This window comes from Pinus tabuliformis, chromosome J (assembly GCF_031772625.1).
Source record: "Pinus tabuliformis cultivar Carrire ecotype Pingquan chromosome J, CPIR1, whole genome shotgun sequence".
Classification (NCBI taxonomy): domain Eukaryota; kingdom Viridiplantae; phylum Streptophyta; class Pinopsida; order Pinales; family Pinaceae; genus Pinus; species Pinus tabuliformis.
Genome location: NC_142295.1, coordinates 530427335 through 530499423, shown reverse-complemented (window position 1 = coordinate 530499423; position 72089 = coordinate 530427335). Strand labels below are relative to the sequence as shown.

The following is a 72089-nucleotide window of genomic DNA, read 5'->3' as shown; positions in this document are numbered from 1 at the left end:
CCTTAATTGGCGCCGTTGTTGGGGAGAGGAGAATTGAAGCTCAGCTTCCCTGGGAGAATGACACAGCTTCAAGCTTTGATGATAGACAAGGTTTGAACACAATTTCTGGTTGTAATCATCTATCTGGCAACTCCATTGGAGGAAGACCATCCTTTGGTGACTCCACATTGAATTTCTGGCTCAGTTTGTGAGACATACTCGAAGAAATCTTCGGAAATCACTAGTTGAACCAGTGCCTGAACCTGAGAGGACTGTCAAATCGAAGAAATCATCACAGAAAGGGGCATCAAGATTAGGTAAGCCTAAGAAGTCTCATTCATCTCTGAAAGATGAAGTTGTAGCTGAAGATTTACAGTTTGAAGATTTAGAACCTAGCACTGCTTATAAGGAAATTCCTTCAGATATTAATTCAGCCCCTTGTGCTATTACTTCCCCTTTGAATCTTAGTCCAAAGAAAACTTCCCTTTTAGTCCAAAACATCCCTTTGTCTCTGTTACACTAAAATTTGTCACCATGACTATTTGCAGTCGGTATGGATCCATCAACTGTCATACTGCCCTCCTTGGCAAGTCTTATACCTCTGCTCCTCATGTCAAACTCCAAGAAAGAGAGAAAGTCCTTAAAAGTCAATTAACTCTGGTTACGCAGTTTCTCTTAACCTTACCTACGTGTACGCACCTCAAATTCACAATACCTGCGTACTTGTACGCTCTATCTGTAAAGGGGTGGGTGCGTACTCCTGTAAAGGTCAAAAGGCGCGAGTTTTACTTCAAAAAAGTTACTTATGGTCGATTCTAGAGCATTCTAGAAGATGGTTTGACGTGTATTGAGCGCCTCCAGATGGTTCATGCATCCCAAAGAAAGAGGAACTTATCCCATCAAGAGGGGAGCTATCCCATTGAAAGAGGGGCTTATCCCATTGATGGTGGACCTGATTAACTTCCTCCAAAGCATTATAAATATAGGCATTGGGCCAGAGGGAGGGGAGGTTGAAAGCTGAACATTCCTAAGGGTAGATGCTGCTGAAATTAGGACTCCCTTATAGAGCTTGAGAGGAGAGATTCCCATCCTTTCTTAGCTTCATTTGGAAGTGGGTGAGATGATCAAAGTAAAGGAGAACTCTTGCTGGACCTTGGGAGGGACCTGCACAACACCAAGGCACTGGTTGTAATGGTTTCTTTTGTTTCCAATTAATACAATTAAGTTCATTTTTCTCAACAAGTTGTTATATATAATTTGTTTCATATACTCCTTGGTCTTTATGATGAATATGTTTTATTATATGAGTTATTCAGGTGCTATGTAATCGTTTGCTTGTTAGTGAATGCAGGTTTCAAAGAGAAGGAGGAGCTCATCTGGATCGAAGAGGCTTGGCTACTACAAATAGTGTTGGACTAAAGGTATGCTTTAAACACCTGGTTGCTTGTATTTTAAATGCATATTTAGGGAAAGATAGTGCTTGATTGTTTTGTTTGTCACTAGAAAGCCTTAGCTTCTAGGGAGGTCGGTTTTGTCCGCAAAATTGACTCTTTCCGCATGACAAAATGGCGACTCCGCTGGGGAATCCATGGATTTGATTGATTTCTCTTTTGATTGATACTTTGATTTGAGAAAAGTCGATTTCTTTCTGGTTTTTGACTGATTGACTGTGAATTTGGGTGGAATAGCTTAGGGTTGAGTTAGTTTTTATTTTTCTTGGTTTTGAGAGCAGTACGCACCCTCTGCGTTAAGCACAGTGCGTACTAGTACGCACTTCTGCTTTGTACACAGAGCGTGGCCGCACCTGTGAAAACAGGCTGCCTGCGTACCCTGTCAAAAGTTGAGAAAATTCCATTTTTTCCTTTTTTACCCATTAGATTTTGTTTATAATTTGTTTTTTGCTGCCCAGATCCACTGGTTACCTGTCAAAAGTTTTCATCTAAGCTTGTTTCGTTAGCATCAAGGGTTTTAGTGAAGTTCATAGAAATTCTAGCCCTAGGTTTGATTTTTGTATTGGTCTTGTAGTGACTTTGGCTTTAGAAGTTGTAAAAACCTTGGATATCCCTAGTCTTTTCAGTCTTCTTAGGAGTCGGACCTTTCGTAAAATCCACCTTTGTGAGAAACCTACCTTTTTATTGTCTCTTTGCGGAATTTCGAGAAAGCTTGTTGGTAAATCTGTGAATTTCATTCTTAAGAAAAAGAAAAAAAGATTTTTATTTTTGTTTTTGACTGGTTTATGATTCTACATGAACTAGTCATTGGTTGAATTGTAACTGAGTAAAACATCCTGGAATTATATTTTGTAGGCTTTTACCTCATTAGATTTGCTTTTAGGTAAATTTCTCATTAGATTTGCTTCTAGGTAAATTTCTCTTAGATTTTCATAGATTTTAAAATTGATTTTGGTTAAGTGGTTTTACATGCTTTGTTAAAATACGAAAAATACAAAAGTCTCTTTTGGGAAGAAGTTTGTTTTAGTAGCATTTGAAGTCTTTGACAAGAGAGAGGAATTTTCGTAAAATAATTAGTGGTCATGTGTTGTGTGCTTTGGAAAAGATAACGAGATTGTTTCTTTGATTTTCATTGCCAAGAAAGTTGTCTTTATAAATTTTGCATTCTCCAACTCTCTTAGCTAGGGAATTCATTGAAAAGGAAAGATAGTTTAAATCATCCTAGGTGCATCTTTTTAGTGGATTTGAGTCGAGTCTACACACCATCAGTTTCATCTCCACTACCTTTTGTCTTAAAGAAAAGCCATAAAATTAACGCTTAAAGTAAAATTAACTTAGTAACTTTTTATTTACTAGGGCTCTGAAACACCAATATAGATCAGGCTAGTGTCTTGGAGTAGGAGAGTAATTAACTCTCCAAGACAGCAAAACCAAACAAGTAGCTTATCTTGTGGTAGGATAAATCCAACTGTTACATTTATGCTCTGGGAAAGCTCCTCTTAAAGGAGAAGCACGAGATCGTGTCCGAACCAGTGAGGGGATCAATCCTCCTTCATTGGGAACGACGCCAGATACGCACGTACTACAAACGGTAAACCTCGGATTGACCATTGTCGAGGAGCCTGGGGTCACTTGTCGGTAAACCTTGGATTATTGTCAAGGAGCCGGCAAGGGGATTGAGCTTGTTACTCTGCCCTTGCGTGCTATCAGATCGTAGACTGTTCCCCCAGGTATATTTGTTGCTGTTGGTGACCTTAGTGACCATTATCTTTAGGGTTCTACCCAAGGTGACAGTGGAGGGAAGATCCCACTGTACCTGGAGCAAACGTCGGCTAGACTCACTTGGATTTTCTGGGGGGTTCACTTAACTCGAGACGGTTAAAGTGGAGGAACTTGTGCCAGTCTATTCATTAAGCAGGTTGCCGGGGTAACTGTTCCACCCGCCACTTCTGTACTGAATTCTGCGATGTTGGATTTCATCACCAACTAGTTTTTTCGGTCCGGAAGGTTACTGTTTGTGTATGGTTTGACGCCCTAGATTCTTTAGGCGTGTGATTCGAATTTGTTTGGTTCTTTAGAGACTTTAGGCGGTTTGCTTTGATATTTTACTTTGTTTGCGTGTGCAGTAGTTAAAAGTTTTAACTGTGGCTGAATTACTTAGACAGTCCCGTAGACTTCGGGGCCAGTCTCCTGAGGTTGTAAACGTGGCCGATTTGTTGAGGAAGTCCCGTAGACTTCGGGGCCAAACTCCTGAAGATGTCCCAGGTCATTACGAAGGTTTGAAAGTCCTCGTAACTCCTAGTGGCAGTAAAGTAGGGTCACCTGAAGAAGGAGAGTCTTCGTTGGTAGTTCATCCTGATTACCAAACTCTAGAAACAGGTTATAATCCTGAAGCTATTGCAGTTTCTGAGCTTGCTGGTAGTTTTTCATCTACTAGTGATATAGGCGAAGAACCTGAGATATCTGAACCTGTTACTCCAACTTCTAGTGCTCCTGATTCACCTAGGGTAGAAAGAGTCATCACCGAAAATCTTCCTTCTGGTTTGATAGCTATTGAAGAACTTGCTCCAGAAGAAGAAATAGGCGTCCCTATCCCTGAAAATCAACCTACTATTGATCTAAGGGAGTGTGAATCCATTTTTTACAGTCCACCTAGAAGTACTACTTGGTATCTTTCTTTAACTAATTATTTAGACAACTCAGGGTTAGATTTTTCTCCACCTCGTGCTCTTTATCCACCTGGAGGTCTTTATACTCCTGTAAATATGTCAGGTCAGTCGTCCATGTTTACTCAATCGCCTGAATCTTGTATGACGGTCCTTCTGTTCCCTCTGGGTATCAGTCACTTTCTGGTACTTTTGTGGGAGCATCTCCTCAACCCATTGAACATGGGTTATTAACTGGAAACAATGGTAATAAACCGTTGAGCGTAGGAGACATTTATATGATGTCAGGTTCAATTCCCAGTTCTCAACCTCAAGGTTTCCAGTTACCGCCTGGGGGGCAGCCTCAATTAACGCCTGGGGGGCAACCTCAAGGTACAAAAATTGTGTCTGGGGGGCAACCTCAAGGACAGTATGTACCCGTGGTGCAGTACATTCCTCAAGGTCAACCCCAGCCTCAATATGTACCCCAAGGTCAACCTCAGTATCAATTTATACCTCAAGGTCAACCCCATTATCAGTACCTACCTCAAGGGTATCTACCCCAAGGTCAGTACTCGAGTCAAGGTTTCCAGTCACCCCAAGGTCAATCTTATGTTCAAGGTACGGGAAATGTACCTTTCAATTATCAATCCTACCCTCAATCCGGTTATGGATCTCAATATCCTCAACCTGTTATGGGTCAATACCCCGGAATGAACATAGTGTGGGATCCATTGCAAATTCAATAGGTATTGCAGCCAAGTGTACAATTGTCATCTCAAACTGGACAACCCTTAGTTTCTGGTTCACCCCAGCAACCAGTCCAGTCTAATGTTCAAACTTCTGTACCTTCGCTAGTTTCTCATTCTGGGCCTATTGCACCTAGTACTCCATCTCAAACGACTGTTGCAACTACCGCAACATCTGTTCAATTTACCCCACCTACTTCTGGAGTATCGACAGCTCCGGTTTGTACTGTCTCTGTAACTACTCCTAAGACATCTTTACCATCGTCTGGATCCACGATTCAAACTACGGTTCAAATGCTTGTAGGACAACCTGGTTTAAGTACGGTTGTCACTAGTCAACCACAATTCACTTATCAACCGTACCAGGGACAGTACCAATACGGTTATGCTGTCCAGCAGCCAGTTTACTAGTATCAACCATATCCTGGGTACACTTATCAACAATCACGACAACCCCAGTACGGTCTGGTTAATCCTGGTTTTCCGGGAGGATACAATATCCTGAATGTGATTCCTATTCCCAGTTATCCTGGATATCCTCCTCCTGGGACTGGTCTCGTGACCCAGAGTTTTAGGGATCCTAATCGGCAGTTACCATTTATTGCAACTTTGGATTTACCAGACTTGTCGCGCCTAACGAACGATCCAATAAATTATCTTCCGTTTTGGCCGCCAATGCCAAATAAGTTGCCCAGTGACATACCCATGTTTGAAGGTAAGTCTGGAGAGGACCCGTCAAATCATGTGATGACTTACCACCTCTGGTGTGCCTCTAATTCCATCTCGGATGATTCGATCTGCTTACGTCTTTTCCAGCATACTCTCATTGGTGTCGCGGCCAAGTGGTACATTGAGTTACCACGGGCCTCTTTTTATAATTTTAGCCAGTTAGCTACCTCGTTTTTAACTCATTTTCAGTTGCTGGTCAGATATGATAATGGCACGGAGTTACTAACTTCATTAAAACAATCGACGTCCACTTATATTTCCGATCATATTCATGATGGGAGACGTCGAAGGCGGTTAGTGAAAGTCTTTATCCCGGACCAGATCTTAGCTGAATGGTTTGTTAAATCATTGTTACCGAAGATTACTGAAGACGTAGCTAAGGCCGGAGTAGTTACTGAGGAGCAAGTGATTGCTCAAGCGCAGTACCTTGACTTAGTTTCAGGGAAAATTTTAAGAACCCCCCCTAAATTTATAAATATAATAAATGGGCGAATCTCCATGGTATATAGGAAAAATGGAAGGCGATTTTATCAATAATATAATATGTATATATAATTTTTTGGCGAATCTCTCACCAGGCATGGCGAATATTTTACTCAATTATAAAATCTTGTAAGATCTTGGTGAGTCTTTCACTAAATAATAAAACTTTGTAAAGTCCTAGTGAATCTTAGCATAGGCTACATGCTGGTTTAATTCCCCCATTTAAATAGGCTACATTCCAGGTGAATACCATAGGTCAATACCATGTGCCATTTTGGTGAATACCATGGGTCAATACCATGTGCCATTTTTATTTTTATTAATTCTAATATTAGGGTTAATAATTATTTTTTGCATGGTATTAATAACAATCTAGTCCATGGTATTTGTCCCATAGTATTTTTGCCATAGGTTTCACCTAAATGTAACCCATTTTTTGAGTGTTCGTAAATATAAGGTGACTTATGGAGTAAATATAAAAAAATGTTTTATTTGTTTACCATACCTCTCATTTATTTATATTTTTATTAATTTACCATACCTCTTTTACAAATATGGTATTTGGCCCATAGGATTCACTTAAATAAAACCTCTTTTTTGAGCCTTCATAAATAGAACGAGGGTTATGGACTAAACATAAAAAGAGGTTTTATTTATTTACGATATGTCTAGTTTATTTATATTTTTATTTATTTACCATACCTTTTGAGTAAGTATAAAAAGACGTTTTATTTATTTACCATACCTCAACTTTACTTATATTTTTATTTGTTTACACCCTTGTATATAAGGTGACTTATGGAGTAAATATAAAAAATGTTTTATTTATTTACCATACCTCTCATTTATTTATATTTTTATTAATTTACCATACCTCTTTTATAAATATGGTATTTGGCCCATAGGATTCACTTAAATAAAACCTATTCTTGAAAATGGGCGAATGGATTCACTTAAATAAAACCTATTTTTGAATATGGGCGAATGGAAGGTTGTAAGTCCTAATTTCAAGGGCTAAATTTACCTTTTTTACGCTCTCCCTTAAAATAAGGTGGGCTATTTGAGGTGATTTGTAAAAATGTACTATGATACAAAATATTCGCCCACTAAAAATTTAAAACCCCTTAATTTCGCCAAAGGGCGAACATTCGCCCCTAAAATTATCCTTGCTTAGTTTATACTTAGTCAGGTACGTTACACGAAAAGATCCCAGATCTTCCTAAGTCAAATCAAATCGCTGCTGCTCCTTCGCGGTCTCATGCCGCTGATGGTATGATTGGTACCGTGAACACTAAAAGCAAGAAGAAATCCTCAAAGAATTCTTCTCCTATTATAACCTTACCAGACTCCCCGACAGGAGAATCTTCTGCTGAAGTTTCCGCCGATATTCACGCTGTAGAGTCATCTACGGCTAAATCAAAATCTGGTGGGAAAAAGAAAGGTAAGAAGAAGAATAAAGCAGACAAAACTCCAAAGGAGAAAACTGAAAAGTCGGAAACCAATGACGAAAAGCGCAAACCTCGTTATCCTTGTCTTATTTGTGAAGAGGATCATTTTACAAGAGATTGCCCTCATCGGGCAGAGGTTGTGAAAATCGTCAAAGGTTCCCCAACTCCTGCTGTTTTGAAAGACCCATTTCCAAAGCAGGAGAGTAAGATGATAGGTTCTTCCTCGAGTGCCAGTGAAGAACCCATATTGATGATGTCTCATGTAAGGATTATGACTCGATCGCAAGATTATGGTAGTAAAAGTCCTGTTGATGGCAAAGAAGAAGAATCTTCTCATTCTAATCCATCAACCTCAGCTCCCGGTTCCAATCCACTATAGATCGAGAAACCTAACCCCGACTTAGTAATCAAACCGCCCGCCAAGGGTATACTTCGAAAGTCTTCTTTCAATCCACATGCGAGAGCGGCTCAGAATTATAACATTGTTGAGGACTTAGCTGTTTCACCCTCAGCAATGTCGGCTTTGGAAGTGCTGCAATCATGCCCAGCACAACGCAAATTACTCTTTTCGGCTATAGGAGCTGTTGATGTTCAGGACCCGAACCTAATAATCTTCGATCTCGAAAATAGTACACCGCTTTTACCTCATCAAATGGCTTTCCAGATCCCAGTGATAGTAAAAAACAGGCCTATTCATCGGACTGTAATTGATGAGGGCGCTTCCACGTGTATTATGTCGATACTGTGTTGGAGATCGCTTGGTTCTCCTTCACTAAATCAATCCCCGACAATTCTTAAGGCCTTTGATGGCCGTGGGTTCCATCCTTTTGGCATTCTACAGGATTTGTCTATAGGGGTTGAAGGAAAAACCGTTAGTCTAGATGTGGAGGTGGTTGATGCCCCTCTAGACTACAACCTTCTCTTGGGTCGAAGTTGGTCTTACGCTATGACAGCGGTCGTTTCATCGGTCTTCCGAGTAATAAAATTTCCACATAATGGCAAGATCGTAACAATAGACCAGCTGGCTTATTTTTCATCCGACCCATCCTCTTCAGAGAGTATTCAGCATGTCGGTAAAATGACTATCCCATATAAGGATGTTGGAGTAGGATTAGTTAAAGATGCCGGTTTACTAAGAACTTTTCCTTTTCCTCCAATCAACGCATTGTCTTCATTTGCATCCATTCATATGATTACATCAGACACTATTGTTTATGACGATCCTTGGATCATTCCTTCTGAATCTGAGATAGACTCATTTGGTATTGCTATGCCTTTGAGTCCATATGAAATTTCCTATGAAGCCGTGCAGTCTTTTACCGACCCGCGTTCAACCAAAATTGACCAAATGAATGTGGTCCGTGAGGAATCACTTTTCACATCAACCTCAGAGTTAATAGCGTTTCCCGAAGTTGTGTCATCTGACGAGCAAATTCGTGAAGTCCTGTGTGTAGACGATTTACCATAGGAAGATCTCCATCACAGATCTTCATTTTTACCTAAGGACGATCATTTTGAAAATGATTTCTCATCAATCTTTACAGCTGAATATGTCAAAGAAGCTCAGAATCCAATGAAACATCCTGATTCAGAGCTGAATTTGGGAAACATCTTTCGCACTATTCCCATTGACATTTCAGTCAAAGCCCGGAATTGTTGAGCACATTCATATAGGTGCCTCGTGTACAGATGACGAAATTCAGACATACAAGGCCCTATTTCAAGAATTCCGCGACGTGTTTGCCTGGTCCTATGAGGTAATGCCAGGAATTGATCCCGCGATTGTTGTTCATGAGATCAAGACTTACCCGGACGCTAAACCCGTCCGTCAACGTTTGCGTCAGATTCACCCACGAAAAGCGGCTGCAATTAAAGCAGAAATTGAGAAGCTGTTGAAAGCAGGTTTCATTTATTCGATCCCGTTAACGGATTGGGTATTGAATATTGTTCCGGTTAACAAAAAACAGGGGACAATAAGAATATGCATCGACTATAGAGACATTAATCGAGCTTGTCCAAAGGACAACTACCCAACACCCTATATCGATCAAATAATTGACGATTGTGCCGGCAGTGAAATATTTTCCTTTATGGATGGTTTTTCCGGTTACAATCAAATCAATATTCTACCTGCCGATCAACCAAAAACGGCTTTCATTTGTCCATGGGGGACGTTTGCTTATTGCAAATTACCTTTTGGGCTCAAGAATGCCGGAGCAACTTTTCAAAGGGCGATGTCTTATGCGTTTCATGACATCAAACACATTGTGCAACAGTATCTCGATGATTTTCCCGCTCATTCATTACGTCGAGCTGACCACCTTGTCCATTTACGAGCAATCTTCATGAGGTGTAGGCATTATCGTATTCGGTTGAACCCACACGAATGTGTCTTCTGTATAGAAGTGGGACGATTGCTGGGATTTGTAGTTTCGAAAGCCGGCATTCGCGTCGATCCCTCGAAGGTAGAAGCTATCATCAAATTGCCTCCTCCTTCGAGTCTTCGCCAACTCCAATGTTTGTAGGGGAAAGCAAACTTTTTACGACGATTCATTCCTAACTACGCCGAAGTTACAAAAGGTTTTACTCGATTGTTGAAATAGAACACTCAATTCTCTTGGGATGAGATAGCTCAGAAATCTTTTGATGCACTCAAGCACGCGTTGACCCATGCACCGTTGCTGCATCCTCCCAACTACAACCAGGATTACTTTTTGTACCTCGCCGCCGCCTATTCCACCATCGGGATGGTCTTAGTTCAGGAAGACGAATTCGGAACGGAACATGTGATATATTACCTTAGTCGAACGTTAAACCCAACTGAACTCAAATATTCACATGTGGAGAAATTGGCATTGGCAGCCGTTCAAGCTGTCCAATGTTTTCGTCACTACATTTTACTCCGTAAAACTACAGTCATTTCGGATTGGAACCCTATGATCTACATTTTGACTAAACAATTGCTAGGGGGAAAGTACTCTAAATGGATCGTTATCCTGCAGGAGTTCGACTTGGAGTTTGAGAAATCTAAGTCTAAGAAATCTTTAGTTTTTGCAGAGTTAATGTGTGACTTTCCGCGTGCTGACATGGAAACTGTGGCAGAGGAGCCCATTGCGGACAAATCTTTGTTTCTAATCAGCACTTTAGATCCGTGGTATGGGGATATCATCGTCTATCTCCAGAACCAATCCTTTCGGTCCGAAGTTTCAAAGTCGGAACGTCGAAAAATTCGATTCCAGTCCCAACAGTACAAAATTATTGGAGATACTCTTTCTCGTCGTGGGGCGGACTTGGTTTTCCGACGTTGCTTAACTCATGAAGAAGCTGAAAGGGTTCTGAATGACTTTCACTCTGGAGCGTGTGGCAGTCATCTGTCTGGGTATGCCACAGCCCAAAAGATATTGTGCGCTAGCTACTTCTGGCCGTCCTTGTTTAAAGATTGTATTACTGCGGTCCGAAAATGCCACAACTGTCAAGTGTTTGATCGAAAGATGCGCGCTCCACCTGCTCCTCTCCACCCTATAATTGCCGTTGGTCCTTTCGCCAAATGGGGTATCGATTTTATTACATGTAACCCTCACTCGGCTGGGGGGCATGCGTATATCATCCTTGCGGTAGATTATTTTACTAAGTGGGCCGAGGCGATGCCTACATTTGAAGCAGACGGCAAGACAACTGCAATTTTCGTATTCAATCACATAATTGCTAGGTTTGGTGTCCCACAAGCGATAATCACTGACCATGGGCGCCATTTTCGAAACGTTATGATGATAAAACTTACAGGCCAGCTTGGTTTGCGTCACGATAGTTCAACTCCCCATTATCCACAAGCGAATGGTCTGGTTGAGTCCATCAACAAAGTTTTAGTTATCATGATCCGACAAATCATTGGTATTCATCAGTTGAATTGGCACAACATGTTATTTTCAGCGCTTTGGGCGTACCGAACCTCAGTGAAAACATCAACAGGGTTCACTCCTTTCCAACTAGTTTATGGTTTGGAAGCTGTGCTGCCCATTGAATGCGAAATCCCGTCACTGCAAATGGCCATCGAGTTACTTCCAGCTACTTCTGAAGAGGAAAAGCGTTTATTATACTTAGCTCAATTAGATGAGACTCGACGTGATGCTGCATTGGCAATCGAGACTCACGCAAAACGTATGAAAGCTCAGTATGATCGAAATGTGACCCCTCGAATTTTTTCGGAAGGAGACCTAGTGCTATTATATGATCAAGCTAATGATAAATTAGGTGCTGGAAAATTCGTTCCTATGTGGCATGGGCCCTATGTTGTCAAGCGAAAGCTAGAAAAAGGGGCCTATATGTTGGTAGACTTTGACAGGGACTCTTTGGGTAAACCCAGAAATGGACTCTACCTTAAGAGGTATTATGCTTAAATGATGGGTATGGATATTTTTAGTTAGGTTAGTTTTTTCTTTCTAGCTGGTGTGTTTGTTAGTTTAGACAGTGTGCTTAGCTTAGAGAGTGTGTTTTTCGTCGTTATTCTGGCTTATCTTGGTTTTACTCTTGGTATTGCAGATGTCGATGCCTCTCCAAACATACATTGGATTCCCTGATGGTGCTTGTCGTAGTACACGGAATATCTCTTCCGCAGCTTGGGTTATCTATTCGCCCTCTGACGAGTTAGTTTCTATGCATGGGGTGAACCTTGGTCAAACAACAAACAACATTGCCGAATACAGTGCAGTGATTGAATTATTGTCTAAATCTATTTCATTTGGGATTTGAAGTTTGATAGTGAGGTTAGATTTTGAACTCGTTGTATTACAGCTTAAAAGAGTGTATGCCATTAGAAATCCAGTGTTATTAAGGTTATTTTTGGGAGTGCGTCTCTTGGAACGTGAATTTGATTACATTGAATATCAGCATATTCCAAGGTCTTTAAATACATTAGCAGATGCAATTGCTTCTCGAATGTTAAATAGACATTTGCAATAATCATACATGTAAATTTAAAAACATTTCATCACACATGTTTAACAAGATAAGCCGGTAATAATGATATATATATAGATAGGAGTGTGTCAAAAAATACATCGTCTTCGATCATAGGTTGAAAAACACCTTATGATCGACAAAAATGATAAGTACAAAAAACCAAAATGTCACATGTGTCTACAAAAACGACCATCCAATCACTAGTGATGCTCTCTATATGATACCACTGCACGGGCTACCCTACACAAGAACCTTCTAAAAGGTCCTAGGACTGCGACTACATAGCGCTGAAGCCTGATAGGAATATCATCTATAGTAGTCTCGGGTATATCTGCTGTAAGACGCTCTAGGTCTTGTTCCAACTCAGCTAAAGTCTCTGTAGCCTCGTCCTGTGGGGCCGGCGCCGCTGCAACTGGTAGTCTCCTCTCGAAAGGTCGGAGATTAGCTGGACGACGTGGGCGTACATCTGCATTTTGAAAATTATTACTATCAGTTTTGAGACGATATAAAAAACAAAAAAAAAATAGATAATTTAAAAACTTGTGAAAAATGAAGTTACCTGTGTCATCCCATTGTTCTCCCGATGGAAGAACCATGTCCGGATCTCCACGAAAATCAACTCCGGCATAAGGAAAATCCTGTATAGAAAAGACCTGGTCCTCTAACCAGTGAAAGTACTATGGAGTAAATCGGACAACCTCCGTGCCCTCATCAGGATGACGGGCCATAACCGCAACCCATCGCATCAATTTGGGCTCTCGGGGAAGCCCAGCCTCAACAGTGAGCTGCTGTGGGATCAGCATTGAAACCCCCTCTAAGCCAAAACTCACAACTAAAGGCCCATACCCAAAAGTCTTTAGCTGTCCGTTTTTGGCTCTAGTCAGTTGGCCCTTTAAATTGGCCAACACAACATCACACCAGTTGAAAATGGTGCCTCGATAGCAATCAATCGCCATCCGCATCTGGGATCCAGTGGCAATGTGTAAAGTGGCAGCCCCGCAAAGTCTGGTAACTGTAAAAGCAATCACCATAAGTTCAGGGCGGGATATAGTTTTGATCTCTATCCCCTTCTCCTGAGTCTGAGTGTTACACCACTCTAGTCGGAGACTAGCGATGGACTGGCCACCCAGCCTAGTCCCGAACAGAGTCAAGTGTTCGCCTCTCTTGGGCAAACCAGTGAGGAAGTAGATATCTGAGGGCTCTATCTCGAGCTGGTGCCCTCCAATATAAAAACACTGGTCCTGAACGTTCCATCTCTCTACCAGCCACTCTAAAAAGCGCACTTGGGCCCTCATGCCAGGTATGGCCCAGTATTTGTAAAGGCCGCATGCCTTCAAAGCATCAATGGACGGTTGATGACTAATGATGGCCAAACAATCTACACACTAGAAAACATCCATTAGAATCCATGAAATAAAAAATTGTTGGTCCAATTTGGAGAATTTGGGGTTTGTAAACCCTTTGCGCGGAGTACGCACCCCGCCTTTAGGAACAGAGCGTGCGTACGCAGGTTCCCTTAAGGCAAGGTGCGTACGCCCGGCATTTTCCCAACTGAGAAAATGTCGGGGTACGCGGGTCCCTAGTGTGGCACCTGCGTACCCCGAAAGGCGGATCTTGAAACCCCAAAGCCTCCAAAAAATGACATCTAGGGCCTAAAAACAAATTCTAAACGGATGAAAATGAAGAGGAGGATGTTGTAGAATACCTGAAAGAGACGACGTTCGATTTCGACGGTCGGATTCTCCGCAATGTCCATGGGAAGTTTCTTGCCAAAAGCCCTTTTTCTCTCCTCAACAGTAAAATGGTAAAAATGAATTGGTAAAAGCCATTTTTATAGGTTTTTTGGGTAAATAAATGGTAAATTTGTTTACTTTTCGCCATGAAAAGGTATTTTTCAAAGTATTTTTATCTATCTTTAAACAGGTATAAGTAATGTGTTGGTTTTTGTGCAGGATAAAGGTTTTTCAGCGAAAATTGTCATTTTTTACAAACAAAAACATCAGAGTCATCTTTAAGCCCTTTTCTGACTCCTAAAACATGAAAAGATTGCCGAGCGTTTCTTTTACACTCGTTAAAATGAAATTAAAAGACGGTCCTATTATAGCCCTTTTCTGACCGTAAAAACATGAAAAGATTGCCGGATTTTTGTCGTTTCAAATTCGATATTGGAAATAAAACGACGTGTCCTTGATCGCTTTTTACTTTTCAGGTCAAAGACACTAATCATGAAAGTACTCCTTGGTCGTAAAGATCAAGCGGTTCTCTCAAGTATTATTTTATACTTTTTCGGGCTCGGGAGACACAAATTTACGAAAAAGTTCAACCCTGGAGTCTTCTTAAGTTTTTTCAGACTCTCTAAAATTGAAAAACGCCGAGTTTCTCTTATACTGGACTCGTTAAAATTTCACAGTAAAGGACCTGTTCGATTACAAACAGGAACGAATCACTCCTTCTTAGGGTTCGAATCTAAACTAAGTTGGACTCATCCAAAGGATGAGCTTATGATCAAGCATATGTTATCCTCCTCAAGCTTGTAAAAAATAAAGAGGTACTTGGTGGGGAAAAGAGAGAAAAATGAGCCTATTTGTTATCCTTTGTCTCAGAAAAACCTTATCACCACTCTTGAAAACAACACTTTTCATTCACTTGGGTTGGGAAATCCTTTGCCTAACAGTTTATCAAACCACATTGAAAATCTTCAGCCGGTTTCCGGGTATTAACTTTGGGTCAATTGTCACCAAGCCATCTGTTGTGTCGTTATGTGTTCAAGAGGTCACTGCAAATAAACCATTCATCTGCAAAATACCTGTCATCCATCTTGACCATCCCTGAGTCAGTCCTTACAGCTACATTTCTTCAACTTGATTTATGATTTCGTGTTGTGGGCTTGCCTGCAACGGGTCGCTTTCTATCGACATCAGCACATTATCTAGAAAGATGACCTAGAAATCGTCAGTACCTTGAAATCTGCATGCATCAATGGCAGGTTTCTCGCCTTTGACGACGGTTTACATCATTGACTTTCGATCGAAGGATTCCGTGACATGTTCGACATCAACACATTCATTCACATCTCATGGATTGTACTGGGTACTTTGAGAACCATTGACATCACTGGTGGTCTCTCTCACACTTGTTAACAGTTTACATCATCGACTGGTAATCAAGTGGTTTCTACCATGTTCGACATCAACTCATTTATTCGCATGGATAGAATCGTACTATTTCGGGAAGCGGAAATGAAGACCCTGGATCTAGTTTCCACCATCCAGGCTGCGAGGAGTTTTGTATTCATTATATAGTAGACTAATCATAAACAGATGGCTGCGTCCATACTGTGTCTACATGAGTCTATGATTATGATGTACTGCGAAATCATTCCTATATCAGAGCAGTAGTTAGTTTGTTAGTTAAAGTTTTCAATCTGAGTATGGGAATGCCTACCTTAGCGATGATATGATCTTATATATGTATTTTGTGTTGAATATTTGCAGGTTCCGACTGGGCTCTCCACAAGATAATCCTTGAAATGATAAAGTGCTTCACCCTTCCTAGACGATATGAAACCCTCATCTACTACAGGCTTCGCACTTTAGGGGGCAATCTGTTACACTAAAATTTGTCACCATGACTATTTGCAGTCGGTATGGCTCCATCAACTGTCATACTGTCCTCCTTGGAAAGTCTTATACCTCTGCTCCTCATGTCAAACTCCAAGAAAGAGAGAAAGTACTTAAAAGTCAATTAACTCTGGTTACGCAGTTTCTCTTAACCTTACCTGCGTGTACGCACCTCAAGTTCACAATACCTGCGTACTTGTACGCTCTGTCTGTAAAGGGGTGGGTGCGTACTCCTGTAAAGGTCAAAAGGCGCGAGTTTTACTTCAAAAAAGTTACTTGTGGTCGATTCTAGAGCATTCTAGAAGATGGTTTGACATGTATTGAGCGCCTCCAGATGGTTCATGCATCCCAAAGAAAGAGGAACTTATCCCATCAAGAGGGGAGCTATCCCATTGAAAGAGGGGCTTATCCCATTGATGGTGGACCTGATTAACTTCCTCCAAAGCATTATAAATACAGGCATTGGGCCAGAGGGAGGGGAGGTTGAAAGCTGAACATTCCTAAGGGTAGATGCTGCTGAAATTAGGACTCCCTTACAGAGCTTGAGAGGAGAGATTCCCATCCTTTCTTAGCTTCATTTGGAAGTGGGTGAGCTGATCAAAGTAAAGGAGAACTCTTGCTGGACCCTGGGAGGGACCTGCACAACACCAAGGCACTGGTTGTAATGGTTTCTTTTGTTTCCAATTAATACAATTAAGTTCATTTTTCTCAACAAGTTGTTATATATAATTTGTTTCATATACTCCTTGGTCTTTATGATGAATATGTTTTATTATATGAGTTATTCAGGTGCTATGTAATCGTTTGCTTGTTAGTGAATGCAGGTTTCAAAGAGAAGGAGGAGCTCATCTGGATCGGAGAGGCTTGGCTGCTACAAACAATGTTGGACTAAAGGTATGCTTTAAACACCTGGTTGCTTGTATTTTAAATCCATATTTAGGGAAAGATAGTGCTTGATTGTTTTGTTTGTCACTAGAAAGCCTTAGCTTCTAGGGAGGTCGGTTTTGTCCGCAAAATTGACTCTTTCCGCATGACAGTCTCTGCCATCCATCACATTACTTCCTACCATTCAATCTACCAGTGTTCCTCCACATATCCCAATCATGGCAGGACAACAAGCACCCACGAAGATAGAAAGAATTGTTGCTGCTAGATATGGACCTTTAGTCTTGCCTATTCCTTTAAATCCTATGGCTTTGGGAGAATATAAAAAATATATGCCTAAATTCACTGGAACAGAGGGAGTAACAACAGAAGAACATCTTGAAGCTTTTTACAGTTATGCTGATAATTTAGATATAAGTGAAAATGATGTACGAATGAGAGTTTTTGTCCAAAGCCTTGATGGAGAGGCCATGACGTGGTTCAGAGAATTACCCCAGAGATCTATAACTGATATTTAAGCTTTAGATGATGCATTCTTGAAGCACTGGGGAGACAAAAAAGACTTGCTGTATTACCATATTGAGTTTGGTAACTTAAAAAGGGAAAATGGTGAATCATTGCCTGATTTCAATAAAAGATTCAATCGTATGCATAGTAAGATACCAACTGAGGTAATGCCTACCCCCACCTCTGCCAAACTCACTTATGCCAATGCTTTTGACTCTGATTTCTGCCTGTTATTGAGAGAAAGAAGATGTGCTACTCTAGCTGATATGCAGGATGCAACACTAGAAGTAGAGTCCAATATTATGGCTGTAGAAAAGCTAAAAGGTCAAGCTGACAAAAGGAGGTAGAGAGGTTAGGGTTCTACTTCTTCTGCATCATCTTCAGAGCCTAAATTAGACAAAATGACTAAGATGATAGAGTCATTGGCTGTTTAAATTTCTAAGTTAAAGGTTGAGCATAATTTAGCAAAAACAAGGCAGCAGAACACGTTTGCTCCAAGAAATCCTATTCCATTTAGAAGAGAAAATGAGCAGTTACAAATTATGCAGAGGGGTGAAGAATCAAAAGAAGAACATAAAGTTAAAGCTCCTTTCCAAAATGTAGTCATGGAGGAAGAACAATTTGAAGAAGATGAGGATGAAATTCACTGCATGGAAGATAAAGGCAGCGCTGCATTTTTGACATTGGCTGAGTATGAACAATCATTGCTGTAGGAACAAGACAATCAAGAATGGGACAGAGGAGCTGTTCTACAAACTGGTGACCAACAGAGATATAATCTGAGATCCAATGCAAAAAATGCCAAGGAGAATCCTGCCCAAAGAGCTGTTGTCCAAGCAGAATCACAGAATGTCAAACAAAGAAGACCAACAGCTGATCCAGTCATCCTCAAAGCTCCAGTTCAAGAGGTAAGAGGTTCTGATAAGCTGCCCTCCTCTTTCAGCTTTGAGTCAGAGGTCCAAAAATTGAAAATATCTGTGCCTCTGGTTGAATTGGTAAAGAGTGAAGTGTTTAGAAAGCCCATCTTTGAAGCTCTTGAGCTGAAAACCACACAAACCTCCACTGACTCTGTCAATTTGCAAGATGACAAGCCTGCCATTGTGCTCAGCCCTATGATTGAACCTGCTGATAATAATTCTCCATCTTTTTATGTCTCCTTGACCATTCATGATAAAATCCTCCACAATTGCCTACTAGACACAGGGGCCAGCCACAATTTGATGCCTAAAGCTGTCATGGAAGAGTTAGGCCTTGATATCACCAGACCCTATCATGATTTATTCTCTTTTGATTCAAGGAAAGTGAAATGTCTAGGATTAATTAAGGACCTAGCCATTACCTTAACTCAGCTGCCCATGAAGAGTATGATGATGGATATTGTGGTCGCAGATGTCCCTCCTAATTTTGGCATGCTGTTGTCCAGATGGTGGATTAAGAGACTAGGTGGGAAACTACAAAATGATCTATCTCATGCAACTGTCCTAGTTTTTGGAGGGGAAAGCAGGAGATTGTACAAAGAAGCATAGTTGGCATATATCATCAGTGATGAGAAGAATCCTACTAATCATCCTATTTATGCAGTAGACACTGATTTTGGAGCATGTATTCTCCAAATAGAAGAATCTAAAAAGGCCTCATTGCAGATTAGGAAACCAACAATCCAGGCTGAGGAAAAGCAAGGAAGTCAGGTTTAGGAGATGTTATTTGATGGAGCATGTTCAAGGGAGACTGCAGGAGCAGGGGTGGTGCTGATATCTCCACAACAAAAAAGCATTCAGCTGTCTTTTAAGCTGGTGTTTCAAGTCACAAACAATATAGCAGAGTATGAGGCTCTGCTGTTGGGCCTTAATTCAATGAAAGACAGAGGAATTAGAAGCATAAAGGTGTTTGGAGATGCTGATTTAATTATACAACAAGTAAATAAAACATTTCAAGCAAAGCACCCAAGGTTGAAAGCATACAGAGATGAGGTATGGAGAATCAGAGATTCTTTTGATTATTTCTGTATTTCATACATTCCTAGAGCCCAAAATCAGCTTGTTGATTCCCTTGCTATGTTTGCTAGTCTATTTATTCCTCCTATGCCTCCCAGACTAGTGTATGAAGTCCAAATCAAGTATAGACCATCCTTGCCTGATAATGTCCAGCATTGGAAAGTCTTTGAAGATGATGATGAATTGAATAGGTTCCTTCAAGCCATTGATGAGTTTTCTGAAATACAAATTGACCAAGAGAATGAAGCCTTGGAAAAAAGCCCCCAACCCCAGCTTAGAAATAAAATTGGTAAAAACAACATTGTTCAGCTTCCCAGCAATCATATTCCTAGGGGTCTAATTCCTCTTGAAAGACTGTTTGACCAAAATGATGTGCCTTACAAGGCTGCCCAAAAAGAAGATAAATCTGCAGTTTGTAAGCATGATATAGGAAGTCCAGGTCAGCCTAGGTATGTGAATTTTTCCACTCATTTGTCTGCTGATCAAAGTGCTGAATACTGCAATTTAATGAGGAAATTTGCTGATGTGTTTGCATGGGAATATAGTGATATGAAAACATATGATAAGAAAATAATTCAACATAAAATCCCTCTAGAGAAAGACACCATTCCTTTCAAACAGAAGCTGAGACCAATAAATCCTATGCTTCTTCCTCTGATTGAAAAAGAAATTAAAAAATTGTTGGCTGCCAAGATCATAGTTCCTCTCAGATATTCAAAATGGGTAGCCAATTTGGTGGTGGTGAGGAAGAAGAGTGGAGAAATCAGACTGTGTGTTGATTTTAGAAATTTAAACAAATGCTCAAAGAAAGACAACTATCATCTACCTAAGATGGAGCATTTTTTGCAGAGGGTCTCAGGAGCCAAAGTAATGTCTTTCTTAGATGGTTTTTCAGGCTTTAATTAGATTGTTATACACCCAGATGATCAAGAAAAGACTGCATTCACCACTCCTTGGGGCACTTTTATGTATGCCAAAATGCCATTTGGATTGATGAATGCTGGAGCCACCTTTCAAAGAGCTATGGATATAGCATTTGTGGGAGAGAAGGACAAATTTGTGCTTATCTACCTTGATGATATAACAGTTTACTCCAACAACCATCAAAATCATTTGCAGCATTTGAAAAAAGTGTTTCTGAAGTGCAGGAGGTTTGGAATATCAGTCAATCCCAAAAAATCTCAATTTGCTTTAAATGAAGGCAAGCTGTTAGGACATATTGTGTCTGCTGCAGGTGTTCAGATTGACCCAGAAAGAGTCAAAGCAATACAGACTTTGTCTGTCCCTAGATCAAAGAAGGATATCCAATCCTTTTTGGGCAAAATTAAAGGAGGTTTATTCCAAATTTTGAAGAATTGGTCAAGCATATTACTTCCATGTTGAGGAAAGGATTAGAGGTAAGATGGACCGATGTAGCAAGAAAATCATTTGAGTCTATTAAAAAATCTATTATGGAGGCTCCCACATTAATAAGTCCAGATTACAGCAAGGAGTTCCATATATTTTCTTTTTCCTCTGAAGACACTATTGCAGCAGTTTTATTGCAGGCAGATGAAGAAGGTTCAGAACATCCAGTAGCATTTTTCAGCAAGAACTTGAGGGATGCTGAACTAAGGTATGATATTATTGAAAAACAGGCATATGCTCTTATTAAATCCTTGAAAGCTTTCAGAGTTTATATCCTACATTCCAAGATAATTGCATATGTACCCTCTGCTACAATAAAAGATGTCCTAACACAACCTGATGCTGATGGAAGAAGGGAAAAATGGATTGCAAAAATGATAGAATTTAATATAGAGCTGAAGCCCACTAAGCTGGTCAGAGGTCAGGGACTTGCCAAATTATTGGCTGAAGAAAATTGCAAATCATTGGATATTGATTTCCTATGCACAATTTCAGAAAATTGTCAAACAGAAGGAAGGGAAGCAACTGAACCAGAGAAAGAACAATCAGTGGCCGAGAATCTAGCTTCATGTGATTGGTATTTTGCAATAGTTAATTTCTTGCTGAAGCTAGAAATTCCTTCAGAACTTACTCAAAGTCAAGCTAGAACTTTAAAACTTAGAGCAACAAAATATTGCATCAATGAAAATCTGCTCTACTAGAGAGATCCATCTGGAATATTTTTAAGGTGTCTAGACAAAGAACAGTCAATAGAAGTTATGCACAAGTTTCATTCCAGCATGTGTGGAGGGCATCACTATTGGAAAACCACTACCCATAAAATTCTTAGAGATGGGTACTGTTGGCCCACTTTATTTTCTGATGTATTTTCTTTTGTAAAATCTTGTGACAGGTGCCAAAGATTTGAAGGAAAACAACAGTTGAAGTCCCTACCCTTGAAACCAATAATTGCAAAAGGACCTTTTCAGCAGTGGGGCTTGGATTTCATTGGGGAAATCAATCCACATTCCAGTGGCCAGCATAAATGGATATTAGTAGCCACTAATTATTTCACTAAGTGGATTGAAGCAATTCCTATATGGAAGGCTGATCATAATGTGGTCATGAAAATTTTGACGAAGAATATCTGCAACAGATTTGGTTTTCCACATAAATTAGTCACAGATAATGCAACAACTTTCAGGGCAAAAGAATTGGTGGAAATGTGTGATTCAATGGGTATTAAACTTGTTCATTCCACCTCATATTATCCTCAAGGAAATGGTCTGGCAAAATCCTCTAATAAAAGTCTGATCAAGATAATTAAAAAACTGTTAGAGGATAATAAAAAGAATTGGGATTCAAAGCTCAAGTATGCACTGTGGGCTAACAGAGTGACCATTAAGAAATCCACAGGGAATTCTCCTTTCAAGCTGGTGTATGGCACTGAAGCTGTATTTCCAATTCAACTAACTCTCCCTGTGGAAAAATTCCTTCAAGAAGAGCAATATGAGGAAGAATGCATGGAAAATAGGATCACTGATTTAGTAGAGGTACATCAGAACAAAGAACAGCTGGTTGAAAAGGCTACAACACATCAGAGAAGGATCAAGGAAGCCTTTGACAAAAAGGCAAAAACAAATAATTTTTAGATTGGTGACTTGGTTTTGAAGTGGGATGCACTGAAGGAAAAGAAAGACAATCATGGGAAATTTGATGCTTTCTGGAAAGAGCCTTTCATCATTTCACAGATTCAAGGGAACAACACCTTCATACTGAAAAGTATGGGGGGAGAAGCAGTTTTTGATGGCCCAGTTAATGGGCGGTTTTTGAAAGTTTATGTTGTTTAAGGTCTTTGGCCTTAAGGGTTGTAAATATTGTGTTTTTATCAATTTTAGTATAGATGCAATAGACTCCATGCCTAATGGAACACTAGGAGTTTTGGCTAATTTGTTTTCAGTTGGAAAGGCATTGATCTACAGGTTCTTGAGACCTCACAGGGAGGATCTCATCCCCAGAAGGAGCCAGCGTTAGCTCTACCACAGTTTGCAACATTTGATGGATTAAATCAGGTCAGATAGTGCTAGTTTGGGTTGCAAAGGGTTTGCAGCTGTTTATTTTATCCATCCTTTTCATTTGCCTTATTCCCTTATAACTCCCCACACCTCCGTTTCCTCCTTCCCCTTAAATCCTCCTTATTCTCTTTTAAGCCCCCTCTATCCTTTTTTTTCTCCCAATAGCTCTGTTTCCCACTTAATCTCTTCACAAAACTCATTTAAACCTCATTACCTTTGTTTTACACCTGAATTCAGTGTAAAAGTTGTGTTTCCCCAACTCCCGGGTGTTTTTGATTAAACACTACAAATCCCGTAAACCCACATAAACCTTGAGAAAGCGAGTTCAAACCCTTTCGTAAGCCTTTTAAACATCTTTTCACCCGTCATTTCAATCTAAAGTACGTGCTATAACTTGCCCACTGTCCGATCGCGCACGCCTTATCATCCGACGGTGTTCGCTAGCCCTCTCCCCGCAAGCCGTGCATGCGATAGCCCGCGGGGAAGGTAGTTTCCCGCCGGACCTACCTGCCACGCGGTGCTATTTCACTGGATCGCGCCATCATGTAAGTAAACCGCCTACTCCCGAAGAGCGGTGCGGGGAAACTGCTTACCGCCCTTCCTGTACAGCTCCCTGCTCGTTAACCCATGATCATCTCTGCTGCTTGTCAGCCGTCCAATCGTCCATCCCGCGATCTGACGGCCCATGTCCCTCCATTCCCATTTGCTCCCGATAGCCCCTCAGATCCAATCCCCACCGTCCGATTTTCCAGATCCAACGGCCTATAATCAACTGCGCCTCTGTGTCTTCCATCGCCTCCCGCCATCAGATCTCGGCCGTCCAACTGAGCCATCCAACGGCTAGCGCTCTTTCTCGGCTCCTGTTCGTGTTCAATGCAATTTTTGTGTTTTGGGCAGTCCTGCACACCCGAAGGAGAAAGGAGCCCATGTTCAATACTCTACACAGTTAATATTTCAGCTACCACATTCAAAGAACAACATGGCTAAGGATGAGAAGGACGATCCTCGAGCAGTTCAATGACTGCAGCAGTTATTGTAATTCATTCAAATAATACTTCACCTGTTCAGGAAGGAAATCAAAGTACCAGTAAATGTCATTTTGTCCATTAAAACAATCAAATTGCATCAAAGACCATATCTAATTGTAAATGCAGTTGGTGGTCAGTTATGACCCCCCCACACATGGGTTTGTAGAGAAATTTTGTAGTCAACCTCCATATATACCCAGAAAAAAGAGGTAATGAGGTTGATGAATGTTATTGATGTAAACTTCAACTTTTGGATACTGCAACTATTGTGACACCTGCAGCTTCTGGTCTTCATTTCCAGCTAATGCAAGCTTCTTTTGCTGTTAATTGCTCACTTTCACTTCTTTTTCTTTGCTCTAGGCTATGCCTGTTATGCATTTATTCATGTGCTGCTGATGTTTAGCATTAGAGGGGCTGTCATCCCATCTCTGTGTTAGAATCTAGTTAGTTTCATTGAATCTGTATGTAGGTTTCTATTGTTTTAATGCCAGAGAGCTGTCATCATGTCTGTGCATTAGGAAATAGATATACAAACCTTTTAGCTGGTTTCAGCTGGCCATCACAGGGTCCTGTGCATCTGCTGGTGTGATTAGTATTCTCCATCATCACATTTTCCTTAAACTGTGAGTAATTGGTGGTCTAAAGCCTTGTAGTCTGGGGTGTTCACCCATGTCTGGGGTTAAGCATAGCAGAAGTGGTTATCTAGCTTGAATATGCAGCATTTCTTTCATTCATCCACCATTTATCCAACTTATTGTTGAGTTTGTAACGTTCACAAGCATCTCTGATATACAACCTAGGAGAGTTTCTTGGGGTGATAATAGTAACTACACAGGCCAGGCCACTTCACCTTCAACATCATACATGAATTCTAACAAGGGATCACAAAACTCCCTTGTGATGTCGAGAGGTTTGGCATGCGAAAAGAATCACGAAGGGATGAGTTTTATAGTATCCATGATAGATGTGTGAAGATTCAAAATAGGATGGGAGGAAACAACTTGTCATTTGTCCCTCCTTCTCATGCCAGAAATGTTGACAGTGTTGGACCCGCCAACATGTCAGGGGGTCTCCCCGGTAAGAAGTCCCAACTAGACCTTAGGTTGTTTGGTGTAGGAGTCCCAATAGTGGGTCATATGGTATCGCCTTGACTACGGTTGCGTGCAAAGGTAAGTAAGATGTCCTTATTGGTAGCAAGGGTGTGACATGCGCAACAAGCCAAGGAAGGTGCATGAATGGTTCTAACACATGGAAGGTGGAATGAGTGCGCCCCTTGGAAACCTGTGTAAACACGCAGCTTGGAAGGGAACACATGAGAAAAGATGCATCACAAACTGGAAGGAAGGTGAACCAACAATCCAAAGTGATGGTTAAACCAACAACACATCTCAGTAAGATTCATACATACATATATAGAAAGAGTCTATACATACATGCGTAAGAAAACAAATACATATATCATTAGAGTAACCAAGTTAACTGAAATACAATAACAACATATGCATGAAACGTGCTGGCTCTGTTATATTATAATGTGAAAGTTCCAACCATACAGTGATGAGCTGCAAGAGTTCACAAAAGGTAGGTGACTCTTGCAGGGAACAGTCATAGAGTAGTTGAAGAGTCATGAGGGTAGGTGAGCAGACAGAGTGATCAATCGCAGGAGCAGGACTGCTCACCTTGTTTGCTTTGTGCCAGTTGCTTGGATGAGTCTAAAACCTATATGGGCGTAGTTTCATCTATTTGTGCATGTTTCACTCCATGCTGTGTCTATCCTTGCTATGCTTCCTTCTCCCGTTTGCATATATCTTGTTCTTCCCGAAGTTGTTGATTCAAATATTTCAACTCCTTCACTGTTTCCTCCATCCTCTATTTATCTCTCTGCTTTTGCGCATTGCTCTTGTCGCGTTGTCTCCTCTTCGCCTCTATCTCCAGTGTTGCTTTCTCCACAAGTAGGTCTACTTTAAACTTGCAAGTTTGTTCTGCCTCTGCATTGTCGACAATATTTCTCTTGCCTTTGTCACACACAGGTATGTCACCCTCTGCTACTGCTGATGATGGTGCTCTCCTAGATGCTGCTTCACGTTGCTTCACTAACCATTCCACAACAATGTCAACCAGTTCATTTGTCTTGGAGAAGCTTTGACAATATCTCCGTGGGTCTTCCTCAGCCCAATGAAACGCCTCATGGATCCAAGGGAATTTCACTCTCACATAGTGATCCTTTACAAAGCAATGCAGGTCATACAATTGAATCTTCTGGTGCCTAAAGTAAATCTTTTGAACTCTTCTGTCTCAGCATCACCATGCTTGAGATTTCGTATCTTGTACAACATAATCCGCAATGGAAGAGTGGTCTAGGGTGCCTTATTCTTCCGATGCAGTCTAGCTGAAAATCCTGTCGAGATGTGGTACGACACTTCTTGCATGACGAGCTTGTCCATGGAAAACTTTGGTAAAACATGTGGAGGCTTCTCTATGTTTTACATCCATATGAAGGTGCCAAAAGGTGAGGCATACCAATCTGTTATGTCGATCAATGCCTCCATTGCTGCCTTTGACATGCAAGGTGGATCCTGCTCAAATATAATCTTGTACTCCTAGGTGACAAAATGGTCTGACAACTGTGTGATGACTCCACAAAAGCTACATTCAGAAAACAGTTTGCAATAAGTATGTACAAAGGTTTCCATTGATGTCCATGGCCACTTCAAGCATGGGAACTTCCGATGGGAACAGATTGTATCCAAGATGTATGCAGACATGTGGATCTTTGCTTGCCGACATTTGGGTGGCTGTTGAGCTCTTGTCACCTATTCCTTCAGCCTATGAGCTAACATGTTGGACCAGTTGCACGATTTTCCTTCATTGACCAATTGGTCCAATGTGATCACCCACATCTATGGGAAGATCTCCGTGCTCTCTTGGCCATACAAATGTCATGCAAAGATGAACAAGTACTAATATGCCTTCCACAATATCTTCATCTTGTAAATCCGGTTGGGTGTCATCCTGAATTTGGTTGGCTCCTTCACCCAGCTCTTCAAGATATCTCTGGAGTTTGCACTACTGCTGGGTATGCTGAAGGGTGTTTCCATTATGATCACTGGCTTCGACAAGTGGTACATCTGTTGATAGTCCTATGCCTTGAAGATAGCTATCTCTGTCCCACTGACACTGCTTAACACCATTGTCTCAGGATCAGTGAGCGAGACGATCCAATGTATCGTGTCTATGCATGAAAACGCGGCATACCTGTATGCAATCTGGTATAAGCCGAACTTGTGATTGTTCACATAGACCCTGTGGTCTTCAAGGTCTTCCTCAAATGTGCCTAAGAACATATCATTGATATCCTGCCATTTCAACTTGATGTCTTTGTATATGATCATCTTGGTGTCTTCGTAAATCAGCAAACTCATAGACACTCGCTCAACTGCATCTCTAGTTGTGCTTCCGTCGGTGTCCTTTGACCCTGCTCTCTTGGAGGCCATTGAACCTGAACTACTGAGAGATAGACGAACACCTGCTATACCTAGAGAGACTATGACATGCATGGCAAGCAATATGCCAATTAAAACTAAAGAAAACTTGAGGACTGACATGCAACATACCCAGGAGACTGATGGCAAGGATTGCACAATTTTCACCGGGAGGTCGGGAGATTCACTACCGGAACTGTGCAAAAGGCAGTCCGGACTGTCGGGAGGCTGGTTGGCTACTGGAATTGCGTAATGTGTAATCCAAGCTGACATGTTGGGTGCTGAGATTGCACAATGTGCAATTTCAGTCAGCAAAGCATGAAGGCCCAGGGACTGCATTATGCAATATTCTAGGCTAGCAGAGCACTACGTCTCAGAATTGCGCAAAGCAAGCTTGGAGGATAGTGCTTGGCCAATTTTTCACATTTTATGGGAGTATGGCAGAGCCTTCCCTCTCAGAAATGCGCAATGTTGTCCGGGCAAGGCAAGGCCCGGGCCAAGGTTGCCCACACCCACTAACGGACGACCGAAAACATATGAAGATCTGAATGCATGGAGAAACTGAGTGTAGGCAAGAGTGAATGATCATGCATGCAAACAACAAATGCAAGATTCAGAAAATGGGAAAACATGCATGTGTGTGAAACGGGTCGCCACATCGGTGACCATTAGTGCAAAAACAATGTCATGCATGCGACAACAGTGAGATGCAAATGAAAACTAAAACGGTGCTTATACAGGCTAACATGCATGCAAATGACAAATAACATTCACAGAAATCAAGCAGACAACACTCACATAAGCCATAACACAAAAAGCGACAAAAATGTTGTAAAAGACAAGTAATGTGGACTTACCCCAAAATAGCTGAGCTGGATGTGCCGAAGACTCCTAGATGTGTTGTTGGATGTCATAGCTCCAAGATCGATGTGAAGAATGAGCTCTGTAGCATCGAATAAATAAGTTTGGGGTTCATGAAACGCATGCTACAAATCTAGGAAAAAACGACACTTGGAGGGAAGTTTCTAAAACGATCTTTGCATGTAACCTCCAGCTGCTAAAAATAAATCCCTAAAATCTAGGGATGCTTTTTGCATGTTGCTTTTTTCTATTTCGAGAAAAGTAGCCCATGCATGCAAATCAAATTTGCTGGGTCCTGGGTGGAACTGGTCAACCTAAAGGCATATCCAACAACCTGCAAGACTGGGAGAGGGATTTGCACAAGTTTTTGGGCTGAGTTGGGTTGGATTTCACTAAGGGATTGTGCAATTTCTGGGGTCAGCAGGTGACTGCTTCCCAGAATTGCGCAATTTCTGGGTTGAACTGTAGTGCCAGGCTAGATTGCGTAGTTTTCTTAAGGAAGTTTGTCTGACTGTTCTGCACAATTTTGGAGCTCAGCAGGCTACCCAACAGATTTGCGCAATTTCTGAACGGAAGGCTAGTTCCCCTCCAAAATTGCGAAATTTTTTGAGGGAGCTTCTCAGCCAACAAATAGCTTAGGTTTGGAATGGAATCCTGTGAAGGGAGTGAAGCAAACTGACATGCATAAGATGGAAAACAACTGAAAAAAAAATGAAGCCTATGTACTTGACAGTGCAAGACATGCTACTAAGGATGGTTGGTAGGGAGGCTCCAAAACGAAGCTAAGTCAACATTTTGGAGGGTGGTTGTAGCCACTACAACACAAGGTTATGGAAATACTTGATGAGTTGTGCTAGCATACTACGATCCCAAGTAAAACCCCTAATGGGGTCCAAACCAATTTCAACCAAGGTATTAGAGCCTATCTCCTAATGTAAGTTTGCAATTAACAAATGTTTTATTTTCATGAAACTTTTCCATATGTATGAAGTAGAGGAAGGACTACTAATCACATCCTTTAACCATATCCTGAGTGGAAAATACTTTATATATTTTTTCTTATAATCCCATGCCAAATGTCATAAACATGTAAATTGTACCATAAAATTTTCACCAGCAAATCCCAACAGAATTTTTATATATTTTTTAGTCCCTAGCCACCATCTGCCTAATCCCTTGTGATCACCTCCAAATGAACCAATGATTTTTTTTTACAATTGTAGACCCAACTCATAAAAAATGGGAGATATATGCATTAATTCGTTGAATGATATATTTTGGTAGCAAATATAGATGCATTTAGTATACCAAAATGCTTTTTAGAACCTACTGAATAGGCACCAACTTACTACCCATCAAGATCCACTTACGAGATCACAAAGATAACTTTGATTCAAATTTTTCCATCAACCAATTCCAGTCTCTTATACCATAATTATTGGGCTTAATATTGAAACCCAAATATTTGAAACCGCTATCTATCCCATCAACCTCCACCTCAAATAATTTCGTAATCTAAAGAGCAGTGACATATGTTATGGAATTTGCAATCAATAAAGATTTTGACTTACTCGGAAATAGACCCGATGCATCTCCAAAAGTGGATATAATATGATGGATAGTATGAAATTCAATACATGATGCCTCACCCATGATTAGTACATCATCCTCGAAAATAATGTGTGTTATAGAAATGTTCTTGGTGATCCCAAACCCCACAAATAGACCACAATATTGCGCCTTTTTAATTTTTCAACCCAAACTGTTGATGGTAGAAATAATAATGGGGATAGATAATATCCCTACCTGAGACCCTGAGATGCATTAAAGAAACAAGATGGAACCCCATTAATTAATACATCAAATTTTACAGAAGAGACACATGTTATTATCCACTTAATGACCATATATGATAGATCAATTTTATGAAGTACCATTCTCAGATACACCCAATCTACGCAGTCATATGCCTTTATTAAGTTTAGCTTAAATAATAATGCATTTGTTTTTCTTTGCCTTGATGGAATGAATGCACTCCTGCGCAATGGCCACCATATCCTGGGCCTATTGATTTTCCAAGAACCCAAATTGTTCTGGAGAGATGAATTTTGAAAGGGTGGATTTTATTATGGATGCAATAATCTTTGATATGTGAAGTTAGAGCACTTATCTTATAAATTTAATTTGGAAAAATGGCAAATTTATTGAAATCACAAATTTAAGTTCTGAATTTATATAATCTAGACTGATTTAGGATTTTACAATGTGTTGAATTCATTGTGCATTTAAAAATGCAATTTAAAAATGAAAAATTACTATCTCGCCATAAATTATATTGTTGGATCTTTCACTAATTTGGGTGGCACATAGAAGGAATTAAACACTTTTAAAGTCAAGTGTGGAGTAGTACAACACTTATGAATTCCCTGGGTTTGATTTATCTCAAAGAAACCAAAATTTAGAATCGTTAAAATATGTTAAATATTTCTATTTAACCTAATTATAACCTTAAAATTAAATTTCCCATATGGGATTCTTATCGAGCGAAAAAGAGGGGGTTTTACACCATCCCACCTGGCCAAGAGACTGGGGGACATGGTAGAATGCCCCCGTAGAGTTGTTAATGGTTTGAATGAATTCGAGGTGATTCCACTTGAAAGCATTTACCATGGTGATTAAACTCCTTTGTACTCCAAACACTGGTCTAATATACCTTTACTGCCAACTTCCTCTCGAGAATGTACACCAGAGCTTCTCTCGTGTGGAGCATCAATCCAAACTAAAATCAAGTATGGCAATTCATATTTTGGTTCAGAAATTCATAGTTGTATTGACGTAGACTCTTAGAGGTATTTTTCCACAAGTAGGCTTCGAATCTCATTAAATATTATTAGGCTTCTTTGGCGACCCATCTTTTTGAGACCTGACCTGGCACAGACCTGCAACTTTCGGCATATCTCCAAAGGAACGCTCTCACCTTGATAATTTGGATTGCAGCTCTGAAGAGACTGCCACCGGACCACTTAAGAGCTTGGTTTCACCATGAAGTCACTTTTTCTTTACATGTCCATAAGGTATTTCATGACTTTCTTGCTTAGTTTTCATTACATCTATGTTCATGATAACTCTTTCCACTAGACAATTTATTTCTTAGTTGTGGAATTGGATTGCACTCATTCAGGAGCGTCCTCTCTACTCGTGGTCTCACCTCTTCTTCCACGGTTCTTTTTTTTGTTTTCCTGCATTATGTCTTGGTTTTGTCTACTTATCCTTCTCATTTCCCAATGTTAGTGCCCAAGTGGCTTCTAAATGTTGCACCTCTATGGGCCTCCCACTTTCCCTCAAAACTCGCCTTCTCTAGTAATGAGTCTACCTCCCAGATCTTTTCCACGCCAACTCCCCTTATTTATCCTCCGTTAGCACATGCCTTTCCCTCTTGTCATGGACATTTTTAATGTTGTATCACTCTCCCATGATTATCCTATGTGTGGATCTCGAGCAACCCTCTAACATCCCTCTTTTGGAAATTTGTCTCATTTTCCTTCTTTGTGACCCCATCGTGCCCCGTTAGCAAGCCCATGTATGATGGGGAGTGACATATTACCAAGAACGAGCTAGTTGAGGTAACACACATACACCATTGTTGGAGGAAACCATCACTTGGTTCCAAGATATTACCCTAGGCCCTATCCGGGATGAGTTCACCCATGCAGAGAAAGAAAAAATCTCTCAAAGGAATCACCTCTTGGACACAAAGGTTCTAGTCAAGTTGGAAGATCAAGTGCCAGACATTGAGCATACACATGGACACTTCAACCAATACATGCACACGGTTTATTTATATTGGCATATGAAATTCCTTATAGGCATGGTCCTTTTGGACATGTATGATCATTGGGAAAATCTCCTCGACTCCATGAAACATTTGCATCACCACATGAAGGACTTGGATTAGCGGTAAGAGTGAATAGAGTAGCACTTTGGTATCCCTCCCCCTGCTAAAGGCACCTCAGTGGATAATAAGGATCCTATACAGGTTGCAGCCATTGATTCATAACCCTCCACCTAGTCTCTTGTTATGTTCAGGGTTTCATCATTTCTTGTTTTCTCTAATTATTTGCAAGGCCAAAGAGGCCTCGTTTTCAATTTTTGTATGGTTAATTTTAAACTCCTGAGTACTTTGATAACATATGCCTCTCTACAAAGACCAAATTTTTGGTTATGGTTTGGTCTTCCCAGTGATCAACCGACCTAATTTTTTTTGTAATTTCATGTACACTCTTATTTTGAAGATAATAAAATATTTACCTAAAAAAACATTAAAATTAAATTATTAATATTATCATATGATTTGAATTTTATTGTTTATTTATTTAAATATATATTTTAATAATTCCTTATAATTAAGATAATATTTAAAATATAAATTATTTCGAGTCTCAAAAAATTTCAAAATTTCGAATATACAATACAATTATTATGAAGAATTCCTTGTGTTGTAGCTGCTATAATAGCCACAAAATTTATCCCCTTTCAAACTTTGGAGACCCCCCATGTTAAATTTGCAGCCACCTTATGCCTTTGGTATGCTAGGGTCCCCCCTCACTCTTTACATGTCTAGGGTTTCCTTTGGACTTAACAAGCTCTAGAGGTTTAAAACCTAAGTTTTTCCTCTAGGTCACTATTCACACTTGGAGATTGAAGATTGAGTGTTGAATGCGTGACTTGTGACCTATCTGTGGCCATATTGATAAAGTCACATGCCCATACTTTATACCTCTAGTGAGATTTCACTATTCTTTTGAGTTGCGATTATGCGACCTCCTTTTGTACAAGTCGCATCTGACCTTGGCCTCCATGTGATTTTACTTTGCGACCCCCTTCCTACTCAAGTCGAATGTGAGCAAGCCTTCATGCTTTCTTACCTTGCGACCCTACAAGTTGCATGGTCACATTTTGAAACTACATTCCCCATGCGACCCCACACTACTTATGCGACTTGCTACCTTCTTCCCCAACTAGTCACATGGGACATGTTCTTAGCATCAATTAATGTTGCGACCACACCTCACACATGTGCCTCCTTTTATGAAAATTGTCACCCATTTTCATTTCATTCATCCTCCTACAAGGACATGCATTTTATTTCTCTCCAGTGACCGATGGTGACCCGCAACCTATCCTGGTAAGTAATGTTTCCCCTTCCTCTGCAATCATTGTTTCTTGTGAATTGAAAAGTGTCCTCCTCCTTAGAGCCCCAAATCTGCGTATTCCTCTTAGGCCTATGATGCCTTTTGTGACCTTCATAAACCCTTTCTCTCCTCACTTCCATTACTTCGTATCTTATAACTATGCATTCAGAGCTCTGTTCTGCCCAAATTAAGTTTATCCCTTGTGTCCTTGTGTGCCTAACACCATTCCTCCTCACCTTTTCCCAAGCAGTGGCTCGAAGTCCCCTGCTCTCTTCTCATATTCATGGTCATAGCATCACATTTCAAATGTGTTAGTGCCTAGGTACTTTCCCCTTTGATTTTTGATGGTTTTTCTGTAGGTTTTAATCTCGTACAAAAATTATCTGCATACAAATTCTAAGAACACAGAAAAATAACATTGCAAGAGCATAACACATAAAACACATATACACAGAGATTTTCCCCTGGATCCCAAAACCATGACTACCAGCTTGATTTTTCATTATGTTCCTTTCAATGTTACAATACATATTTATACATGCTGAAGCATCCAATACCATGGACCGAAAACCATCGCATCCAAAATCATGTGCGAAAATCATGCACAAAACCATAGGTAGGTCCGCCCAACCTAATATAGGGTCCAAAAAAAACTTCACGGGGCACTGCCCTGGACCTCGTAGAGGGGGGCTACCCGCCCCCCTGAAACTCCCCTAACAGGGGGGGCTTCCGCCCCCCTTGTGACCCCCCCACACAACGAAGGGGGGGCTCTGCCCCCCCTCTAACCCCCCGGTTCACTACGTGGGCTAGTCGTGGAAAGAATAACACAACCCAACATTTTCGGCTTAAATGCCTCTAGAGTAGACATCAGACTCTTTTACTGTTGAGAAGTGTAGCAAGAAAAGCTAAATTTGGCTTAGCCTTTGTCAAATTGAGAAAATTCAAAATTTCCACATTAGGGAACAACTTGGAGGTAGTTAACTAAGGTGACATGGCTCTTGTCACTCAGTTAACTCAGTAAATTCGAGTTACATGGCTTGGAGTTCAGTTTTTTTTTTCCGAGGAAAATAGAGTTCGTAATTTCTATTAAAAAGATAATAATAGATATTACATGTTGTAGATGCCGAGGCATATGCTGTAGTGTGGTATGAACCACGATACAAAATGAGCTATAACAGTGTCATCTAAAATGTCCTTAGGTGTATACAGGAGTTGTATGCCACCAATAGTATGGATAGTATCCCAAAAAACCCCATAACGATCACAAAAATATACAGTAATGATGTATTTACATCCACATGTATAGTAGATAACCCGGATATGACTATACTGATATATACAAAAAATGTGAAACCATGGATCAGCAAAAAAACTAGGGAGGGGGGGGATCCCCCATCATCTGGCCGTCAATGTAAGGGCGGTGATAGTATCTGTGCGTCCCTTCTGGTGTGAACTCTTCGATCAGCCAGTCTCCTAGAGGGCGATCCGCCGCTTCTTTCGATAGCTGGTCAGCAATCGCATTTCTTTCCCTGTAGATATGAGAAACAGTGATCTGGTCAAAATGTGTTTTTAGAAAAACAATTTCTTCCAAGATATGCTTCAAAGAATATGCATGACAAAAAGTTTTATTGTTTGCCCAATCAATCACTATCTTTGAATCCCCAAAGATTTGTATTTGTCTGCAATGTTTAGTAAGAGCAAAATAGAGGAGATGTCTCAAGGAGATAAGCTCAGCAAAATTGTTTGAGCCAGTCCCCAGTCCCAGTCTCAGATGATAATAATGTGTATCAGATAAGTATAAAACAATCCCCCCTCCACATCCTTGTAGCGGGGCAGCCCCATCGAAGTAGGCCCAAGGCATATCCTTGTTTATATGTTCAGGCTGTATAATTCTTGGGCAGGAGGATTTGTGCTCGAAGGGAATTTCAATGAATGCAGCACATATAGATGCCGAGAGGAGCTGGCAGTTGCCTCTGCGATTCTCAAAAATGATAGCATTCCGTTGTTGCCATATGTGACTCGAAACCACTGCAGGAAGGTTTAAGGCCTTTTCGGAGGCAACCGCAGCCCACCAGTGCGTCCATGCAGTTGGTATATCCTCACCATGCCATACAGTGCTGATGTTAAGAGCCTGCGAAACCTGTTGCCAGATCATCTTTGTAGTCTCACAGTGGAGGAAGAGATGAGGCGTCGATTCCTCTTCTTTGTGGCAGAGAACGCACCAAGAAGGTCCTGATATTGCCCGCTTTTTAAGGGTATCGCCCGTAGGTAGCTTATCTGCAATTATGTTCCACATAAGTAGTCTGCATCTAGGCGGAGCTTGGAGTTGCCAAACAACTTTCCACCAGTTTTTTAGATTGTCAGGTTGCTTAGCATCGACAAGCCTAATGTAGCCCAGCTTTGGTGAATATGTCCCTGTTTTGGCAGGGGCCCAAATAAGTTGATCTTCTGCCTCCTGTAACTTGATGTGCGATTCAGTAAGAGCCCGAATATATCCATGCCACTGGTCTGTCCATTCCTCCGGTAAGTGCCAATGCCCATCCCTGATCCATGCTTGTGAAAATATAGTAGATCGCTCAGGATCCCCAATCTGTGCCAAATATTTGATGCCCCTGTTATTGAGATGTTGAATCAGTCCTTCCGGCAGAATATGAGCGTTCCCCGATCCGGGCCAGGGGTCAAGACCAATGCGAACCTGAGCACCATTACCCACCCTCCAAAGAAGATTATCTCTAATCAGTGGCATAGCTTTAAGTGTGGCTCGCCAGATAGCAGATATACCTTGATGATTCCAAGAAGGTCTGCGAAGCCATTCCGTGATACTGGAGGGCCAAATGTATTTATGATGAACAACATGAGCCCATAAACTGTCCATCTTGGTGAGAGACCAACCCTGCTTTGCAGTAAGAGCTTGAGCAAATTCAGGAAGGGACTTTATACCCCAACCTCCCCATTGTTTTGGCATAGCAATGAGGGACCATCTGGTCCATGCAAAGATCCTCCCCTTTTTGTTGCCATTCCAAAGGAAGCGGGTACATATTTGCTGAATCTTATTTAAGATGCCTTTTGGGATCCAAGTCAGTGACATCCAATATACAGGAGTGGCCTCAAGGACGGTCTTGATCAGTAGAAGTCGACCAGCTTTTGACAGTAGGCGGTGCTGCCATCCAGTGATCCTTTTTTCAATTTTATTTATAAGCCAAGTCCAGTGTGTCACTTTATATCCATCCGGCCTTAATCTGAATCCAAGATATTTGATGCCATCCATCAACTGGCATTCCATGAAGGGAAAAAACTGACCAGCCAACTGTGCTTCCTGCTGAGAGCAATGCATCAAGGACCTGGTGGACTTTTGCTTATTTATTTCCATGCCCGTGGCTTTACAAAAAAGGAGCAGGACATCATTTAGGGCAATAATGTCTCGGACACTTCCATTAAGGAAAATTAAAATATCATCCACAAACAATAAGTGGGTCAGGGCAAACTGTTCCGTAATTTTGAGGCCACTGATATCACCAGTCCTTCTTGCTTCCGCTATAAGCCTGCTCAGTCCTTCCATAACAATGAGGAAGAGTAGTGGGGATAGAGGACATCCTTGCCTAATCCCCCTGGAGATATTGAAGCGTTCTGAGGCTGCTCCATTGATTAGTATAGCAAAAGAAACCGAAGTAACACAGCCCATAATCCAGTTAATGAGAATATGAGGAAATCCCAAGTGAGTAAGGATCATCTTCAGGTATAGCCAATTTACTTTATCAAAGGCCTTGGCAAGGTCGATTTTTAAAGATATGCCTTTCAGATTCTTCAGCTTTATGGAATGTAAGGCTTCTTGGGCAGTGCCTATAGCCTCTTGTATATGACGGTTCCGGAGGAAAGCAAATTGTTCAGCCGAGATATGCGAGGATAGGACAGGCTTAATGCGGTTAGCAATGATTTTGGCTATAATTTTATAGAGACAGTTACAGAGGGATATAGGGCGAAAGTCATTGAAGGATGAGGGGTCATCGGATTTAGGAATCAAGGCTATAAAGGTCTGGTTCATCGGTGGATGGATGTGTCCCGTGATCCTGCTTTCCTCCACCACCGCCAAAAGGTCATCCTTCATCAGTTCATAAAATGCCAGATAGAACTCCACTGGCCATCCATCCGGTCCCGGACTCTTATCCTTCTTAAACCATTTAAGAGTACTTTCTAACTCTTGATCACTGACCGGTTGGCAAAGATCATCAATGTCCTCTGGCCCAACAAATCTCGGGAACTTTCCTGCAAGTCTGATGATCTCTGGAAGGTTTACAATATTTGGGGCCGTATAAAGACCCTTGAAGTGTGTAATTCCCAGTCTAGCCAGCTGTTGATGTGTGGTCGCCCATCCATCAGGTTCCATTGGAAGCTGCCAAATGGTGTTAGAAGCTTTTCTGCCATTAGCTATGTTGTGAAAATATTTTGTATTGCTGTCCCCTGCTTTGAGCCAAATGGCCCGGCTCTTTAGACGCCAGAGTTCCTCCCGCTCATTCAAGATCTTCATTTTTTGCTCAATCAGTTGGCAGAGTTCAGATTTTGCAGCATCAGATTGATAACCGGCTCCCCTTTCATCAGTCAATTGGGCTATTCTATCTTCCTTGTCCTTCAGAATCTGATCATCTCTGCTTCGTTTCAATTTAGCCCAGGATTCAGACAATTTTTTGAGCTTCTTAAGCCTGTCACAGAAGTCCGAAGCTTTCCTCCTATCTCTCAACGGGGGTTGTGATGCCCAGAAGTCCGAGACCATCTTTATGTAATCTGGGTCTTGTAGATGACCAGCAAAAAATTTATAGGGGGAACGCGGCTTTTGTGTGTTGCCACTTATCTGTAGGAGGATGGGATGATGATCAGAGAGGCCCCCATTGCTGACCCATTGTCTGTATAAAGGAAACATCTGAATCAAGGCCTCATGCATCATAAATCTGTCCAGTCTCCTTCCAAGAGCAGCCTCTCCAGTTCGCTGATTGTGCCAGGTAGGGAGCTTCTTGTTCATGGGGATGTCCACAAGGTGATGAGCATCAAGTAGCATGGACATTTGTTCCGCAATAGGATCACCCTGCGTCGAATGGCCCCATGTCTCACCAGGTCCCAGCGAGAAGTTAAAATCACCCCCAATGATAGTATTCTGAGTAATATGATCCTCTGATAGGAATTTTTGCCAGTAGGTGAGCCTGTTCTGGTTGGGCCCATAAATATTGATGATTCTAATAGGGGAGCCCAGTTCTCCCATAATGATGTCCATACCAAGGAAGCTGCTACCTCCCCAGGCCGAAAGAGGTCTATGTATCCTAGGATTAATGCCAATGAGTAGACCACCAGATCTGCCACTGGCGTCCAGCCCATGTAAGACCCAACCAGGGAGCATAGCAAGTAGACAATTGACAGCCAGTTCAGTAGAGCATAGGGTTTCCTGAAGGAGAATAATATCACATCGGGATTCAAGTATAAGCCGCTTAAGAGCCAAACGTTTTTTAGGGTTGGCTAATCCCCTGCAATTATAGGAGAGACAAATCATGGGGTCACACAGGTCAGGGGCTCATTCGCTCTAAGTGCCCTTTCAATAGTAGACTGACGACCCAATGCAACATCTGCAACCGCAGATAATTTAGCAGAAGAGATGAGGGATGGTCTTCCACGCTTTTGCTTGCGGTGCCGACCGGGGGAGGACCCCAGGCCTAGGACTTTTGGCCGAGACCGGGACCTCAGAAGATAATGGTGCACTCCAGATTCCAACGGGGAGGGAGGGGAGTCAGGGCCTATTGGCTCCGGGTTATGGGAAGGGGGAGTGGTCGAGAATGTGGGGGGGGGGCGGGGCGATGGGACATAGGATGGAAGGGAGGGAGACATTCTCAGCAAGGGAGGTTCTGAAAGCAGAGTGCATAATGGAATGCAAATCTTCTGAAAATAAAGGATGACATACAGGAATGGAATTATAACCCGAATGTGAAGATGCTGTTTCCTTCGGCTTTGGAGCGGCTTCAGCAGTCTTTGATCGGGTGCGCGGCGGCTCTGATGAAGACACTGCCAATTTACGGGAGTTCTTTTTCTTTCCACTGTCGCCCGGCTTATTGATAGGAGTCGCCTGTTGAGTCGGACCACCTTCAGTAGTGGTATTGGCTTCAGCATTTTGATTTACAGGAGGCTGCTGTCTAGGTCCTTTAGAATTCTCCTTTGCCACCCCTGTAACCAATGGGCAGTCCTTATAGAGATGACCAATTTTATGGCATCTGCGACATCGAAAAGGCACGCCTTCGTAATCCAGAATCTGCTTCCGGGTGACATGGTTGTGATACAGATCGATTTTCTCCTCCAGTCCAGGTTTGGTATCCAAGTGTACCAAAATTCGAGCCATAGATCTATTGCCCGTCTTCTCATATGAACGATCATGTTCCAAGTAAGTGCCGAGAGTGTCCCCAATCCGTTTGAAAGCATATGGGCTCCAGAATTGCCATGGCAGGCCAGGCAGACGCACCCAGATGGGGCCTGCCCCCAGTTGTTCACGTTCAGGGTCAAATAAGGGATCCCAGCGCTTGAGCATAACAGGCATAAGTTCAATATGCCAAAATTGGGTAAGAATCCACTGGGCATACTCGGGGCAGCAGAAATGCAAGGCGAACCATCCTCTGGTAAGAACCATGACCTCCGGTACTTCCTTTAGTAATGGTCCCCATATCTCTTCTACCCACATCTTAAGTCTCTCCGCCGTATAAGTGCGTCCTCGAACCCGACCAACCAGAACCTTGCGAGCAGCATCCATAATATCAGGCAGCGGAGCTTCAGGCCCGAAATTAACCCTGAAACCAGAGTCAATAGCTCGTAAGCACCTTCCTTTCGTAACCTTCTCCGAGCGCTTGCCAGAAAGGGACTCCCTGAGAAGTTTGCGACACGGGTCCGTGGAGCTATGTTGTGCTGAGCCCGCCGAACGCGCTGGTATCAGCGGCGTGAAACAGCCAGATCGAATAGGAGAGCGTGGAGCCGGTACCCTGTAGTAAAGGGCTGGAGGAGGGGAGGGGCATTCGTTGGCCCAGCGGCATAAATGAGACCGAGGGGGAATGAGAGCTAGAAGGAGGGGGTGGCGGCGGGGGCGGAGGTAAGGGGGGCCGATAATGCTGTTGAAAAGGAGCGTCCAGTGATGGCGACGCTTGAAAGCAAGAACCCAGTATCTGAAGAGTCGCCGGGGAAAGGGGCGGACATTCGAGTGGTGCGGCGTCCGGGTGAGGATATACCGGCGATTTATCTTTCCCTTTTAGCGACTGGTGCGGAGGCCGTGAAGAAGTGCCGGTCATATACCCAAGCGCAACGCTCCTCGGAATCATCGGCTGACTGATGGTATGTGCCCATATTTCTTGGTTCGGCATGGGGTCCTCCCCATAATCTACAATATCCTCTTCAACCATGTTAACTGTCGGTGAAGGCGCCTGTCACTTGGAGTTCAGTTATGCATGTGTGATTGCTAATTTATAGCTATCCATTTCAATTTATTTCCATTTGTACTTGGTTTCTTTTTTCCCATAGGAAAATTTGGGTAGATCAACCCCCAAGAGGATCTTTTAAAGCTCGTCGGCCAGACTAGCAGGGCCTAACCCTAAGGGTGTTGAGGATAATTGACCTTGTGACCTCCCGATTGGCGAGGTACTTAACAATGGGGACTTGACCAGTTGATCTAACCCTTGGGGCTTCATTTGTACTTAGTTAAACTAGTTCTAATAGTTAATAGAACTAGTTGGAGGTCAGTTGTGCAATGGGACAAAAATCTAACTCAGAGATTATCCAGTTAATTGATCAATCAACTAAAAATATCTCATGCATGCAAGGAATTCAAATTTCTTAGTTGTGGTGGATATTCCACGATAGTGTAACATCAGTTGTAAACTAGTGTTGATTGTACAGATGTTGCATGCAATCAGTGATCAATCCTTTTGAATTATACAATCATTTTGGCGGAAATTCCTAAAGAATAGGGGCTGATTTCCTTAGGAATTGTGCAAGGAAATAGGGGCCTTGGTAAGAAAATATTTGGCTAAGTATTGGCCATAGCTTGTTCATTGAGCAGGACATCAATTATTCTTTTGCAGGTTGAGCTCAAAGATGGAGCTAGCAATTGTAATAGTTTCTCAATTCATTGATTAATGCAAACAAACTTGAGGGGTTTTTCCTAGTTGGGTTACCCTCACTATTTATTTGTGGTTTTTCTTATTGCATGTTTATGCATGTTGTTCTAAATTGTGAATTTCATTCCGCAGATTAGTAGAGTAGAATTGTGTCTCATGATTTTAGATTAAATTTCTTGAGAAGTTGCAATTCTATCAAATTTATACATGGTATCAGAGAAGGATTCACATTAGAACAATAATTTTGAAGTTTTTCCTTAGGAGGTTCAAATTTGTAGCTTCAGTGTAGCAGGATTTCCTCAGAGTTGGGAGAATGGCCTTCAATGGACTAAGATTAGAGTATGCCTTGGAAGGCATCTCAAATTTCATTTCCTAGAAGGATAGCATAGAGGTAGTGCTTAATGAAAATGGATTGTTGGATTATGTCAAGACATACATTCCAAAACCAAGATCAGTTGATGCTCATAATCTAACCAAATGGAACAAAGACACAACCAAGGCAAGGAGAATAATCCTGGAGGGAGTGATAGACCACATTATCTCAAATTTCCATGGCAAAGAGACACCAATTTCCATGTGGAAGGAATTGACTGAGCTATTTGAAAATAGTAGTGACCATAGAAAATTGGCCGTGAAAGACAAACTTCGAAACATTAAGATGCAGAAGAATGATATTATTCTACGGTATCTCACCATATTTACACAAGTTCGAGATGAGCTTTGAGGGGTTGGTGTGAATGTTGCAGAAGATGACCTAGTGAGCCTAGCTCTTCTAGGCCTTCCAAAATCTTGGCAAAACTACTAGGACTCTATGAATGGAAGGGAAACATGACCAAATTGGGAACACTTATGGTTTGATTTGGTACAAGAAGAAATTAGGCGAAATACTAGAGATGGAGGTTCATCCAAGGGAGAGGATAAAGAGAACTTTGCATTTGTTGGGAAGGGAAAGAAGGGAAAAGGGAAGAAATCTCAAACCAAACCATATTCCAGCCAAGGGGGCAAGAAGAATGACTTGTCCAAAACAAAATTCTTCAATTTTCATGAATTTTGGCACTATGCTACAAAGTGTCCACACAAAAAGTCTAGAAAGAAGAAATTAGGAGGAGCAACAGGTGAAGCATTAGTTTCACAATTTGAGTCAGACTTCACTTTGATCGCATGCATGGCCAGCACTGTGATGGGGAGTGTGTGGTACTTGGACTCAGGTTCCTCATTCCCTGTGATAGGGTGTAGAGATATTTTCAGTGACTTGGAGGAGAAAGATCTCCAGATGCATATTGAGCTTAGGGACGATGGAAGGTAAAATGCTACTGGGATTGGTACAATAACCTTTAAGAGGGTGTCAGGATCCCCTCTTTGCCTCAAAGATGTCATGTTTGTACTAGGCCTGGAGAAGAACCTCATATCTATAGCAGTTTTGGAAGATCATGGCTATGATGTTATTTTCAGTAAAGGGAAAGCCTTTTTGAGACACATAGCTACTAGGCAGGTGAAGCAGATTGGGGTTTGTGTGAAGAACCTGTACAAATGTGATGTGGAAGATTGCGGTACATTAAGTAGTAAGGCAAAGAATGTGAAGACTCAAGATGTTGGTGAACTCTAGCTCAAAAGTATTAGTCATTTGCACCATTGAACCCTTAAAATTATGCAACAAATAACCATTGCCCTCCCTAAAGGATCGCTTGAGCAGTAGGATGTATACAAGGGTTGTACCTTGGGGAAGTATGTAAAATACACATTCCATCATCAATACAACAAAGAAAATGCAGTCTTGGAGAGAGTCCACTATGATGTTTGTGGACCCTTCTCAACAACCTCCACTACTAAACATAAATACTATGTTATTTCTATTGATGATTTCTCAAGAAAGTGATGGATCTTCTTCATGCAGAAGAAGGATGAGACATTCTCAAAATTTATAGAATTCAAGGCACTTGTTGAGAAAGAGACCGGAAAGAAGGTGAAGGTTCTCAAGAGCGACAAAGGAGGTGAGTATTTTTCAAATGACTTCAAGTAATTTTGTGCCAAAGAAGGAATCTAAAGAGAACTGACAACTCCCCACAACCCACAACAAAATGGGGTAGCCAAGAGAAAGAACCATCGCATTGTTGGAGTTGTGAGAGCTATGCTACATGACCAAGGCTTTCCACTACATTTTTGTGCAGAGGCATGTAAAACGTAAGTATACTTGTAGAACCGAAGTCCTCATTAGATTATTGGTTTGATTACACATCAAAGGAAGCCTTCTCAGGGAGAAAGAAAAATGTGTCTCATCTCAAAAATTTTGGAGCCTTTGTTTACTGCCATGTCTCCAAAGATTTGAGGAAAAAACTTAAGCTGATAGAAGAGTTGGGAGTTTTTGTGGGTTACACTGAAACTCCACACAATTACCAAGTGTACTTACCTCCCCTTAGAATGAAAGTTGTGCGAAGGGACATAAAGTTTGATGAGGAGAAAACAATTAGATGCTCTCTTGAGAGGGAGCTTCAAATCCCAGTAGAAGAGGAGATTTTATGTAACAACCCCGGTTAAAAATACATGTAAAAAATTTAAAAAGGAAAAAAAAAACCAAGGTCATGGGACACATATTCCAAGATGAATGTTTGTAAAAACATCCTAGTGGGTGTTCATTTAGTTTATTATGGCTAAGGAAGTTGGCAAAGGAATTGAAAAGGAAAAGAGCCATTTATTGGTATTTTATTTATGAAAATAATGGAAAATAGGAAAAAAGAAGGTGAAGGGTCATAGGTTGCATGTGAAGAGGAAATTAAAGGAAAATTAAGAAAATAGAGGCCTCATTGATAAAAGGGTTTCTAAGGATCACTTCACAACCTTTTATCATTTCAATTGTGGAGCTCTCTCTCTATTCTCTCTCTCATATTCTTGCACACTTAGAGCATTCTTGGAGCACTCTAGCATTAGAGAAAGGAAGGCAAAGGAAGGAAAATAAAGCAAAGGAAAATAAGGGTCAAGGAAGGTAGAGTTGGATAAAGCGACTACAGTGGGATTGCTTGCAGGTATCGATTTGCATGTATGATTTCCTTGCTAGTTTTGGCATGCATGGTACATGCATGTGTGTATTTGATTCTCTTGCTATCATTGGCATGGGATTTTCTAGGTGGAAAATGGTTTCAAATTTGAATTTCCATTTACGATAGCCATAGTGTGATAGGGTTCTTTCATTTGGTTGAGATTTGGATTTATGAATGGTTTTGGAACCGAGTGAGACGACCTCAGGAAAATTCCCAAGGGACTAGCACTCCCTTGACCAGTAATGTTAGGATACACAGTAAATCCTGAGGGTGGAAATGGAAAAATTGCTGAAGATATTGGTGAAGAAATATGAAGGACTCCATGCTTGTTTAGGGCCTAGTGATCCCTTGACTGGTTTTGGTGGGATTGCTGTAAAGCCTGGTAGTGTATGTTTCCTTGTTTAGGCCTAGGAATCCCTTGACCGGTAATGGCAGGATTGCAGTAAAACTTGGTTGGGTAGTTGCTTGCTTCTGGCCTAGAAATCCCTTGACCAGTAATGATGAGATATGCGATAAATCCTAAGGAAGCCCTAGTTGTTTTGTTATGATTCCCACATTCATGCTTGGAATATGGAACGAGGGTGATTGGATGAAAGAAAGACTTGGTTCAACCCAATCTATGGTCAGGTGGTACATGGAAGTCTCTAACTTGGTTAGTTTTTCATATGTTAATAAGAGGTCTTACCTATTGCATTTTATGAGTAAATGTACTTGCTACTCTTTGGCTTTGATGGTTGTTCTATCATTGTTTTATTTTGGTTATATGTTGGTTATAAGCATGGTTTTATGACAGATTCTATCTATGGGTCTTATCATGTTTTGATTGGTAAATGAATGGTTATTGAATGCATGACCTATAGATGTTATTGCAACTATTGTGAGAGGGCATTAGACCTTATTGATAATTCTTATATAAGTATCAGATCCCTATGTTCAAATATGCATTCATGACCAGTAACTTACATGTTCACAAAATGTTTGACGAAATGTCTATCATGGTTAAGCTTGGTTAGGTCAAGTTCTTGACTAATTTTTATGTTAAAGGATTTGTCTTTGTGTCATTTATTGTTTTAGAAAGTATCATCAATTTTTGGGAAGTGGTCTCGAGAATATCCCTAAAAAGGTGTCTTAGATTCATTGGTCGCAGGCACAGATCTAGGAAAATGAGATTGCAATCGCTACATTGCAGGATTATGCATGTGACTAGAGGCCTATAGTTGAATTTGTGTAGTGTTATGATTGTGGCTAGGAGTCTAGATCACTGAAAATAAAGTTAATTCATAGCTCTTGAGGAAGGTTAGTAAAGTTTTGGTTGGACAATTCCACTTCCTTAACTGTACTTAGGAGCTTTATTCAAATCACACTAAATCTTTGTCACATGTTCACCTTGGCAAACTGGTGAAGTTGGGTAAATGTGGGAGGAGGTGGTTACATAGTGGTATATGAGCATGGTTTAAAACTTGGACTAGATGGGTGGAATGCGCTTGTCATGCATGCATGTCAGTGTCTATGTGTTTATTATGCATGCATCATTATGGTCATGGTTATCGTGCATGAGGTCATGGTATACAGTTGGTATTGTCATGCATGAGGTTGATATATTAATGTTTTGATTATAGATGTATTGTGCTAAGTTTTTTTATATTGCAGACAAGATAGCCTTTCTTGAACTTCATTGAGGTATGTTGAGTATGCTTGCAGGAGAAGAAGATCAAATATGAAAAGAAAAATGGTGGATTATAATTCATAATACTCCCCTATAGATCATATGAGTAGCATGGTGATGGATACTCTCCTGACATAGCAGACACTTTGAGAAGTTTGAAAGAATAAATTAGAAGTTGCAAAGCATACAATGACAAAGTTATTTAGTCACAGGAAAGGCTTGCCAAGGCACATGAGAAACAAGCAAATGTCAATGAATCTATCCTTCAGAGTTTGTCAGACTTGCAGGGACATGGACAATGATGGATTAATCATGGATAGGAGGAAAAGAATAATAGAGCATATGGTAGAAGATCTCATGGTGGGCATAGGTCGGATAGAGATGACATGGTCATAGATGGCAAGTTCTTGGATACACCTGATAGGAGAGGCATTGGACATGGGCTTTACTCTAGTTTTGGTTCATACATGCATCATGGTCATGATCGCTATCATCCTTACTGGAGGAATGACAGGGGATATTTGTCGGATGAGTTCAAGAGAGCCATTCCACTTATATTTGATGGAGAATTGAAGAAACCAAAAGATGCAGAGGCATGGTTGCTTGGGTTGAATAAATTCTTTGAGTTGCATGATTACACTGAGAACATTAAGGCCATGATAGCTATTTTCAGCCTTAAAGGGTAAGCAAACATCTAGTGGAAGATGTGAAGTGTGTCAGAGACATCAAGATAGAGGAGTGAATTCATGATATTTTTTAGGAAGAAGTAATTATCAGAAAGGTACTATGACAATAAAGCTAAGGAGTTCTATGAGATGAAGAGGGGATCAATGACAGATTAGGAGTACATGACTAAGTTCTTGGTGTTATTGAGGTATGTAATGTATCTTAAGGATGAGAAAGCCAAAGTTCAAATATTTGTTAGTGGATTACCATTGGTATTCAAGTATCAGATTGAGTATGATGAGCCTTAGTTAATGGAATAAGTCATTGTTAAGTTGAAACATTATTATGAGCAATCAAAGCATAAGGCATAGTCTCAACACGTTTGGAAAGGGAAATACAAGACTAAAGTTAAATGACCACTGAAGAAAACAAGAACTCAGGATGCAGGTGAGAAAGACAATGTTGTTCCTTACAAGAAGTTTAATGAAGTTGAGAAGGGACATGGGTCGCAGCCTGGAGAGCATAAGAATAGAGGTGGTGGTAGGGGACAGTTGCAGTGTTGGATATGTGGTAAGGAGCATCTCAAGAAGTATTGTTCGTCGTACTAGGGTAGTAAGCCTAAGATCTACAGTGCATGGAAGGCGCAGAAAGTTGGGGATGTTGGAAAGAGAATTCTTCAGATCAATGTAGAATTGGATAATGGGTAGGTGGATCACAATGCATCTATTATAAATATGGATTGTAAGCTTTGTGATCAAGTTGTTTCCAATTTGATTGACCTTGGATCTAACTATAGTTATGTTAACCCTGACCTGGTGGATAAGTGTGGTTTGAGAAAAGAAGTGCATGCAGAGTCTTGGTTAGCGTAGTTGGTTATAAGTAATAAGAAGAGAGTTGCTCATTGGCTAAGATCTTGTGCATTTGAGTTGAATGGTATACCTACATTAGCGCATATAAATGAACTTCCATTGGGATCAAACAATATTCTTTGCGTATGGATTGGTTGTATCTTCATAGGACTAAGGTGGATTTTAATGAAAAGGCCATTGAGTGATTGTATGAAAATGGAGAACAAAGAATGTTCCAAGGTAAGAAGAAGGCAGAAACATCAGTTAGAATGGTTAAAACTATGTAGGAAAAGTGTAGTCGCAGGAAAGGATGTGTATTATTTGCAGTACATATTTTGAGTCATAAAGCTAAGGATGTTGAGGATGAAAAAGTCTTGAAGAGGTACCTAGTCTTGCAACAGTTTTAGGACGTATTCCCAACAGATATTTTAGAGTTGCCTCCACACGGGGAAGTGGACTTCTCTATTGAGTTGGTACCATGGGCAGCACCAACATCAAACGCACCTTACATGATGAGCACTCCATGGCTAGTGGAGCTGAAGTTGCAGTTGAAGGAAATGCTTGGAAAAGGTTAAATAATGCCAAGTGTGTCACCTTGGGGTGCACCAGTGTTATTTGTGAAGAAGAAGGATGGTACTCTCAAATTATGTATTGACTACAGGCAACTAAACATGGTGACAATCAAGAACATACACCTTTTTTCGAGGATCGATGACTTGTGTGATCATTTTAAGGGAGAAACGATGTTTCCAGAAAGATTGATTTGAGATCAGGTTATCATTAGGTACGCATCAAGGAAGAGGACACCTACAAGAATTCTTTCCAGACCAGGTATGGGAATTATGAGTTTGTTGTAGTTCCTTTTGGTTTGACTAATGCTTCAGATAGTTTCATGTGTTTGATGAATAGTTTATTGTGTCCTTACTTGGACAAGTTTGTGATTGTATTCATTGATGATATATTGATATATTCTAATAATGCATGTCGAACACTTAGCAACAGTATTGAGATTGCTAAGAGAACATCAATTGTATGCCAAGATTAGAAAATGATTTTCTTTCAGATAGAAGTTCATTACTTGGGGCATGTTGCTTCTAGGGAAGGTATAACAATAGATCCATAAAAGATAAAAACTATCATGGAATGGGAAACTCCTAGAAGTGTGGATGAGGTCAGATCATTCATGGAGTTAGTAGGTTACTACAGGAGGTTCATCAAGAAATTATCACATATTTTTTATCCTATTACATCATTGCAGAGGAAAGGAAGGAAATTTGAATGGATAGAGGAATGTGCAGCTAGTTTTGAGTAATTGAAGCAGTTGTTGAAAAATGCTCCAATTCTTAAGATTGCAAATCTGGATAAAGAGTTTGTGTTATGTAAGGATGCTTGTAATAAAGGACTTGGAGGAGTTCTGATGTAGGAGGGATAGGTGGTATGATATGAATCAATGAAACTCAATGAGCACAAGCAGAACTATGTAACTCATGATCTTCAATTGGCATTGATCGTTCATGCATTGAAGATGTGGAGGCACTATCTTCTTGGCAAGAGGTCTGTGTTGATGAGTGATCGAAATGGGTTGAGATATTTATTTGACCAACCTAATATGAATTATAGGAAAGCTAGATGGTTGGCCATGATTAGTGAGTTTAACTTCGAGATCGGGTACATTAAAGGAAAAGAGAACAGGGATGTAGATGCTCTTAGCATAAGAATACAGGTGAATCACATAACACCCATGAGTTCTTATGGAATAGATTTATAGGGGTCTTACAGGAAGGACAACAATATGATAGGTACCAACAACTTAAGCACATGTTACAACAATAGGGTATAGGTGAACAATATGTGGACTATCATCTCATGATAGATGGTTTGGTCATATTTAGGGACATGATTTGTGTGTTGGACAATAGCGAGATCAAGAAGCTTATCTTGTAGGAATTTCATGTCAAGCCATACTCATTCATTTGGGATATTAGAAGACTCTAACACCTATGAAGAAATTGTACTATTGGCCAAATTTGAAGAAGGAGGCAGCCAAGATTGTGGCTAGGTGCATGTATTCTCAGTAGGTAAAGGCAAAGTGTAAGAATTTAGGTGGATTATTGCAACCGATTGCAATTCCATAGTGGAAATGGGAGGTCATTTCCATGGATTTAATTATAAGTTTTCTGAGGACATCTAAATAACATGATTCCATCCTGGTTGTGGTTGATAGGTTGATAAAGGTAGCTCAATTCATAACAGTTAAGTCTACTTATTCAGCTAGTGAAGTAGCACAGATATTCATCGGAAATATAGTGAGGTTTCATGGTGTTCCAAAGAAGATTGTTTCAAACAAAGATGCCAAAATCACTTCTAGGTTTTGGAAGGAGTTATTGGTGGGTCTAGGTATAAAATTGGCCTTCAATGCAACATATCTTCCTCAAACAGATGGACAATTAGAGAGGGTCAATAGGATTTTGGAGGACATGTTGAAAATGTATGTTATGCATCAGCAATGAAAGTGGGAAGAGTATCTTCCATTGGTGACGTTTTCATATAAAAATGGGTATCAGGAGTCATTGAGGATGAGTTTGTTTGAAGCACTTTATGGCGGAGTTGTAATATTCCCATCAATTGGAGTGATCCATTGAACAAGTTATTGATTGGACTAGACATGTTGCCAGAGATGGAACATGAAATGCAAGTAATCAATAAGAATCTAAGGTAGCATAGGATAGGCATAAGAGCTATGAAAATCATCACAGGTTGTTTATAGAGTTTCAAGTTGGGGAATATGTGTAGTTGCACATCAAGCCCAAGAAGATATCCTTGAGGATTGGATCATGTGCAAAGATGACACCTCGGTATTGTGAGGCTTTCAAGATTCTTGAAAGCATTGGACTCGTGGCCCACAAAGTTGCACTGCCACTGACATTGAAATTCCATGATGTTTTCCATGTTTCATTACTTCAAAAGTATGTGAAAGATGTTGATCATGTGATTGAATGGCCTATATTGAATATGGAACCAAAAGGAGAATTCCAGCTAGAACCTCAATGAATTTTGCAACTTAAACAACTCGTGCTCCATAATCGAGAAATCAAGCAAGTTAAAGTGTAGTGGAAGCACTAAGATGAAGGTCACGGGACATGTATTCAAAGTTGAGTGTTGGGAAAAACATGCTAGTGGGTGTTCTTTTGGTTTATTATGGCTAAGGAAATTGGCAAAGGCATTGAAAAGTGAAAGAGACATTTATTGATATTTTATTTATGAAAATAATGGGAAATAGGAGAAAAGGAAGGTGAAAGGTCACAGGTTGCATGTGACAAGTAAATTGAAGGAAAATTAGTGGAAATTGAAGAAAATAGAGGCCTCATTGATAAAAAGGCTTCTGAGGATCAGTTCACAACCTTTTCTCAGTTCAATTTTGGAACTCTATCTCTATTCTTTATTAGGTGTGGAGCTTGATTATCTTCCGGATTATTCAAAGGTTTTTGTTTAAGCCGCGTTGGATTCATGTTCCTAACAGGGAAGAAACGTCGCCTATTTAAATGCTGTCAGGGGGGTCTAAGGGGGGTAACAATGACTTTTATGAGTCCCCCCTGGAGGAGGTTCAGGGGAAGCATTTCCAAAGCTAAAAATAAATGAAAAATTGCCTTGTAAAATATTGTAATTTCATATTCAATTTGGTTTGTCCATTAGGAGGATGATCTGACAGTAGAATTTATGTTAATTGAGGGTTTTTTTCCTTAGAAGGAAACCCTCGGTTTATATGAGGGAATTGTATTGTGATTGTGTATTAGTATTCTGAGCGAGAAAGAGAGAGGAGGTTGTGTGAGATTGAAGAGGAAATTACAACGGATATGTTGTAGGTTGTATCTCTTCATTTTGCTGGATAATATAAAATAAGGACTGGTTGTTTCTCTGTGGAGATAACCCAAATTGGGTGAATCAAGTATATCCGTTTCTCTCTTGTTTTATGTGTTTCTGTATTTGTATTTCTGCAATATTGTATGTGTTCCATTGTTACATTAATTAATTTATAACAATTGGTATTAGAGATGAAGGTCTATTTGGATAATAAACTCATAGGAGAGAAGGGTTCCTGGTTCGAGTGGGAGCAATGGCAGAAGATGGTAGGTTTAGGGTGGAGAAATTTAACGGCCAAAAATACTAATTGTGGAAGATGCAGATGGAAGATTATTTGTATCAGAAAGATGTGTACCTACCATTGAGCAGAAAAAAAAAGAAGTCGACGAGTATGACAGACGTAGAATGGGAGCTTATCGACAGAAAGGCACTAGGAACAATACGACTATGTTTGGCAGTGTTAGTGGCATTCAACATTTCAAAGGGAACAACAACAAAAGGTTTAACAACGACATTAGAAAAAATATATAAAAGTCCTCAACCTCAAATAAGATATTTCTTATGAATATTTTATTTAATATGAAGATGTCAGAAGGTGGATCTGTTGTTAATCATTTAAATGAATTTAACATGGTTACCAATTATTTAAGTTATGTAGGGGTAAATTTTGATGATGAAGTTAGGAAAATGTTGTTTCTATGCTCATTTATAGAAAGTTGAAATGGCTTAGTTATGGCTATCAGTAACTTTGTCTCTGGATCTAGTACTTTAAAGTTTTATGATGTCGTTGGTGCCATCCTTAGCCAGGAAATGCGTCGGGAAGGCTCCAATCAGACATCAGGTAATGCTTTGACTACAGAGACTAGGGGAAGACAAATGGAAATCACGGTAAGTCAAGAAAAGGTAGATCCAAATTCAGATCAAGGATAGTGTATTGGAAATGTGGGAAGAAAGGGCACTTGAAGAAAGAAAGTAAATCTCAGAAGGGAAAAGAAGGAGATGAACAACAAGAGAACAATCATGAAGTGAATGTGTCTGGTGATGTGTTACATAATGCTTTGATTATTTCATTAGAGAATATTATTGATGCCTGGGTGGTAGATTCAGGGGCCTCATTCTAAGCCACACCTGATAGGAAACATTTTCATGACTATGTTCAAGGAGATTTTGGAAATGTTCATCTAGGTGATGATAAACCCTATAAAATAGTTGGAATGGGTAAGGTGTTTATAAAGCATTAGAATGGAAACCAATTTCTATTGAAGTGGGTAAGGCATGTTCCAGATCTAAAGAAGATTATAATTACAACAGGGCAGTTGGGGGGTGATGGTTGTGTAAATACTTTTATAGACAAAACTTGGAAGGTCACTAAAGGAGCCTTGGTCATAGAAAAAATGAGAAAAGGTTGGTACGTTGTATTTATGCAATAATATTTCTAATCTTGTTAATGCTTTAACCTCCACATGAGCATATATAACATTGTGGCATTATAGGCTCGGGCACGGGAGTGAGAAAGGGATGCAAATTCTTCACTCAAGAAATTTGTTGCCAGGTTTGAAGCATGTTGATTTGGATTTCTGTGAAAATTATGCTTATGAAAGCAAAAGAGAGTCATATTTATCAAAGTTGGGAAAGAAAAGAAGAGAGAAAAATTAGAGCTTGTGCATAAAAATATATGGGGGTATGCTAAGGTATCATCTCTCGGTGGCTCTCGCCATTATGCTACTTTTATTGATGATGCAACTAGGAAACCCTAGATTTATTGTATTCGAAATACATATGATGTATTTTATACTTTCAAGAAATGGAAAGCTTTGGTTGAGAATGAGACATGAAAGAAGTTAAGTTGCCTTAGATTAGACAATGGAGGTGAATCTTGCAGCAGAGAGTTTGATAACTACTATTCAGAGCATGGAATTCATGGAGAGAAGATGGCTCCAGGAACACCACACGAAAATGGTGTGTTAGAAAGGATGAACAAGACAATCATGGAGCGTGCAAGTTGCGCGAGATTGCATGCAGGATTACCCTTACAATTTTGGGTAGATGTTGTAGATATTGCGGTTTATCTAATAAACAGAGGGCATTTAAGTTCCTTGGATGGTAGTATTCCAGAGGAGGCATGGAAAGGTAAAAAGGTAAAATACTAATTTTTAAAGACTTTCCGTTGTGAATCTTTTCTCCATGTTGATAAAGAAAATAGAACAAAGCTTGAGGAAAAATAAAAGAAATGTACCTTGATTGGATATGGTGTAAATGATTTTGGTTATCGCTTATATGACTATGAAAACAAAAAAATTATTAGGAGTTGAGATGTCATATTTAATGAAAAGGTCTTGTATAAGGATCAGATGCAGGAAAAGAAACAGGAAAAGGAAAACAAAGAATACACAATGCTTGATGAGATCATAGAAAAAGTAAAGGTGCCTGAAAATTATAATGATCAACAAACATAACAACAACACCAACCATAATATAAGAAAGCACCTCAAACTCCTGAGAGTGGTGTTATAAGATTTACCAGGATAAGTAGACCCCCTAAAAGATACTCTCCTTCTTATATTATGTATTGATGACTGATTCTGGTGAACCGGAAAGATATGAAGAAGCAATGTAGGTAGAATCCAAGAAGAAGTGGGAGCAAGCCATGGAAGAAGAGATGGACTCCTTGATGCATAACCAGACTTGGGACTTAGTAAAGTTGTCTGCAGATAAAACAACATTGCAGAATAAATGGGTTTACGGGTTCAAGGAAGTGGTATCTAAAATTTGTCAGGCTTATGTCTGAACAAGGCTATACTAGATGTCACTCTGACCATTGTGTTTATCTTAAAAAGAAAAATTATGGCAACTATATTATATTGTTATTGTATGTAGATGGCATGCTTGTTGCGGGTCTAACATGCAAAATATAAATGTGATCAAAGGAAAAATGGCAAATTCATTTGCAATGAAGGATTTGGATGCTGCAAAACAATTCCTTGGTATGAGAATAACTAGAGATAGGGAAAATCGCAAATTAATATTGTCTCAAAGTTAGTACAAAGAAAAGGTGTTGGAAAGATTTAATATGTAGAATGAAAAACTAGTTAGTACACCTTTGGTTATACATTTAAAACTCAGGAAGAGATGGATTATATGTGTAAAGTTCCATATGAATAAGCAGTTGGAAGCTTAATGTATGCAATAGTCTACACAAGGCCTGATAGTGCAAATGCAGTGGAGTTGTAAGCAGGTATATGAACAATCCAGGAAAAGAACATTGGATGGTAGTGAACAAGTATTTGAGAGGTACCATAAATCAAGAAATATCCTTTGGTGGTTCAAATATTGCTCTACAGGGATATGTTGATGGCAGGTGATTGAGATAATAGGAGGGGCACCATAGGGTATGTGTTTACTGTAGGTGGAAAAAATGTCAGTTGGGTTTCAAAATTGTAAAAATTGTTGCACTTTCAACAATGGAAGCATAATATGTTGCCGCTACAGAGTCTAGTAAAGAAATGATTTGGTTACAAGGTTTATCGATGAATTGGGCAAGAAGCAGGAGATGGGCAGGTTATACAGTGACAGCCAGAGTGCCATTAATCTTAAAAAGAACTCAACATTTCATTTCAAGAATAAACATATACAACTCAAGTACCATTTCATATGGTCAATGTTGGAAGATGGACAGTTTAAGCTGGAAAAGATACACATTATCCAGAATCATGCAGATATGTTAACAAAAGTTGTGACCAGGGAGAAAATGAGATTCTGCTCAATTTCAATTGGCCTTCAAGTATGATGGTGACGATGAGAAACAACCAGGTCTAAGTGGAGTCATTATCCAACAAGTGAAGCAACTATGGAGTTTATCTAATATGTCTCCAAGTGGGAGATTGTTGGGTGTGGAGCTTGATTATCTTCTTGATTGTTTAGACGTTTTTTCTTTCAGCTGAATTGGATTCCTGTTCCTAATAGGGTGAAAATTCTATCTATTTAAATGTGATCAAGTGGGACTAGGGAGGGGGTGATGATGAATTTTATGAGCCCCCTTGGTGGAGGTTCGGGGGCAATGCCCCAAAAGCTAAAAATAGATGAAAATTTGCCTTGTAAAATATTGTAATTTCATAGTCAATTTGGGTCGTTCATCAGGTGAATGATATGATGGTATAATTTATGTTAATTTAGGTTTTCTTTCCCTAGAAATCAACCCTTAGTTTATATGATGGAATTTTATTGTGATTGTGCATTATTATTTTGAGTGAGAGAGAGAGAGGAGGTTGTGTGAGAGTGAAGAGTAAATTACAATGGATCTGTTGTAGGTTGTATCTCTTCATTTCGCTAGATAATATAAAAGGAAGGATTGGTTATTTTTCTATGGACGTAGTCCAAATTGGGTGAACCACATATATCTATGTCTCTCTTGTTTTATGTGTTTCTGTATTGTCATTTCCGCAATATTGTATGTGTTCATTGCTTTGTTAATTAATTTCTAACATTCTCTCTCTCATACTCTTGCACACTTAGAGCATTCCTGGAGCACTCTAGTATTGGAGAAAGGAAGGCAAAGGAAGGACAATAAAAAGCAAAAGAAAGGAAGGGTCAAGCAAGGAAGAGTTGGATCAAGTGGCTACAACAAGATTACTTGTAGGTATTGAGTTGCATGTATGATTTCCTTTCTTGTTTTGGCATGCATGGTACATGCATGTGTGTATTTGGTTCTCTTGCTATCATTGGCATGGGATTTGCCAGGTGTGACCATGGTTTCAACATTATCTTTCCATTTCTGGATAGCCATGGTGTGATGGGGTTCTTTTATTTTGTTGAGCTTTGGATTACCAGATGGTTTTGGACCTAGGTGAGGTGGTTTTAGGAAAATTCCCAAGGGCCTAGGAATCCCTTGACCGGTAATGGCAAGATACACGTGAAATCCTAAGGGTGGAGATAGGAAAATTCCTCAAGGTATTGGTGAAGAAATATGAAGGCATGCATTCTTATTTAGGGCCTCGTGATCTCTTAACTGATTTTGGTGGGATTGCAGTAAATCCTAGTAGTGTATGTTTCTTTGTTTGGGCCTAGGAATCCCTTGATTTGTAATGTTGGGATCGCAGTAAATTCTGGTTGGTTAATGCTTGTTTCTAGACTAGAAATCCCTTGACCGATAATGGCGAGATATGCAGTAAATCCTAAAGAAGCCTTAGTTGTTTTATTATGAGTTCCACATTCATGCTTGGAATATGACACAGGGGTGATTGACTAAAAGAAAGATTTGATTCAGCCCAATCTATGGTTGGGTGGTACGTGGAAGTCCCCAACTTGGTTGGATTTTGAATATGTTAATAAGAGATATTTCCTATTTTATTTTAGGAGTAGATGTACTTTCTATTATGTGGCTTTGATGGTTGTTCTATTGTTGTTATTATTCTAGTTATATGCTAGTTATCAACATGGTTGTATGACAGATTCTAGTTATGGCTCTTATCATGTTTTGATTGGTAAATGAATGGTTATCAAATGCATGACCTAATAGATGTTATTGCAGATATTATGAGAGGGCATTAGACTTTCTTAATGATTCTCAGATAAGTATTAGATCCCTATGTTCATATGTGCATTCATGACCTGTAGATTACATGTTAACAAAAGTTTAAAGAAATGTTTGTCATGGTTAAGCTTGATTAGATCAAGTTCTTGACTAAGTTTTGTGTTAAAGGCTTTGTCTTTGTGTCATTTATTTTTCTGGAAAGTTTCATCAAGTTCTGGGTAGTGGTCTGGAGACTAGCCCTGAAAAGGTGGCTCATATTCCATGGTCGTAGGCACATAACTGGGAAACTAGGACTTTAGTCTCTACCTTGCAGGCTTATTCATGTGACTGGAGGCCTACAGTCAAATTTATGTAGTGTTATTCCTATGGATAGGAGTCCAAATCACAGAAAAAATAAAGTTAATTTAAGGTTATCGCACCTGGAGTGGTTTTTTATCTCCTAGGGGTCTTGTATCTCCTGAGGAAGGTCATTAAAGTTTTGGGTGGGATTCCACTTCCTTAACTGTACTAAGGAGGTTGATTCATATCATAGTAACTCTTTTTCACATGTTTACCCTAGTAGATCGATGAACTTGGGTAAATGTGGGAGGAGGTGGTTACATTTTTTCTCCAAAGGATGAGCCTCAGAAAGTTTTGGAGAAGCCACAAATGGAGGAGTAGAGAGAAGGCAGATTGGAGACATCCACTCAAGAAGAACCATCGAGAGAAGGTATAAAAATAACTAGGGAAGTTGAAATACTAGTGCAGGATGCGAGGGAGAATGTGGGAGCTCCTTCAAATCTGTGCAGACAATGGAGGTCACCTAAGAGGTACACTGGCTACATGGCTCTAATGAATGAGCTTGTAGAGACTGAGCCATCCTCTTTTGAGGAAGTAGTTGAGAAACTAGTTTGGGTTGATGCAATGGTGGAAGAATATGAATCCATCATAAAGAATAGTGTTTGGGAAGTGGTCCAAAGACTGACAGAAAAATCAGTTGTGGGTTCAAAATAGATCTTAAAAATTAAGCATGCAGTAGACAAAAGCATAGAGAAGTATAAGGCCAGATTTATGGCAAAATGATTCTCTCAAGTTGAGGGAATTAACTATGCATAAGCCTTTTCTCCTGTAGCAAGGTATTCATCCATTAGAACAAATCTTGCACTAATTGCAATGACGGGGTGGACGATCCACTAGATGGATGTAAAAACAACATTTCTAAATGGTGTTATTGAGGAGGAAGTGTACATAGAGAAACCGAAATGATTTGATACATTTGATCAAGATTATCATGTGTGTAGACACAGGCAAGCATTGCACAGTCTCAAGCAAGCACCCTAAGCTTGGTACACTTGGATTGATAGTTATCTCACTAGATTGGGCTTACCAAAGTGAAGCATATGCAAACCTCTATCATATTTTGGTAGAAGGTAAATTTCTTATCATTGTTTTATATGTTGATTATTTAATATTGACAGGTGATGAGTAGTTGATCAACTCTTGCAAGGAGGACCTTGGAATGGAATCTGAGATGAAATACATGGGTCTCATGCACTAGTTCCTTGGGCAGAAGTATGGAAGGTGATGGGGGATTTTTTGTGTCTCAAGGAAAGTATGCCACTGAGATACTGTAGATATTTCGTATGGAGAGTTGTAAGCCCATGGAGACACCTCTAGCAACCAACTGGAGGAAGGCGATTGCCACTTCAAGTGAAGAGGTTTATCCTACCATTTACCGACAACTAGGGGGTTCACTAATATATCTTGTGAACACACAACCCGATATGTGCTATGGAGTCAACCAACTAAGCCAATTTATGGTTAGGCTGACCAAATTGTATTGGAAGGAAACAAAATATGTTTTATGGTACCTCAAAGGTACTACGTAGTTTGGATTATGGTACAAATGGACATAGGGAGTGAATATGCATGGCTTCATAGAAGCATATTAGGCAGGGATTCCATCCAACCAAAAGAGTACATCAGGTGCAATTTTCAGTGTTGGTTCCACAACAATTTCTTGATCAAGCAAGAAACAGAGGTCTGTGGCGCTCAGCTCCACAGAAGTTGAATACATGGTTGCAAGTCAAGAAACATGTGAGGTGATCTAGATGACAAAGATACTTGTGGGATAGTTTGGTTAGGGGATGGATCCAACTATAATCTATTGTGATAATCAAAGTTGCATTAAACTCTCTGAGAATCTAGTATTTCACAATCAAACCAAGCATATAGATATCTAGTATCATCATTTACAGGATTGTATGTAGAGGAGGATAATGTTGCTACAATACATTCCGACTGAGGAACAAGATGTTGACATCTTGAAAAAGGATTTATCAAGAGGGAAGTTTGAATTCCATAGGTCCAAGATAGGGGTGGTTAATAATCCATTTCTTGCTAAGTGGCAGTGTTATGAACTCAGGCGAGCATTGTAAGATCTTAAACAAGCACCCCGAGCTTGGTACACTTAGATTGATAGTTATCTCACCAGATTGGGCTTCACCAAAAGTGAAGAAGATGTGAACCTCTATCATATTTTGGTAGAAGGTAAATTACTTATCATTTTTTTATATGTTGATTATGTAATATTGACAAGTGGTGAGAAACTTATTAGCTCTTGCAAGGAGGACCTTGCAATGGAATTTGAGACAAAAGACATGGGTCTCATGCACTACTTCCTCGAGTTGTAAGTATGGAAAGGTGAGGGGGAATTGTTTATGTCTCAAGGAAAGTATGCCACCACGATACTATAGATATTTCACATGGAGAGCTGTAAACCAATGGAGACACCTCTAGCAACCAATTGGAGGAATGTGAATGCCACTTCAGATGAAGAGGTTGATGCTACCATTTACTGGAAACTAGTGGGTTCACTAATATATCTTGTGAACACATGGCCAGATATGTGCTATGCAGTCAACCAATTGAGCCAAACTATGGTTCGGCTAACCAAATTGTATTGGAAGGAAACAAAATATGTTTTACGGTACCTCAAAGGCACTTCATAGTATGGTTTATGGTACAAATAGGTAGAGGGATTGAAGTTGCATGGCTTCATATATTCAGATTCGACAGGGAGTTCATGCAACTAAAAGAGGACATCAGGTGTAATTTTCAGTGTTGGTTCTGCAGCAATTTCTTGGTCAAGCAAGAAACAGAGGTTTGTGGCGCTCAACTCAGCAGAAGTGAATACATGGCTATGAATCAAGCAACATGTGAGGTGATTTGGATGAGAAAGATACTTGTGGGATTGTTTGTTTAGGGGATGGATCAAACTATGATCTATTTTGATAATTAGAGTTGCATTAAGCTCTCTGAGAATCTAGTATTTCATGATCAATCCAAGCATATAGATATCCAATATCATCATTTATGGGACTGTGTATAGAGGAGGATAATGTTGCTACAATATATTCCAACTAAGGAACAAGATGTTGACATATTGATAAAGTCTTTGTCAAGAGGGAAGTTTGAATTCCATAAGTGTAGGATAGGGGTCGTTAATAATCCCTTTCTTGTTAAGAGGGAGTGTTGAGAAGTATAGCAAGAAAGGCTCAATTTGGCTTAGCCTTGGTCAAATTGAGAAAATTCAAAATTTCCACATCAGCAGACAACTTGGAGGTATGTTGTTGGGAAAAGTATCCAATACGGAATGACCCTATCCCACTCTAAGGGTGATAGTACCTCAGCAACAATCAAAGCAAAGCTATTTGAGATTACTTCTTTATGAGATGTAGGAGAGGGGAGAAAGGGATCCACTAACCGTTATTTTCCGCTAATGATTGATCCAATCTTCTCTCTTTGCTGCTTGCTCCCAGCTCCTTGCTCTTTCACTGGCCCAGCTACACCAAGATCCTGCAAAATAACAAGAAAGGGAAACTACAAGAAGCATACATTCATAATTGATTCAAGGATTAGAATAAATCAAATATACAAGTATCAATACGCCATTGAGACACATGCATATAGAAGAACCTCAAATGCTTTATTAATGGAAGAAGTAAAGTTCAGGAAGTGATACAACGATAAAAGGCCCAATCCAGCATCACCTCCCAGCAGAAAGAAATCTCCTCTTCACCTCCTTCAAGCAAATCACCCAATAGTTCTATACTCAAACCAACAGCACTTCCTTACATTCACAAGATTCCGGCCCCCCTAGACCTCATGAGAGAGCTCTATATATAGGATTTTTGGAGAAAGGATGAGTCAGCTTGAGCTTGGCATGGAGCTGACTAGTGTCCTCTCCCACTTCAGTTATTCTTCAGTTCTTGAGTCCACTTGGTTCTTGCTTCCACTTGGAGATCTAGACCCTCTTACTCATCACAAGGCGAATTCCCTGATCCAAGTGTCATTTTGGAAGCTTCTTGGGCATTGACACCTTGAGGAATGACTGTGCCACTTGGCCAAACTCGCCCAGCGCAGGTAGCCTTCATTACTGTTGACATTCAGTGCAGGTACAGAGTGGAGCAGTTGACATTCAGCGCAGATGCTCAGTGGAGCAGTTGACATGATCCAGAATTAGCCTGTTTTTGAGTGTTTTCAGGTGGAGAACTGATATTTAGTGCTGTGGTTTGTTGACCTTGTTCCTCTAGGGGTAGGAACAACCTGTTTAGGGACTTTGGATCCCTTAGATTATCGACATTTCATGCTTCATGCTGTAAGGCACAAAAATGTCTATAACAGTTGCCCCCTAAAGTATGAGGTCGTTTATCGGGTGAAATGCTTTATCAGGAGGATCCGAAGTTCATTCAATCGCTGAGAGGTGACCTGTAATAAAATACAATACAATACATTATTTTTCATTCTGCTTTCATGATCTAGCTGAGGCGGGCATTCCCATGCTCAGCTTTATAAATTCATTTTGGTACATATAACAGACGATCGTCTGATGGTAGACTGATAATTCTCTGCTGAAATTATCATCCTTTGAGTAGGATGATCATCTGCTGCAATGATGTACATATCAAATGTCTTTATTTTTCCTGAATATATATCACAGCCCGGATGGATGAAACTAGATCTAGGGTCTTCAAACTCGTTCGATCTTCACTCTAAGTACAAGTCGATCCATGTGAGAATTGCGCTGAAGTCGAACATGGAAAGACATCGCTTGATTACCGGTCAATAATGTAAACCGTTAACAAGCGCGAGAGGAATCACCGATAATGATAATGACCCTCAAGGTACTGCAGTACAATTCACGTGGTGTGAATAAAGGACTTGGCGTCGAACACCACGCAAAATCTTCTGGTCGAAGGTCATTGATGTATACCTGTCGCCGGAAGTGAGAAACTTGCCACTGAGGCATGCAAGCTTCAAAGCACTGAGGGGGGTGTTCCTAGATCAACTTCTTGGATAATGAGCTGAAGTCGACAAGAAGCGATCCGTCAAAGGAGGGCCTTAATGAATCCCACATCAGTGACACGGAACGGAGCTAATGATTTTAGTGGAGGTGAAAACAATCTGTGAAATATGATTCAGGGTGGCGATCATGGGTGGATGAAGGATAATGTATAGCAGTGGATGGGACACGGTTGAATCTTTCTGAACAACATCTCTTGAACATATAACGACACTGATGCGATGGATCGGTAGCATTACCCCAAATGTGGATGGTTTGGCGAGACCATGGTGATGAGACCGGTGAATGAAACAACCCAACCCGATGTGGTACGGAGGAAAAGTGTCATGTTCAAGAGCGACTTGCTACCATTAAAGCTTTGAGGTTCTCCCAATTTTTCCCCAGTCATTTCTGACCAGTACCTCTTTATTTTTGTCAAGCTTGAGGAGGATAACATATGCTTGTTCTATAACCTGCCCTTCGGGCAAGCCCATCACTATGTTTTAACGAGCCTAGCGATAGGGAAACTCGTTCTCGTCTAAAGACAAGTTTGTCGCTATTTAATCATTTTAACGAGTCTAACGACAAGGAAAACTCGGTCCTTTTCATTTTTAGAGAGTCTGAAAAGGTACAGAAAGTTAACTCCAAAATTCCTTTTTCGCCATCTAATCCCTTAAGTCCGAAAAAAGTATAAAACAATACAGAAGGGATGAGTTTTCGATAACTTTAACGAGCCGAATAAAACAAGCGCTCGACCTTTTTGTGTAATAATCCCTCAGGTCCAAAAAGATTAAAATCTAGAGGAGGGATAGCTCTTCCGGTCATTTTAACGAGCTGGAAGGCCAAAACTCGGCAAACTTCTCATATTTTACGAGTCAGAAGAAAAGAGCTCAAAGAAGACTCGTATTTTGAGGAACGAGTGATAAACAGGGATAGCAGCAGATTCCAGGTACAGGTTGGAATTTTCCAATCACGGCAGTGTCACAAGGATGGCTAGGTGAAATCACTCTTCGCAGCTGTTCCTCAAAATGGGTAAACAATCATATGGAGGTGAACGATCGGCCAAATGACGGTGGAGGTGGCAGGTGCAAACACGACCAAGGCTTTTATGGCTGATAAATTTACGATCACAGAGGTTATTTACCGGTACTGGGTTCATTTTTTAAAGAGCTCGAATGCGCCAAAACACTGCTCAATCTTATGTTTATTTTTTAACGAGCATGAACTATGTGCTAAAACTGCTCGGATCTCGCTTTTCTATTTTTTAACGAGCATAAATTCTGCGGTAAAACTGCTCGATATCCCAGTCATAAGATAAGAAATGTCTCCTGCAAGATTCCATTTTTTATAGAGCTCGCACCTCACATAAGCTATGCTCCCTCTCCTCCTTTCTTTATGCAAGTTCGGAAATGGTTAATCCCAAAAATAGATAAATAACCGCTCTTAGCTTGCACTCCAAAAGGTTTGCATGCCCTCAGGTATAAAATACAATTTCAAGGCTGCCCCTACTTATCCGATAAAACATTTGTTTTAAAGGGTGATGCTTGCCTCTTCCTGGTTACCCGAAGATTTTTTTGTTAACACCATCAAACGAAAACATTTCCTCGGCACTGTCTACCGAAGTAGACAATGGTGAATGACCTTTGTCAAACAAGTAACCTTGACAAAAGAATCCTGTTCTAGAACAACCCCTCTTCCATCCACGGACAGGGTACGGACTAGTCATATTCTCTCGCGGAAATTCTACCTTATACCCAAGGTTTCCTCTGCCCGAAGCAGACCAGGATGCATGCCCCCTGGGTTCCAGTCCCATCTTTCCGAATCACTCGCACTCATCGGGAAGGAGGACTGGGGGTGGAGACATTTCTTGATTGAATAGACCATTCAGGGTTGGTATTTGACTATTTGCGATGCGTGATCCTGGAAATGAAAGTTGGTCTACGAGCTTGACCATTCTTCCTTCGTGTGGAAAACACATTACTCTAAAGAGTGAGGAGACTATAGCTCCCATGCAATATATATAGTCTCGCCCAAGGAGTAGGTTATAATCCAAGGGTCCTTGAACGACCATCACGTTCATTTGAACGGTCTTCCCTTTCAATGTAACAGGCACATTGGGGAGGATCCCTAATGGTCGACTGGTTCCTTTATCAAAACCCGAGAGATTTCTTATCTCAGGTAAAAGCGCCGGGGAACCTAGTGCTTTCCAAGCAATAGAGGAAAGGATACTCACAGATGCCCCTTCATCAATAATAGTTCCAGCCATTACCATTCTATAAATTTGGACTATGATTCTAAATGGTATACTGGCTGGTAACCGGGGTCTGCCTAGTTGGTTCCAATCAAAGGACACAACCAGGTTGCTTGGTGGTGGGACCGAATACACGGCCGGGTATGACCCTGACGATGTTCCTTCTTGCGATAAAGGAATGGGCGCATTGCCCTGATGCTCATCAGAGTCGGTGTTGATGAAAAGAATTTGGATGGTGTCATCCTTATTCTCTTCAATGAGGGTGTCATTTGAAGATGAATCTTCATTGACGGTGTCATTTGAAGATGAAACCTCTGAAGGCGGAACCGGGTCAACTGCCGTATCGACCTTTAGACTTTCGTCTGGTCTGGATTCAGTAGGTTCATTTTCAATGACTGACGCTTCAGCTGACCACTTGAGTGGGCCAGCTATATTTTCAACCAATGAAGGACTTGGCACGAGTTTTTTGTATCCAGGAGGAAGTCTCATCGGTGAAACCGGGCGATCTTCCAAAACTCTCTTCACTTCGTCTAAGAAGGGACAACGGTGGATGGCGTGATCGCCTTCACACAGTCTGCTGGGGAATCTTGCTCCCCCCCTTTGTCTTGAACCTTCACTTTCGTTGGTTGACGGTAAGCATTCAACATGGCTATCAGAGGTTGATGCTCCCGAATTGTGCAAACGAGGGGACCAGTCCCTTAGTATCCAGGGAATACAGGGACAATCTCTATGGAAGTGGTCTCCTCTACATATGACACATGGCGATTTAGGCCCGGTCTGTGCTGTGTGTGGATTTTTGTCAGATGTCTTTTGCTTGCCCCCAGTCGCCTTAGGCTCCTTCTTCTTCTTCTCTTTCTTCTTCTTCTCCTTCTTCTCCATGGGAGCTTGGCTTTTGCCGGCTCTACCTTGCGAAGATGAAGGGTTGGAGGAAGAGTTATAGGAAGTAGAAGGCTGGTGGGTAGCTCTAGACTCATCTAACTGTTGACTCGACTGTTCAGGAACCATGGTGTTCTGAACTACATTGGTTGAGAATAGCCAAATAGGCAGGCCAATTGTCAGTCCTGGAAGCGACAATGTGGCCATGTGGGGCGCACCAACTTCTCCCCAAGAGGAGAAAAGACTAGGATTTCCATCATGTGGAATTACTTGGTTGGGGCGTTCCATGTTCTCAACCTACAGATCAACGCAGGAATAGGAGGTGATTATGTTCCGTTTAAAATAAATTTTATAACGACGCTTTAGACACAACTTGCTTTTTCACTTTTTAAGAGTCGAGAAAAAGCTAAAGATGACTCTAGTCTCCTTCGATGTTTTAACGAGCCCAAAGTGACAAACGCTCGGATGGACTTTTTCAGTTATAGAGTTTGAAAAAGGCCAAAAGAAACTACTCTGGAGTTCTAGGCAGAGGGTGTGCCAAACTTTTCGCAAAACCACAGAATACGTTTTACGGTACGAGTGGTTGGTCTTCGTGAATGCTGTGTTCACTGCATTGCGATCAGTAGGGCGGCCGACACGGTTTCCTATGGATAAAGTCTTTGTTCCTATAGGGGTCTCCCAATATATACGCGACGGTACGTGGGAGCACAAGTCCGTATTGATACTTATCGCTTCACGTGGAGGAATCACCCAACCACTCAACGCTAAGATATCACGTTTAACGATGCCGGAACACGTCTCTAGCTTAGACCTCTATGTGTTTGCGTTATGTTTCAATGCGTTGTTATGTAAATTCAATTTATTTTAAGGTTGATCTTGTTTAGCAGTTTGCCTTTATGGATCACCACGAGATGTATAGTAACACTCCTAAATGCAGTCTAAGATGATAAGCAAGCTTTTTAATCTTTCAACTTTGAAAATCTTAACTACTGAGGGAAAAGAAAGACAACATCTTTTCACACAGATCATAGAGCACACACTAATGCACTTTTTCCTAAATCAACATACAAACTGTCAAAGATGCACATGCACAATGCAGGTATTTCTTTTCTCTTTCTTAATGTTTGTGCGATACAAAAAGAAAGCTGTTGTATAACTTTGAATTCAATTTCAGCAAACAAGCTTGTCCAAAATCAAAAGACACCTTAAGATTTACTTGTTTCGACACTAGAAATATATAAATTCAAACCATATGACGAAAGCAAAAGCTTAATCAGCTATGAACAACAAATAAACTAACTCTTAAGATCAAAACGACACTTATCACAGGTCTAGATCTAAGAGGTCACAACAAGACTAGTTCACTTTCGTTATGGGAAACTGTAAATGATATAAGAAATACACAAAGAACAAACACAGTTTCTTTATACAACCGAGGCGGAATAGTGGCAAGGAAAGTTGGTTTCAGATAGGTACATTGACTGGTAACAGGCTGCAAAAACAAGGGTGAAAACAGGGCAAGAAACAGCAGGAAACCCCAGTAGCACAAGGCAAGACTGGTTCAGCGCAGGTAGTACACTGTCAGTTTGACATTCAGCGCAGGTAGCCCCTTCGGGAACTGCGCTGAAATGCAGACAGCCTTCACACAGCCTGCACTGAAGAACGAAACTTTCGTTTCTCTTGGTTTCCGGGTCACAGATTGCTCAAAAATTCATAGTTTTTGGCCAAATCAGAAGCTATCAGTCAAGTACACACTAAGGGATGACAAGGAGGATGAAAAGCTATCACTAAGAGCTTATTAGAGTCCTTGTGGATCAGCTCTTCAAATCATAAACATGCCCAGAAACTGAGCTAGAGTAGCTGCCCTCTACTTTGCATTTGAAAGATCCAAATGCAATTCGATTCGGTACTCCCTGTGTTTATGAAATGAATAGCAAAAACACAAACAACCAACAAGATACGATCCCCAGCGGAGTCGCCAATTTGTTGTTGGGAAAAGTATCCAATACGGAATGACCCTATCCCACTCTAAGGGTGATAGTACCTCAGCAACAATCAAAGCAAAGCTATTTGAGATTACTTCTTTATGAGATGTAGGAGAGGGGAGAAAGGGATCCACTAACCGTTATCTTCCGCTAATGATTGATCCAATCTTCTCTCTTTGCTGCTTGCTCCCAGCTCCTTGCTCTTTCACTGGCCCAGCTACACCAAGATCCTGCAAAATAACAAGAAAGGGAAACTACAAGAAACATACATTCATAATTGATTCAAGGATTAGAATAAATCAAATATACAAGTATCAATACGCCATTGAGACACATGCATATAAAAGAACCTCAAATGCTTTATTAATGGAAGAAGTAAAGTTCAGGAAGTGATACAACCATAAAAGGCCCAATCCAGCATCACCTCCCAGCAGAAAGAAATCTCCTCTTCACCTCCTTCAAGCAAATCACCCAATAGTTCTATACTCAAACCAACAACACTTCCTTACATTCACAAGATTCCAGCCCCCCTAGACCTCATGAGAGAGCTCTATATATAGGATTTTTGGAGAAAGGATGAGTCAGCTTGAGCTTGGCATGGAGCTGACTAGTGTCCTCTCCCACTTCAGTTATTCTTCAGTTCTTGAGTCCACTTGGAGGTTCTTGCTTCCACTTGGAGATCTAGACCCTCTTACTCATCACAAGGCGAATTCCCTGATCCAAGTGTCATTTTGGAAGCTTCCCGGGGATTGACACCTTGAGGAATGACTGTGCCACTTGGCCAAACTCGCCCAGCGCAGGTAGCCTTCATTACTGTTGACATTCAGCGCAGGTACAGAGTGGAGCAGTTGACATTCAGCGCAGATGCTCAGTGGAGCAGTTGACATGATCCAGAATTAGCCTGTTTTTGAGTGTTTTCAGGTGGAGAACTGATATTTAGTGCTGTGGTTTGCTGACCTTGTTCCTCTAGGGGTAGGAACAACCTGTTTAGGGACTTTGGATCCCTTAGATTATCGACATTTCATGCTTCATGCTGTAAGGCACAAAAATGTCTATAACAAGGTAGTTAACTAAAGTGACATGGCTCTTGTTACTCAGTTAGCTTAAAAAATTTGAGTTAGAGGGATTGGAGTTCAATTATGCATGTGTAATTTCTAATTTATAGCAATCCAATTCAATTATTTATAGTTGTACTTTATTAAACTAGTTCTAACAGTTAATAGAACTAGTTGGAGGTCAGTTGTGCACTGGGACAACAGTCTAACTCAAATATCATCCAGTTAACTGATAAATCAACCAAAAATAGCTCATGCATGCAAGGAATTCAAATTTCTCAATTGTGGTGGAGATTCCAAGGTAGTGTAACATCAGTTGTAAAATAGCATTGAGTGTACATGTGTTGCATGCAATCAATGATCAATCCTTGGGAATTGTGTAATCATTTTGGAGGAAATTCCTAAATAATAGGGGCTAATTTCATTAGGAATTTCTCAAGGAAATAGGGGCCTTGGTGAGAAAATATTTGGCAAAGTGTTGGCCATATCTTATTCATTGAGCACGAGAACATTTATTCTTTTGCAGCTTGAGCTCAGAGCTAGAGCTAGAAATTTTAATTGTTTCTCAATTCATTGATTAATGCAAACAGGCTTGACGGGTTTTACTAGTTGAGTTCCCCTAGAAATCGCTGTGTATTTGTGGTTTTGTTTATTGCATGTCTATGCATGTTGTTATAAATTGTGAATTTCATTCCATAAATCAATAGAGTAGAATTATGTCTCATGATTTTAGATTAAATTTCTTGAGCAGTTGCAATTCTATCAAATTTCTACATTTACCTGTCATCGCGTATTACCCAGATTCATCCCTTCCTCGCTAAAATTATGTTTCTTGTCGAAGGGTCACAACACCTACCAAGTCGCCAATCATAACCTTTATCAAGTTTCCATCCCGCTAGTGACAACATTAATATTCCCTATGACCTATAACTTACTGTGATCTAGTAGTCGCATATTCAAAAAATTGCAACTTATAAAGATAGAGACCTATGCGACCTGGCCTTTAATATGACCCTACCACCTCTCCTCTCATGAAACCTATGACTTTCCCCATTTTGTTATCTGTTCCGGACATCACTCAGCCGCATAGTCATAATATCACATCCGAGAGAGACAACATCTCCTCTAACCTACTCTCTTTTGCGACCTTGTGACCTATCATATCAATGTGACTTTCCATATATCCAAAATTTGCAACCTGTCTCATCAAGTAGAATTGTTACCTAGTGAAAAAACCTACACTTTGTACCTTGGGGACCCATAGTGATAAATTTGTTTTTGACTAGAACTATTTATTATTCATGCTAACATCTTTGTATTGGGACCATATTTTTGAAATTCCAAGTGACATTGATCTGGACTACATCAACATATCATCTTTCTCTGGAGAGATGCCACCACGAATAGTAAAGGTTTCCTGTAAAGGTTTAGAAGGAGCTCCACTAGAGTGGAAAGAGGTATTGAAGGAGTTTTGGATAGTCCACTAGCACTGCCCATATACGAAGACACCAGTTGTAATATTAACAAGAAGAGAAAGTTTACCTGGTGAGACATTTACTCAAAGTTCATAAACAAGTATATCCCTCAAAATCAAGAGGATTTCAAGGTATACATCAATGTTAAAAGGTCTTGGGTACTCAAAGTAGTTGCATACCCACCAGTGTTTCCATGTGCCGAGACGATAGAATGGATATTATACCATGCAAATGAAGATAATTGGGAAATTAAGGGGAACACTGGAGAAATTTTAGCATCCTTCACAACTTGTTAGATCTAAGACTTTTGTGATCCATAATTTATAAAACAGTCTTTCGGATTAATCACATTGTAAGGATTGGATCGACGTTTTGAACCAACTAATGTGACTCGAAACGTTGACCCAATCCTTCACAACTACCGACATTAAAAACTATTCTAAGTTGCCTGAGTGAGAAGAGGATTTCAACACCAAATGGTTGTCATCTTTCAACAAGTCTACCAAAGATATACTCAAATCATGGTGGCCTAAACCCACCAAATTCAGGATAAGGGCAAACCAGATTTACAAGAGAGAAGGCATCCGGAAGGTGTATAAGCTAATGATAGCCATGATGAATATGTTGTATGGAAGAGAAGATATCTATACATTTCTAGGATCATGGGTTCCTATAATGAAAATAGTTGCCACTAAAGGTACAATATTTAATTGGGCAATAATTCTTGCATCTGCAGTCAAGACGAACATTCACACAGCCAAGAATCTAGAGAAAGGTCAACCATCAGAGTTTTATATGGCATCTTATCTTCTTGATGCAGTTTGTGCAAAACGTGAATTCGAGGGATAGAATCTGAAATAGGCCCCACAAGTGCCAGAACCTATTTATTATAAAATCTTTTGGAACCTATGCTACAAAGACAAATATGAGACAATTGTAGAATCCTTCATTGCTCCATTGTACCAAACGCTCTTTGGTGAAGATCCACCATGCATGTCAGAAAGGGCCCGAAATAACCTCATTAAGGTTGTGGACTAGTTCCCAATTAGGGAAGCAACATATATTCGAGTTTTTGGTGCCTATAAGCCTCCTCACGCTCTCCCTACAATAGTGAAAAATAGAGTGATTTTGGACGAAGTCTGCTACCAATTGACTACTGGGCTATCCAATACATTAGCAAAGGGTTAAAAGGGACCATGGCTTGTGTTCCCCTTGAAAACTTGAGCTTATACCCTTGATAAATTTAAGGAGGCTGAAGAGGAAGTCGAAGAAATGAAGGGTTTCTATTTTGTTGATTTGATATTCCAAAAGTATGATATGAAGGGTGTAGCATCCACATATTGAGGGGAAGTTGGCTTTGGATGGTTCTCTACACATTATAAATGAGAGGAGGATAAAATAAAGAATTTATATAATTATTCCAGAGCATTAGTGCCAAATGATAAATAAGAGGAGGAAGAAGAGAAATCGGGTGATGATATCGAGGAAATAATAAGCCAGAAAGATAGAAGAGCCCTTCTTAAAAGGAAGAATAAACAAGAAAGAAAGAAAGGGAAACAAAATAAGAAAAAGGCTAGCCAACAAGAAGAAACCCAACATGAACAAGATGAAGAAGAAGAGAAGGGGGAAGAAGACCTCAAAGGAAGGAATGCAGAAATAGCCTGAAAGAAGCAAGAAATGAAAAGGAAGAGGGAAGAGGAGCAAAACATGAAAGGAGAAGAAGATCATAAGAGGGAGTTATTTAAGGAACAAGAAGAGGAGGAAAAGGGAAGAAAATTAGAAGAAGAATAAGAGCAACGTAGAAAAGAATAAGAAGCTCGAAGGAAGCATGAAGCATAACAAAATAAAAGGCAAGAAGAGGAAGAAATGAGAAAGAAATAAGAAGAGGAGGAACTGAAAAGAAGAGTTGAGGA

General features: G+C 40.4%; 1 protein-coding gene across 1 annotated transcript; it reads right to left on the bottom strand.

Moving 5' to 3' along the window:
• Positions 1–23557: 23557 nt before the first annotated feature.
• Positions 23558–40251, bottom strand: LOC149228088 (uncharacterized). The gene is made up of 3 exons (XM_089380673.1): positions 39415–40251; positions 35278–38904; positions 23558–23848 (listed from the first exon to the last, which is right to left on the bottom strand). Exons 1-3 carry the CDS (start codon positions 40249–40251, stop codon positions 23558–23560), a joined length of 4755 nt encoding a protein of 1584 aa, XP_089236799.1.
• Between the last annotated feature and the right edge of the window lie 31838 nt (positions 40252–72089).

Excerpts from the sequence above, each read along its gene's own strand:
- LOC149228088 (XM_089380673.1), bottom strand. The coding sequence starts at position 40,251 with ATGGATGCTGCTCGCAAGGTTCTGGTTGGTCGGGTTCGAGGACGCACT. Across the intron at positions 38,905-39,414 it reads CGGGTTATAATTCCATTCCT|GAAACCCTATGCTCTACTGA; the intron begins GTATGTCATCCT and ends ATTCTCCTTCAG. Across the intron at positions 23,849-35,277 it reads AAGGATGTGGAGGGGGGATT|AGTATTGAACATGGGCTCCT; the intron begins GTTTTATACTTA and ends TTAACTGTGTAG.